At 38.3% G+C, this 55,622-nt stretch overlaps 2 protein-coding genes across 3 annotated transcripts; one reads left to right on the top strand and one right to left on the bottom strand.

Annotated features, from left to right (window-relative positions):
• Positions 1-402: 402 nt before the first annotated feature.
• tgs1 (trimethylguanosine synthase 1) lies at positions 403-34,727 on the bottom strand. Of its 2 annotated transcripts, none has more exons than XM_079819225.1 (13): positions 34,470-34,727; positions 34,064-34,128; positions 31,527-31,681; positions 27,543-28,167; positions 24,145-24,280; positions 22,116-22,202; positions 21,844-22,024; positions 17,623-17,974; positions 17,309-17,473; positions 6,231-6,374; positions 4,133-4,349; positions 1,776-1,854; positions 403-874 (listed from the first exon to the last, which is right to left on the bottom strand). In XM_079819225.1, exons 1-13 carry the CDS (start codon positions 34,580-34,582, stop codon positions 761-763), a joined length of 2,433 nt encoding a protein of 810 aa, XP_079675351.1. In that variant the 5' UTR covers positions 34,583-34,727; the 3' UTR covers positions 403-760. The 2 variants fall into 2 exon arrangements, with proteins under 2 accessions (XP_079675351.1, XP_079675352.1); XM_079819226.1 differs by having other exon boundaries at positions 404-874; positions 17,309-17,470.
• Positions 34,728-34,956: 229 nt separating this feature from the next.
• Positions 34,957-54,393, top strand: tmem68 (transmembrane protein 68). The gene is made up of 8 exons (XM_079820230.1): positions 34,957-35,046; positions 35,563-35,617; positions 40,852-41,249; positions 43,851-44,018; positions 44,374-44,567; positions 44,642-44,702; positions 46,191-46,330; positions 52,671-54,393. The coding sequence occupies exons 3-8, from the start codon at positions 40,922-40,924 to the stop codon at positions 52,773-52,775; spliced, it is 996 nt and encodes a 331-aa protein (XP_079676356.1). The 5' UTR covers positions 34,957-35,046; positions 35,563-35,617; positions 40,852-40,921; the 3' UTR covers positions 52,776-54,393.
• Positions 54,394-55,622: the final 1,229 nt, after the last annotated feature.

Genomic DNA, 55,622 nt, shown 5'->3' with positions numbered 1-55,622 from the left:
CCCACTCTCCCCTACAGTTCATTATATATTCTTTATAGTGACAGTTTGTAAAACCTAATTAAGTATTTGAAATGCATGTATATGAACGATTAATAATTATTGATAGGCCCCACTTTATATTAACTGTCTTTAACTAGGCCTACTATGTATTACTCATTTGATACATTGCACAATGTAGGCTACATGTTTTTACATTCTACTTAAATAAATAAAAAATACCTATATATAATTCTGTAATTGCATCAATAAGTAGGCTACAGTTGACCCTTCCCTTACAACTTTATCCAACCTTAAACCTAACCATAACAACAAACCTGTCAATAACCTCACCCATATCCCACCTCAATAGCAGCAAGCGTGTTTTGCAATACAACATCAGCACAATAAGTACCTAACAATATTTGTATGCAAGTACATTTTATTTAAAGGCACCTCATATAAAGTGTAATCAATAAGGGTAATAAATTCTAATATTTGTATCCAAATTGTTATATGGCACACATTTTCATAATAGTCTCATAACACGATAGATAGATAGATGCATGGTTCCTTCAAATGAACTTTAATAGGTAAAAATCAATGCTGGGAAAAACAAAACTGTTAAAATAAACATTAAACTAGCAGCGTCATGAGTGCACATTAGTCTGTAAAATTCATTGTCAATGGCTTTACAAAACAGTAAACAGCAGATAACGTGTATACGTACAAATTAAGATAACAAATGACTAAAAGTAGAAGTAGAAAAAGGAAATAAAATGCGTTAAGTTTTTGACTTAATTAAGCTGCCAAAGTATGCAGTAATTGTTTTCAGTTTGTTGTTCAGAAAGTTCTGCTCCACTTCCACCTTCCCACCTGGGCCGGCGAGGGATGCGATCTACACAGAGTGAAAGACAGAAAGAGGGAGGGGTATGACGAGAAAGAGGAAGAAGAAATGAGGCAGAGCAGGTGCTATCACAGACAACATGGTCATTAGTTGCTAATATCAACATATTAGTATAGCGTCAACATAGAGTCTTGGTTTAGTGAAAATTGTTCTTGAATTCAACCACAAGTCACACTAACACATAGAATTTAACATTACAAGTAAAAAGGGAAAAAGGTAATTATGTATATACTTTAGCTATTAGTGTAGAAATTGTGCTACAGTCAAAGACAGAATGCTCCGGAAAGCAGTGTGGTTTCAAAAGGTGCAACCACACTGCACCAGACAACAAGACCTTTCAGAGAAATCAAAAACCATGATACAGCTGCAATTGACTGACATCATACACACTAAACTAAGCCCAGTCGGTCACATTCTGTGAACATCATTTCTGATTGAATACGAATAAAATGTCATCTGATGGACTTTGTAATGCTGGACGGATCTGAGACACTAAAGTGATAACAGGAACTAGAGATATGCCTAAGACTAAATATAAGTACAGCCATGTGTATTAATAATAAAAATGCTAAAAGGTGTTAACCATGTCACCAACCACTGCATAGGAATTAAGACCCGTGGGTGATGTATTGAGCTAACAGAACTTCTATGTTTAGCTGTAATAAAGAAGATAAGAGTATTGGGCCACAAACGGCGTGTTATTATCTGGGTTAAACAGAATGTGGCTATGCTGATGAACAACCACGAAGAAGCAGCATTTTTAACCACTGTGGCCAACGTGAAGAACATTAGATTTGTGTTAGAGTTAAGTTCAACTTTTAGCATCAATATAGATAAGGGGCTCTTCAGATTACCATTTTAAAACTGATTTGTGTAAATGAATAAGCGTTACCTGTTCCATGTCCGCATTTCGAGGAAGAAAATAGACAATGTTGTCTGAAATCATTTTTGATAACCTGAAAATGTCAAATGTATAGATGGTTAAGGAACTTTTAATAATATGTGGTTTGAAGCATCTTGAACACATGCATTAGAAAGTATATCATTAATTCCTAGGGGTGTAAGGATACACCAATACCACGGTTCGGTTCGGTTCAGTTTGCTGGGGGTCAGGGTTCATGGCAGGGCACCAGCAATAATAACACTGCATTCACTTTTAACTTAATAATAACAACAATAATTTAACTTATTAACTTTATCTGTTGGCTTCACGTTTTCTTTGGAGCAGTTAGCAAACCTGAGTAAACCAAAATGAAATAAATGCATCCACTGTAGACTAGTCTAGACTAGTTTAAAAAACAAATGAAAACAAGCTAATTTATTCCACAAAAATGAATGACCACACACAAGTAATGTCCCACTTTAGCCTACTTACAAACACATACATTGTGTGAATATGACTAATACTGATGGTGAATAAATAGGCCTATAAGTTAAAGCTATTAAATAGCAGTTTTTGTAACACAATAAAGTAGCCACCACACTCATTTAAAAATACAAAATAAAGTGAAAATGGCATTTTGGGGTTATGGAAACAACAGTTACCATGGCAAATACACAATACCAATATGAACTGTTAATGAATCCTGATTAGCACAGAATGAACATCATAACTGCATGCAAATCCTTCCCAGCTAACACACGGCGTACCTGCCGTTACGTGATTTATTGGTAGGTTACTTTACTTTTATTTCATGACTTACGTTGCATGATCGTAGTTTCTCTTGCGCTTCATATATGAAGTGATATACAGCGCGCGCTGCCGCGTTTGTGCATGCAGTTGAAGTGTGTGCGCTACAAGTACAGTATAACGGCTGACAGGACAGGAAAGTTCGTTTTTCTAAGGTGAAAGAGACATTTAGCCTTACAATATCCTCTGACCGCAGATACTGAATCGGGACAACGCGTTTTTCTCAGGCACTCCGCGACCCACTCAGAACCATAGAGATATGTATATGATAATGCATATGTATCTATGAAACATTGCTGTAGAGAACACCCTCTCACTTGGGACTCCAAGGTAGCATTTAGCCAACCTGGCTAAATGGGGAAACTGGCTCTCTTTGTCCTTCCACCATGCAGCTTGAGCGATCACCCAAGTCACGTCACATGCACTTAATTAGTGTATATTTAGTAAATAATATTATTATAATAATATTTAGTAAAAATACAGCTCTTGTTGGTTGTTAAAAGTGTACTAATGACTATTTAAAGGGTTACTTCAGCGATTTAGCATTAAGCTATCAGTAGAAACCTGGTAGTATATTTGGTACTTTTCCCCCCTCATGTCCCCCTGAGACGAGAGAATTATGCATTTTATTTCTGGAAAAAATTCTCAGATGATGCAAATATCATAATTTTGCGTCATCGGAGGATTTTTTTGGCAAGAGGCTAGAAACTACAGCCAGTAGAAGGAGCTGTTCCGCATGTTTTCAACCTGCTCACAGAATGTTTTGCGCACGGCCGCTGCCGCTCGGGCATTCATAACGGAGCGATGCAGAGCAAAGTGAGTGTTTCAACTTTTCAATTAATTCCTATGAAAGTTAAGCTTCCATAGGCATGATCAGATAACGCGCCAGACTGGACACGTGTCGCGCTTACCTCAGCTATGCTCAGCTCTTCGCTCTCGTGATGAATGAATTCTAACTCTTGCTGCATTTGTATCGTGACTTTCGTTCGGCTCACTCCCACTTTATTGAAAAGACACGTTTAGTTTTTAATTGTAGTGTCTGTTCTCTAACTGAATGAAATTATTTTATTACTATGAATATCAAAACAACGGTGGGGCGGTGTCATGGTGGGCAAGTGATAACTAGTGGCTGTGGCTTTAGGAGTGGGCTCGTAGGGCAGCGAAGCAAGTGCATTCTGGGAGTTGTTGTCTTTCATCCACATGAGACAAAAATAAAATTTCTGTCTTTTCTCGGTCTAGAAGGCACCAAATTCTAAAATAATTTCAAATTTCTACTACATAAATGACCCAGTTTAAATACACATTCATCTTCCCAGCGCTGAAGTGCCCCTTTAATCAAATATCAAGGAAGAAAAAAATTATGTTGTGGCATAAGGTGACGTGAGAGCTGGGCTGGGGCACGTGCGGTTCAACATGAGAGTATCGCGGTTTTTCGGTTCGATTTGAATATCATTACACCCCTATTAATACCACAAAGAGGACAAATTTGAACTTTCCACTCTGATAACCTCATTTGAAAGGAAAGAGGCACCGAATAAAAGCAAAGACTGAAAGGATATCCATCAGGAGTCATCATGGTCTTGATGTTGAAGACGTCAGCACTGAGGTACTCTGGTCCGCCCCACGGGGGACTGAGAAAAACTATGTCTGCTCGCAGGCGCGGAGCCAACTGCAGGAAGTCTCCCTGCAGGAACTCTATCCGGTGCGCCACACCGTACACTTCTGCATTGTGCTGTGCCAGAGCCAGGCGTATGGGGTCGATGTCAATGGCGATCACTGGATGGCAGAGGGAGAAAAACAACATTTCACTTACAAAAATGCCAACGTACTACAGTCAGTAGCTATGTTTCCATCCATCTATTTTTATGCGCATTTTGGGATATCGCATAAAAATAAAATAAACGCTGGATGGAAAAAAAAAGATTCGCAAGATTCGCATAAACTCACATAAAAAAAATGTATGCGCTCAATTGAAGCGGATACATTTTGGTTTCACTTTATTTTAAGGGGCTGTAGTTACATTGTACTTACTCAAATAAGTACTGAGTAATATTAATTAAAGGGTACATAACACACAGTTTCTGCCAATCTCATGTTAATCTTGAGTGTCTATAGAGTAGTATTGCATCCTTCTTATCTCCGTTTTATCAGATTTATAAAAGAGATGCGCTGTACCGATTCTTTCCGAAAACAGCCGAGCTCGTGGAGGCGTGCAGTGGGTGGAGCTAAAGAGTCACAAGCACATGCGTGCGCACACACACACACAATACATCAATCGCATTATCCCTGGATAACTTTCTAATCACTATATGTTTGTGTTCTTTACATTATATGCACTTGCGCGCCGAATTGCATTAGACATACCCTTTAACTACATGTACTTACTATTGAGCTACATTAGGGTTTGGTTTCGTTATTTGTAATTATACCTAATTTACTGTTATTACTATAGTAAAGTGTCAGAAGACACAATGGAAACACATTTACCGAATAAATTCCTTGATGCGCAACAATAAAACGCACGGTACTCTGTCTCAACAGTGGATGTGATTGGATAACAGACTAACCAGCGGACCAATTTCATTGCACAGCATCTCAAATGTTGTTTTTTATTCATTTTTATTACACATATTTTACACCAATTTCCCAGGAAACGAGAGTGATCACAATAAAGACAAAGTTTCAATTGAATCACTCTAAAAGTGTCATGTGGTGTAACCAAGCCTGCCGCACTCGCGTTGAAAACTGAAGCCGACACGTCCCGATCACCCCCAGGTGGTTTGTCCCAGTATAGCGCATAACCCCCGCCCCTCCACGTATTCTAATGGACGAGAGACAAACTAAAAAAATCAAATTACACTTTTATTATAATTTTTTTCCCAAAGATGGCTTCTGTCATTTTAGGCCGTTTTTGATTTAATTTCAAGTGTTCGTTTTTTAAATAAATTTGGTTTTAGTTAGTTATTTGATGCTTAAAAATGCTGGTGTGTGACGTTATGATTGACCGCTAAGATTTACAGCTTCTCAGAGTGAACAGACTTTTTTCGGGAGGAGATTGGAGCTTTAGCTTTAATTTCTACATTTCCATAACTGTTTATTTCCCACCAACATAATGAATTTTTCTGCATCTGCAAGAGTGTGGATGGGCTTTTGATATTGCGGCTCTACTTCCTGCTCTCTACTCTCAAATCTGCGCATGATGTCAGAGCCATATTCGGATGTTGGCGGCGGCTTCACTTTTCTTCAGTGAAAGGTAGTGAAGACGCGTCATCCATATTTTTTTTTATGGTCTATAGGTGAAACCATAAAGTAAAAAGTAATAATTTCTTAAAACCTTGAAAATATGCGAGTATAAAATAAATACGATAATAATCAGAAATGTTCTTGAGCACAAATCAGCATATTAGAATGATTTCTGAAGGATCATGTGACACTGAAGACTGTAATAATGATGCTGAAAATTTGGCTTTGCCATCACAGGAATAAATTACATTTACATTTATTTTTGCATTTTTAAATGTATTTTTTAATAAAATTAATTAAAAAAATGTAAACACATTTTTAGATGTCAAAACCGTGTTGTAATATCTCATATCTCATATTAAGAATTTCAGATGGTTTCTCAAGACAATAGAAACATATGAAAGGCAACTGTACCTCTTTTCCCAGTGAGGGCAAACTGAATGGCATTGCCACCCACACCACAGAAGGCATCGATAATGAGCTCCGCGCTGAAGCCGTCCTGCACCCTCAGAGCAATGTGCTCTGCTATCTTCTCAGGAGTCACTGAGAACCAGCCCTCTGTGGACAGAACAGTCACACGTTACGCACAGAGTTCAAATTAGAAGGCTTTTATCAGTTCATGCATTCATTGCATCAATGCATTAAGAGTATAGTTAAATGCACCTTTTTATTGTAAATGTGGTAGAACTGTTTACCACCAGAGGGAGTCTGTAGCTTTCATTTTCTATTTGGCTCTGCTTACGTCAAAGACTGTCTCTTCCTCTCTAAATATATAGCTTTTCTCCATATTAGGAGGAGCCTCTGTGGACAAAAGGATGATCTAGCTGATATCTATGAAATTTTAAATATTAGCAATATATCATGTGACGCCAGAAAACCATATATTCCCAAGAGAAGCAGGACAAAACCATATAATGTTTTCAAGATAAGACTCCTCGAAAACAATTTATCATTCTTGCAAACCAGAGCTGTGAGACGAAGCATCAGACTCCTGGATCTCGTTCTCTGGATTTTCATCATGTTAAGGGGTTGCATTTGCGATGGGCGTGGGATCTGTGTGTGTGAGACAGCTGAAGCAGAAGCAGTCAGAGAGCTCAGAGAGAGTGGAGTTAAACGGAGCATGTCCTCCGCTGATTCTGTGGAGACCAACACCATCTGCTTTTAGCCTCGACAAATGCATCTCTGTTTTTCCGCCTCTCGTTTTTTTCTCTCCACTGAGAATAGAACACCTGCTAAAGTAACAATCACTGGTCTGGAGCAACCACGTTCAGCACTTCCTGTTTAAAGTGTGAGGTCTGGACAGCGGGCGGCTCAAAGAGCCCATCAAATACAGGTGCCCTCGAGTAAAGAGAACTTACTTTTAAGTGGTACCTCAATTTCCTATAACAAGCTCACGAAAAGGACAAAATCAACACAATGTGTTTTACTAATAAAAAATAATACATTGTGTCATTTTACAATAGCAGAGACATTTTCATCTGAAAAAGATCATTCCTAAATTAAACATACCATGCTATATTGATTATAGTATCTTCTTTCACATATTAAAAGTCACAATTAATAATTATAGAGTGATTTATCCAGTACATTCACTGACAAATGTTATGGTTAAGTCTGTCCTCAGGACAGAGGAATTGCTAAACCAATTATACCATTGATCTTAAAAGGTCCTGTTCTTCGTGATCCCATTTTTCAAACTTTAGTTAGTGTGTAATGTTGCTGTTAGAGCATATATAATACCTGTAAAATTATAAAGCTCAAAGTTCAATGCCAAGCGAGATATTTTATTTAACAGAAGTTCCCTTTCAAAGCCTACAGCGAACGGCCGGTTTGGACTACATCCCTGTACTTCCTGCTTTAATGACGTCAGTAGAACAGTTTGTCAACTAACCTCCGCCCACAAGAATACGCAAAAAAAGGGTGCGTGGTCTTGTTGTTCTCCCACGTGGAGAAGACGAAGTGTTGCGTTCGGTTGCGTTTGTAGAGTGTTTGTCGCCATGTCGTCGAGACGCTGTTATTTTCATCCCGGAGTCAAATCACCTTTGTTTGGCCTTCAGGGACGCTGTACTTTGAGCGCATACATCTCCCCGTTATGGTAAGAGGCCGGACCTTTCCGGGCAACGTGTGCTAAGCTGCTGTCGAATCACAACATGGGAACCGCTGGCACAATCAGAACTCGTTACGTATTTCTGAAGGAGGGACTTCATAGAACAGGGAAATCCTCAAGCCGTTTTTAGGACAGTGAAAACAGCGGTATACAGATAAGTAAATTGTGTGAAAAATACTGTTTTTTTTTTACACGCGAAACATGAACACATGTTATATTGCACACTGTAAACACAATCAAAGCTTCAAAAAACAGGAAAAACGGGACCTTTAATGTTTAATTATCGATATAAAAAACAGCTTAATCAAATGGCAAAGTGTATTGCCTCTGACATTTCAAAATAGCCCTTTAAAAAAGTAGCTTTTTATGTTTTTATATTGTGTTAATGTGCTTTTATGTAAATTACAACATTGATTTTTGAAATAAATAATATTTTTGGTTTGATCTTTGAATATTTTCATGCTTTAAGCGGGACTTAAAGGGATAGTTCAGCCAAAAATTAAAATTCTGTCATCATTTACTCACCCTCAAGTTGTTACAAACCTGTATGACTTTCTTTGTTCTGCTCAACACAAAAGAAGATATTTTGAAGAATGTTTGTAACCAAGCAGAGAGAGAGCAACCATTGACTACCATAGTAGGGAAAAAAATACTATGGTTGTCAATGGTTGCTCTATCTGCTATAGGCCACAGCCACCAGGGAATACCGTTTCCATGAAAGGGTACATGGTCTGCAACAATGCTTAGGTAGGTGGTACATGTCAAAGTAACCAGCACTAACTTCTTGAGCAATTTGAGCTACAGTAGCTTGTCTGTTTGATCAGACCACAAGAGCCAGCCTTCGCTCCCCACATGCATCAATGAGCCTTGGCCACCCATGACCCTGTCGCCGGTTCACCGCTGTTCCTTCCTTGGACCACTTTTGACAGATACAGACCACTGCAGACCAGGAACACCCCACAAGAGCTGCAGTTTTGGAGATGCTCTGACCCAGTGATCTAGCCATCACAATTTGGCCCTTGTCAAACTTGCTCAAATCTTTACACTTGCCCATTTTTTTCCCTTAAAATGTAGTACCTTTCTCCATCTCTAAAACAACTTTTTGCTTGACATCACCCAAGTCTCCGACCAGCTCCATACAGACATTTGTTACATTGCGGAAGTAAAATGGCTTGTGAATGCCAGTTCATGTTGACTGCAATGTCTGCAATCTCTCCAGCATGGATGGAGGTGTAGGAGATACACAATTCAGCCCACGCTCTTGATCTACCCCTCTTTCTCGCTCTCCTCTGTCCAATCAGGCCGTGCTGAAGGAAAAGAGGCTCGCTATGGCTATGGGCTACTGCCTCTGTTGACATGAATAAGTGAATAGATATGAGGCTCTGATCTCACTTTCAAACAGAATTCCAGATGCTTAGTGAAAGAGTTATGATTCGAAAGTGAGAGACGTATAAAAACACATTAGTCATGGTGCTTTGGAGAATTCAAAGAGAAATCCGCCGTCCGTGAGGAAAGATTTTCTAATCCCAAATAACGGGACCTTTCATGGTACCAGAAGGAAAACCGCTTGACTTTTGGTGCAGATGTTAAAAGGCATTGCCAAGACCAATACTATGGTTATTGCACCATACATTTTGACTTGCTTGACAGGGAGCACATCTTTTAACATAAAAAGTACATTTTACATTTTGTGGACAAAACGTTAGTGGTACTTTAGCAAAAGTCGCCGCCATGATCCTACGATGCAGGTGGTTCCAATAAATTGCTAAATCATACAAAAATGTTTTTGTAAATGCTACACTACAACAAAAAAAAAAAAAATTCTTAACAATTAAACAAGTTTTTTTTACTGTAAAGGTCATGGAAAAACATTGGTCAAAAAGTGTAGGAACCCTGCAGATAAATATCCGCCATGTTTCCAGGAATAGAGCGTTATCAAAATGGCATTCATACAATTTTATAATTGAATGTCCTTAATGAGTATTATTTCCAAAAATCAATAAAACAAGATAAAATAAATTACCTGAGAAGCAGCAATGCCAAAGATTAAAGCTTGAGATAATATATCTTCAGAGAATACATCTTTCAATTACAATACAATATTTATTAATTAATTCAGAAGGGTGTTTTGTCTTATGGCAGATATTTTATTGGAATAAATAGGCATGAACTGAAAACATGCACCGTGAATGACTGTGCAGCTGTGAATGAATGCCGTGCTTTGCTCAGCTCAGCTCAGCTCGTGATGAATGAAATCTGACTCCTGCTGCATTTGTGTTGCGACACTCATTCGGCTCATGCTGTATTGAACAGACACATTCAGTTTTTTAATTGTAGTAGTGTCTGTTCTCTAACTGAACTAAATAATTTTATTACTATAAAAAGTTACACGACGGTGGGGGCGGTGCTGCGGTGCCCAAGTGATATAACCGGTAGCTTTGGGAGTGGCCTCGTAGAGCAGCGAAGCAAGTGCATTCTGGGAGTTGTTGTCTTTCATCCACATGAGCAAAAAACACTATTTTCCGGACTATAAGTCAAACTTTTTTCCCATAGTTTGGCTGGTCCTGCGACTTATAGTCAGGTGCGACTTATATATCAAAATTAATTAATTCTGACTGACAAGAATAAACATTTAGCTACCTCTACAGCCACGAGAGGGCACTCTATGCTGCTCCTGTAGCCTACCCCTGAAAAGATTTACTGAAAACAACTGAAAACCTGTTAAAGGGTTACTTCAGTGATTTAGCATTAGGCATTGTATCAGTAGAAACCCGGTAGTATATTCAAATGATGGTACTTTCCCCCCTCATATCCCCCTGAGACGAGAGAATTATGCATTTTATTTCTGGAAAAAATCCTCCGATGATGCAAATATCTTAATTTTAGACACAGACGGCCGCACGGACATTTATAACGGGGGGATGCAGAGCAAAGTGAGTGAACTTTTCAATGAATTCCTGTGATAGTTTAGCTTCCATATGCGATCTGAAAACGTGCCAGACTGGCGCTTAGCGTTACCTCAGCTCAGCTCTTCGTGATGAATGAAATCTGACACTGCTGCGTCTGTGACGTGACTTTCGTTCGGCTCACTCACACTTTATTGAAAAGACACGTTCAGTTTTTAATTGTAGTGTTTATTCTCTAACTGAACGAAATGATTGTATTACTATGAAGATCAAAACGACGTTGTACGGAGTGGCCTCGTAGGGCAGCGAAGCAAGTGCATTCTGGGAGTTGTCTTTCATCCACATGAGACAAAAATACATTTTCTGTCTTTTCTCAGTCTAGAAGGCACCAAATTCACATTTCTACTACATAAATGACCCAGTTTAAATACAAAGCTTAATGCTAAATCACTGAAGTAACCCTTTAGCTGATATATTAACTTAAAGGATTAGTTCACTTTCAAATAAACTTTTGCTTATAATTTACTCACCCCCTTGTCATCCAAGATATCCATGTTTTTCTGTCTTCAGTCGAAAAGAAATGAAGATTTTTGATGAAAAGATTTCAGGAAATTTCTCCATAAAATGGAAGTCAATAGACCCCATACGGTTCAAGGTCCAATGAGAGGTTCAGTACAGCTTCAAAAGGGCTTTAAACCACATCAAACGGTACCAGACGATCAATAAAGGTCTTATCTAGCGAAACGATCTGTCATTTTTTAAAAAATAAATAAAGTTTAAGTTTTATAAGCACAAATGCTCGCCTTGATCTGTTCATTGATGCGCGCTCATGACGTCACGTAAAACGCAATTACGTTGAAAAGGTCACGCTTAAAAACGTTTAAAGCCCTTTTGAAGCTGTATTGAACCTCTCATTTGGACCTTGAACCACATAGAGTCTATTGACTTCCATTTTATGGAGAAAAATCCTGAAATCTTTTCATCAAAAATCTTCATTTCTTTTCGACTGAAGACAGAAAGACATGGATATCTTTGATGACAAGGGGGTGAGGAAATTATAAGCAAAAGTTTTTTGAAAGTGAACTAATCCTTTAAAGACAACTGAGAAAGACTGAACACAAACAAAATGCCCCCCAAAAAGAAAATCCTATTCTGCAAATTACAAACTGCAGGTAACGTTAGTAAAATATGCAGCCGAAAACGGTAATCGAGCAGCAGAAAGAAAGTTTGGAGTGAGTGAGAAACTTGTGAGGGACTGGCGAAAAGCAGAGGTTACTTTAACTCTAATGAAGAAAACAAAGAAAGCTAATTGCGGACTGAAAGCAAGATGGTCAGAGCTGGAGGAACGAGTCCACAAATGTTGAAGTGCTTGAACAACGCTCTGCCGGGAGAGGCTCAGCTGCACGAGACAGACGCTGCCAGTGTGAATATAGTCCAGTTTAATGCGACATATAGTCCAGAGCGACTTATATATGTTTTATTCCTCTTCATGACGCATTTTTTGATGATGCGACATAGTCCGGAAAATACGATACATTTTCTGGCTTCTCAGTCTAGAAGGCACCAACTTCTAAAATAATTTCACATTTCTACTACATAAATGACCCAATTTAAATACACATTCTTCTTTGCAGCGCTGAAGTGCCCCTTTAAGGCCTGTTCACATCAAAACGATAACTAACAATATTGCCGTTCACCAACGCACTAAAACATATAAGCGCGAGTGAGCTTCCGTTTTGTTGCCTGCCACGTTAAATGCTCAAGCTATACAAATAATAAATGGCAAAAAGACCAAGTAAGATCTCTTTAGCAGTTCTAACGAGCATAAAGGAACATGCAACAAACAAATTCCTTATATAAAAAAAAAAATTAGACAAGCGAAAAGCATTTAACAAGCAGGTTTATGTCTAGTTTAATATACTGTGTCTTATTAAGAGAGTGACCCACTTTGGCAGTAGAGAAGAGAACACAGGTAAAGCACCAGAGCTAAAGGTTGTCCTCCTCTGAGACGGAGCACTCTATTTGTGCAAAGAGTAGCGTGGGGAAAGAAAAGAGTGCTCTCCAGAGCGCTCTAAAAGCTGCATGCTGTCTTGCTCTCACTTGCTCCCTCTCGCTCCCTCCCTTTTTCTCTAGTCTGACGCAGGAGGTATGAGGAGCTCCGTGTATAGCATCAGCACACACACTGCAGACAGAGCCAGCTCAGTCAGTCTGCCCACACCTACAGCTGCTACAACCTCACAAATACATCTCCGAGACACATATTTCAACGCTGACATCCTGCTCCGTCCCTCAGTTCTAAGTGTGCCCCTCTATTTGTTATTTAAATTGACAGGTCGTACTGTGAATGATTCATTGGTGCATGTTTTTCCAGAACGAAAGAAAATCCTTGCCCTCCATTTTCTTTTTGAATGTCCTGTTTCACTCCTAAACATCACATTTTTGGAGTAAAATGGTTTGTATTTGATGCTGACCTAAAGAATTAGGGCTCGCTGATATATTGAATATTCATATTAAATAAATAGCGAATATTTGCAATTTTTGGGCAATATAAAATTAATACTGTGATAATAATTTGCATAATTTAACCATCAAGTTTTCTGCAAATCAATCCATTTCAATTAGTTCATTTGCTTGCATCATTATTCAGAAATGTTAGCCGAAAATCTCTACATGGCACTTTTTTCATCTATTAATATGTTTAGCTAAAAACATATGCTCATAAGTTGTCACTGCTGTTTATTCTATGTATTTATTTCTATGCTCTATATGTCTATGTATTATTATATTGGTGCACAGGGCTTGACATTAACTTTTTTTTACTCACCAGCCACTAGGGCTAATGGTTTTCCAAAGTCCCACTCAGAATTTTCACTGGCCACAATTTTGACATTGATAACGTGGGGAAAAACTGCAATATAAATATCTTTAATATCATCTCATAATTTAGGAGCAGGTATTTATATTCACTTAAAACATAATTGACTGTGTTTACGTGAATACTCGCCAAGGCGGCCATTTTGACATTATTTTGTGTGACTGTTTAAGCGCAATAAGAAACGAAAACTAACTCAATTTAGTGAGAGATGGCTTTATGTACGCACACTTTGGGTCGGTGTGAGCACAAAATCTGCAGGAATGAGTAAAATGATGTGTAATACGTGCAGTCCCACACCAAAATTCAAGCCCTGTAACACAAATAAGTGAGGGGAGGCGGGTTTGTGCGTCAACTCAAGCACAGAACGCTTCAGAGCGCAGCTGGTATCGTGTATTTATTCTGTGGAAAATGAGTATTGGAAGCGATATTTCAGTATCGATATATATATATATTGAAAAATCCATATTTTTGACAACAATACATTGGACTTAGTTTATTATTCCAGATGCCTTTTTAAAAGACTACAAATGAAAAATGTACAGTGGGGCAAAAAAGTGTTTAGTCAGCCACCAATTGTGCAAGTTCCCACTTAAAAAGATGAGAGAGGCCTGTAATTTTCATCATAGGTGCACTTCAGCTATGAGAGACAGAACGAGAAAAAAAATCCAGAAAATCACATTGTCTGATTTTTAAAGAATGTATTTGCAAATTATGGTGGAAAATAAGTATTTGGTCAATAACAAAAGTTCATCTCAATACTTTGTTATGTACCCTTTGTTGGCAATGACAGAGGTCAAACGTTTTCTGTAAGTCTCCACAAGGTTTTTACACACTGTTGCTGGTAGTTTGGCCCATTCCTCCATGCAGATCTCCTCTAGAGCAGTGATGTTTTGGGGCTGTTGCTGGGCAACACTGATTTTCAACTCCCTCCAAAGATTTTCTATGGGGTTGAGATCTGGAGACTGGCTAGGCCACTCCAGGACCTTGAAATGCTTCTTACGAAGCCACTCCTTCGTTGCCCAGGCGGTATGTTTGGGATAATTGTCATGCTGAAAGACCCAGCCATGTTTCATCTTCAATGCCCTTGATGATGGAAGGAGGTTTTTACTTAAAATCTCACGATACATGGCCCCATTCATTCTTTCCTTTACACGGATCAGTCGTCCTGGTCCCTTTGCAGAAAAACAGCCCCAAAGCATGATGTTTCCACCCCATGCTTCACAGTAGGTATGGTGTTCTTTGGATGCAACTCAGCATTCTTTCTCCTCCAAACACGACAAGTTGAGTTTTTACCAGAAAGTTCTATTTTGGTTTCATCTGATCATTTGACATTCTCCCAATCCTCGTTTGGATCATCCGAATGCTCTCTAGCAAACTTCAGACGGGCCCGGACATGTACTGGCTTAAGCAGGGGGACACGTCTGGTACTGCAGGATTTGAGTCCCTGGCAGCGGTGTGTTACTGATGGTAGCCTTTGTTACTTTGGTCCCAGCTCTCTGCAGGTCATTCACTAGGTCCCCCGTGTGGTTCTGGGATTTTTGCTCACCGTTCTTGTGATCATTTTGACCCCACGGGGTGAGATCTTGCGTGGAGCCCCAGATTGAGGGAGATTATCAGTGGTCTTGTATGTCTTTAAATTTTCTAATAATTGCTCCCACAGTTGATTTCTTCACACCAAGCTGCTTACCTATTGCAGATTCAGTCTTCCCAGCCTGGTGCAGGTCTACAATTTTGTTTCTGGTGTCCTTTGACAGCTCTTTGGTCTTGGCCATAGTGGAGTTTGGAGTCTGACTGTTTGAGATTGTGGACAGGTGTCCTTTATACTGATAATGAGTTCAAACAGGTGCCATTGATACAGGTAATGAGTGGAGGACAGAGGAGCCTCTTAAAGAAGACGTTGCAGGTCTGTGAGAGCCAGAAATCTTGCTTTTTTGTAGATGACCAAATACTTATTTTCCACCATAATATGCAAATAAATTCTTTAAAAATCAGACAATGTGATTTTCTGGATTTTTTTTCTCATTCTGTTTCTCATAGTTGAAGTGTACCTATGATGAAAATTACAGGCCTCTCTCATCTTTTTAAGTGGGAGAACTTGCACAATTGGTGGCTGACTAAATACTTTTTTGCCCCACTGTACATATTCAGGGTTTTTCCTACATTGAAATTTTTTTGGCGGCGCCAAAACAAATTTTTGTCCCGCCAAAGCCTTATTTGATCAGTTATTGTGATTTATGAATGATGTAGTAGATGACTGCGCTTGCGTTAACTGAGTGACAGAGAGAACGATCAGAGCTCCTCCCCCGCTCGCACTCTCTCTGTCTTCAAAATAAGCATTCTTAGCTTTCTAATATTTCACATATTACGTTAATCAAAAGGTCGGAAGACCGAATCCATGTTGCACGTGGTGCTATCAGACGATGTTTTCCTGTAATTACCGCTGGGTGTGAATTGCGCTCAAAATGTTGACTCTTCTCTGACCAGCTGACATAAACCATACTTTCAATAAACGGGAAACAAATCCTATCCAGTTATGAAGTGTTTTCTGTGTGTTGACAAATTTTCTACATTTCAGCACATAACGCGTCTGCTAATGTCCGATTTGCCACCTAATGACTCCTTTGAACCGAATCATTTTAACGACTGGTCAGAACATCTGATCTGTTCAACACTGAACTCATGAATCAGTTTAATAATTTACTCAGAACATCTGAAATGAGAACACAAGTGTGCTTACCCACTTTAGCAAGAGTGGGTGTTAGAGTTAGTTTTAATTATCCACAGTCTTTCAGCTTATTTATGTTCACAATGTGTAGTAAAATAAATAGCCTATAAATCCTTTAGTTTAGACTGGAGTGAGATAAACCCAGAACAAATGTGTTATTAGCAAGCTGATAATTTTATGAAATTGTATATGGCAGAAAATTAGGCTATTTGCTCATTTTTTTAATACTACTTTTTAATATTGATATGATTATATACCAAAACAATTATCTGTAAATAGTGTAAAAATAAGGTATCAAAATAAGATAAGCAAAAATTACAAACTTTCTTTGAATTTATTTAAAATGTATTGTCAGTATTGCACTTGCAGATCACGTGGGTAGGGTACTTTTTTACTGTGCGTGTGTGTGTGTGTATGGATGACCATGTCTGTCAGCCACCACCGAAGACCATTTTTGACCCAGGAAAAACCCTGATATTACATATAAAATAGCAGGAGTGACTGCGTTACACGCCATTGCTGCATTTGGCAGGTTGGTGGGTGTTAATGTCAAGCCCTATTGGTGCATATAAATGAAAGTGATTAAATATTCTTTGCTTTGCTCATTTAGTAGAAAACATGACCACTTTTTAACTGCATTTTAATAGTAACACTTAAATATATTTGGCTACAATGTCTATTTATTTGAATATTATGGTTATAAAACCACATCAAAAGACTAAAAATGTTGATTAAAAATCTTTTTATTTTTTTCACAATTTATAACTTAATGTCCCTGATGCTCTAGCAATGATTTCTAAGTCGCTTTGGAGAAAAGAGATCAATTCAATTCATTCATGATTTGCCTAAAATAAAGATGGTGGCTTAGTGCTGACTCACCGTGGTCAAGTTTGATGCCCTCATCGAACCTGGAAAACAGACGGTAGCGCTGGGCCCAGTACTTGGCCAGCTCAGGTTCTGCTGCAATCTCAGGTGGCATTTCCACGTCTTTTCTCTTTTTCCTGTTCTTTCTCTTGTTCTTTTTAAAGGCCTGCGCACTCCCTGCTGGGAAAGGAAACTGTGATTATTTCAAATTGCCAGTGAACACCAAATGAGAAGCCTAATTGTGTTAATCGTTGGTTTGTATGTTACAGGAGCACAGACAGTGATTATCTCATTTGTATCAGCAGTTTGTATCAGAGCACATTGCGGACCTCTCTCAGTGTCCTCAGGAGCATCTGGAAGCAAGAAGTCAGGGACGTCTAAGGGCTGCAGCTCTCCTCTGGGATCTGAATCCTCATCTTGACTTTCTTCTGGCTCTGGCATGAAGGCACGCTGAATGTTCTGCTGATGTTCCTCACTATTTTCACATCTTCTGTTGAGCTGAGGAGTCTCACACTCTTTTTCATCCATCTCATTGTCTGCTTCTTCTTCGTCCTCCTTTCGTGTAGGTAGACTGCCCTTTTCCGCTCTCTCACATGGCCCAATCAGCACTTCAGACATGGAGGCTGGGGTCAACTCCTCCGAGACGGCATTAGTCTGAACCTGCTGCAGGAAACTCTGGACCTGTGAGGGTAGTGAATGTAGAGCTTTTATAGGAAGGAGCAAACCCAAATATTACAAACCACAGTCTAATCACTAATTTTACGACACTATTTTCTGTAACAGGCTCTTGAACAATATTTATTATTAAAAAGGCTAATTAGAACTGAAATGTTTATCTTATATTTTAATATTGGGGAAAATATACACTGTCAAACTATTACATTTATTAAAAACTTTTTTTTGTCTCTTAGGCTCACTAAGGCTGCATTTATTAGATTATTAGAAACAGTGTGAAATATTATAATTTATTGGCAAAGCAAAATGTTCAGCATCATTACTCCAGTCTTCAGTGTCACATGATCCTTCAGAAATCATTCTAATATGCTGATTTGCTGCTCAAGAAACATTTCTTATTATCAATATTACAAAAAAACTGTGCACTGCTTAATATATTTTTGGGGCCAATGATACAGTTGTTTTTTTTCAGGAATCTTTGATGTTCAATATTTCAAAAGAATAACATTTATTTGAAATATAATTCTTTTGTAATAACGTAAAAGTCTTTACTGTCACTTTTGATCAGTTTAATGCATCCATGCTGGTTTAATGTGTTCTTGCTGAATACAAGTATTAATAAAAAGATTGTATTAAAATAACATTTGGTAGTGTATAATCATATTTGGGGTTCTTGCAATGTATTTATTTATGTTACTGCTTTATCTCTACCAAAGGCTTTTTTCATCTAAGTAGTAGGCAGACAAATAAGATTCTTACATTACAATAAAAACGACATAATTCAATCTGATGGGTCCTTGGAATAAAAAAGTCTGGGACCAGAAATGGAGGGCTCAATGTGTGCGAAAGGAAGCCCCAACAGAGTCTGGTTTAGGCGTCCAGTCTGAAAAGATACTGGAGATAATGTCTATTCCAGTAAACTTTTCGTCCTCCACCAGATCAATTTGTGTAACAGAGAAATCAATTCTAGAGCACTGCAGTAAATTGGTCTAGTCTCTTTACTGGCTAAATTCCACCTCGAAAAAGTCCATCTAGAAGATGGCTAGATGCACTGGGTTGAAGAAAACAATTCATCTCTCTTCTTCTTGAATATTCAACATGCTAGTGACCAAGTTGGAACCTGTCCCGTGTGTGTTTGACAGCTGGGAACGTGTGTGTTAGTGTCAAGGGGTGAGACTGGAGGTTAGAGCAGCTCTGTCTGTCTGACGGGAGCTGACAGCGTGCAGTAAGCAGGTGCTGCGTGACAGCGCTGTGATGGGATGGGATGGGGTGGGGGTAGATGAAGCAGCTCTGTGCAGACTGCATAAAGTGTCAGCCTCACCGCTTCTGGCTCTTTGCCCACTCTCTACCCCATTGTACCCAGACACACACACACACACACACACACACACACACACACACACACACACACACACACACACACACACAACTCTGAACAATTTACACAGTGCTTCACTGATCCATAGTAAGGCAACCGGAACGATACATCTTACATGTAATCCCACAAAATCCATGTGTCGATAAAACCTCAGGGGACAACACAAACATTCGCATTTGATCGTTCAGTTAAAGTACCGCATTGGGATTGGGATTCTGTGGGATCAACGCAAATCTCGTGGGAGCGGGTGGTTTTACCTTTACTCCGGGTGGGAGTGGGCGGTCAAAAAACACAGTGCGGGTCCAACAAGAACAACAAATTAAGTTCACCGCAGTCGATCAGTAACATTCTCTTCCTCCATAGCAGTCATTCATTATTAAATTCTTTCATTAAGTAAGTTTAAAAAAAAAAATATATTATTTATTTAGGCCTATTTTTGCTACATGTTAATTAGCTAGGCTACATAAACAACACCTGATATATATGTGAGATTTTTATCTCCTATTTATTTAATTTTTTGATATTTATTTATTAGACACTGTTTATAAGTAATTCAATTCAATATTATGCCTCGTTAGCTTACCACAGTTTAACTATTATGGTTAGGCGTGTGTTGTTACGCATATGTTTAAATATGTTTTTAGGCTACACTAGTTGTGATGTTTTGTTTTAACAGTTGATAGAGTTTTATAATTCTAATAAAAAGCTGTCCGAATGCGTTTGTCATCTGCTTTTATCTCTGTTATTCTGAACGTTTAACATAGCCCTAATGTTTGTGTAATTTTTTCACTATTTCTACAAACTGTAACAATGTTTGCGGGTGTGAGCGGGAGTTGAACACACGTTGCGGCAGTGGGTGATAATGGTCAGAAATTTCGAGGGAGCCCCACGCAGGGCTCTAGACCACGGGTTTTCAAACTGGGGTCCGGGGACCCCCAGGGGTCCTCCAGAAGGTTCAAAGGGTCCCCAGAAAAGACAAAGCAAAAGTGGAAAAAGTCTACCAAACATTCTAACTGTTTAATTTCTAAATGCTTTTCTCCTTTCTTGCCATATACATACTTTCTAGAATTGCATATGTTTTTCTCACTATAGTCCCCTTTATCTTGCTCATTGGGGTTCTTAATGCAGTATGTAATCTGCTTTCATACATTTATCGTGAAAGTTGCTTACACAAATACATTTTTATTGAAAATGTTCTTCTTCAGGTTTATACATCCAACATTAAGTATAGCCAATTTAAGTTTGGAAACAATATGTTGCATTTATAATGTCAAAATTACTATTTATCTAACAGTTTAAATATTTTTTCATACCGGTACATACAAATATAAAGATGGATTTTAAGAAGGGCGTCCCTCATAAAAGATTCATCATATTTTGGGGTCCTTGGCATCATAAAGTTTGAAAACCCCTGCTCTAGACCATACAGAGGTATGGAAGATCTTAAGCATGAAGGACTACAAACTGCATAATACAAAAGTGAAAACTTTATCCTCCAGAAGGGTCTCTAAAAATTGTCACAAAAAAAAAAAAATCCCAAACAAAAAAATCATAACCATACCACTCACTAGTACTGGTAATATTGGTAGTACCAAGTTCACCACTGTTAAAATGTTTGGGGTCAGAAAGATTTTTTTTTTTTAAAGAAATTAATATTTTTGTTCTGCAAGAATGCATTAAATTGATCATATGTGACTGTAAAGACATTTATAATGTTTATAAAGATTTCCATTTCAAATACATGTTGTTTCTATTCATCAAAGAATAATGAATGATGTATCAGTTTCCACAAAAATAATATTGCAGTTTTTACTTTACTTTTGATCAGATAAATGCAGCATTGAATAAGAAACTTTTCAAAAACCGTACTGACACCAAACTTTTGAACAGTAGTGTATCTTGAAGTAATGTGCCTGTGTATGTGAAAACAAACACCCCCTCCCAACATCGCCCATTTCTGCAAGTTATTAATGCAAACAGTCATTTTGTCTTAATCAGCTCTGTGCATAGGCCTTGCATTCATTGCTCTTAATTTATTTATTTTGTTCATAATCAGTGAGAAATAATGAAGGCTAAATGTCAATGTTTTCATTTATTTTGTTCAAAGTTATAAATATACTTAACTTTTATAATTAAAAGTGTTCATTAGAATACTGCATCCCATTAAATCTAATCTACTCACTGCAGGCCTAACATCCAAAATTGTCTTTGGTTGACCTGATGTCGTTGGGCAAATTAAGGCAAAAGCATGATTAAACAAAACATTTAAGGAATAATTCAGCCAAAAAATTTTCACCTTCACCTTCATATTTGATATATTTTTGTGATAATACTAAAACAAAAGAACCATATGCCATTTTTGAAGCTTTATTTCTCCTGGCCAGGCCACTATATGCTTTTGTTGAGTCAGTGTGAACATTCCTCAAAACTCCTGACTAAATATTTGGGTGAATTACGTCTTTAAAAATGAACGCACATGCAGCAAAATCCCACTCACTTTTTGAAGGGCTTTGCTGATCTTTGGCTTTGTGGTTTGTGGTCCATCATCAGTAAAAAATATGTGCTTGTTGATCTTGCAGGCAGCTTTTTTCCTTTCCTCAGGGGGCTTTCTGTTCTCCTCACTCCTCCTGCCCTTGTATGGACCCTGGCCTGGTTTCAGCTTCACAACGCTGTCAAACCTGCCAAGACAAAAAGCATTTCGATGTTAACGGAGCCCCTGATTATTTTCAAAGCAGTAAAGCAGTGTCTAGTCTCTGTCTGTGGTCTTACTTGGGCTGTGCACCACGTTTCAGGCCGAGAGCATCCCACGCCTCCTCAACTGGCACCGCCGCAAGCTCCTCGACATCCAGCTCATGACTGTGAGCAGAGCAGCAAAAGTCTTTAAAGTCACTACGATTAATTTAATGCATTCATGCTGAGTAAAAGAATAATAATTAAAAAAAGAAACTTTTACTGACCCCCAAACTTTTGAGCATTAGAGTATACACCGATCAAGCATAACATTATGATTTTTTTCCCATTCAAATTAAAGGCATGCCATTCTGTCACTTGGCAAACTGCAATACACAATTGATAAAGAAAACTATATTTGTATTCCAACACTTTAAATGTAACTTATAACTGACAGTATAGTATACACCGATCAGGCAATAACATTATGACCACTGACAGGTGAAGCGAATAACACTGATTATGTCTTCATCACGGCACCTGTTAGTGGATGGGATATATTAGGCAGCAAGTGAACATTTTGTCCTCAAAGTTGATGTGTTAGAAGCAGGAAAAATGGGCAAGCGTAAGGATTGGAGCGAGTTTGACAAGGGCTAAATTGTGATGCGTGATGGGTTAGAGCATCTCCAAAACTGCAGCTCTTGTGGGGTGTTCCCGGTCTGCAGTCGTCAGTATCTGTCAAAAGCTACTGTAGCTCAAATTGCTCAAGAAGTTAATGCTGGTTCTGATAGAAAGGTGTCAGAATACACAGTGCATCACAGTTTGTTGCTTATGGGGCTGCATAGTCGCAGACCAGTCAGGGTGCCCATGCTGACCCCTGTCTACCGCCGAAAGCGCCAACAGTGAGCATGTGAACATCAGAACTGGACCACTGAGCAATGGAAGAAGGTGGCCTGGTCTGATGAATCACATTTTCTTTTACATCACGTCGCTGACCTGGGGAACACATGGCACCAGGATGCACTATGGAAAGAAGGCAAGCCGGTTGAGGCGATGTGATGCTTTGGGCAATGTTCTGCTGGGAAACCTTGGGTCCTGCCATCCATGTGGATGTTACTTTGACACGTACCACCTACCTAAGCATTGTGGCAGACCATGTACACCCTTTCATGGAAACAGTATTCCCTGGTGGCTGTGGCTCTTTCAGCAGATAATGAGCCCTCCACAAAGCAAAAATGGTTCAGGAATGGTTAGCAGAACCACAAGTTTTAGGTGTTGACTTGGCCTCCAAATTCCCTAGATCTCAATCCAATCGAGCATCTGTGGGATGTGCTGAACAAACAAGTCCGATCCATGGAGACACCACCAACTTACAGGACTTAAAGGATCTGCTGCTAACATCTTGGTGCCAAATTCCACAGCACACCTTCAGGGGTCTAGTGGAGTCCATGCCTCAACGGGTCAGGGCTGTTTTGGCAGCAAAAGGGGGACCAACATAATATTAGGATGCCTGATCGGTGTATTTAAATATGACTTTAAAAATGTAATATAGCAGATGGGTTGATTTTTGTAAAGTTTTTTGCAGTTTGACAGCCCCTGGTCACTATGAACTGTCACTGTATGGAAAGAGCTGTTTATCGATTACTTAAAAAAAAAATATCACTATGTTCCATGGGAAAAAATAAAAGCAAACAGATTTGGAATTATATAAGTGAAAAAATAATGACAAAATATGTTTTTTTTTTCTTACAGAACTATACCATGAAACCATAAACATTAAAGGGATAGTTCACCCATAAAAGAAAATTCACATAATTTACCCTCAAGTTGTTCCAAACCTGCATAAGTTTCTTTCTTCTGCTGAACACAAAAGAAGATATTTTGAAAAATGTTGGTAACCAGACAGTTGGCGGTAGCCATTGACTTCCATAGTAGGAACAAAAAATATACTATTGAAGTCAATGGTGCCACACAACTGTTTGTTTACTGACATTCTTCAAAAGCTTTTGTGTTCAGCGGAAGAAAAACACTCAACTAATGACAGAATTTTCATTTGTGGGTGAACCATCCCTTTAAGTATGCAAGCCTGATACAATACAATGTATTGAATAACAGATCAGCCGCTTACGCTCTCTTCACTTTAGCTCGTCTGTTCCCTGGAGGTTCATCATCATCATCGCTCTGATCTTCATCGTTAGATCTGTTCTTTACAGGCTGTCCACTCCGATTATTCAATGGCGCAGAGGTCTGTTTCATGTTGGCATCTGAAATCACACACATTCAGTTTACTATTAATTAGAGCTACGTTATCATAGCATGTCTGAGTGTTATACTGCCTGTATAAAGGGCTGTTCCAGCGGTACAAAAAAGGGTGCTGTTTAGATGGCATCAGTCATGGCCCACCAATCAGGATGACAAGAGCCATTTTTAGAGCGATTGCGAGTGGATTGTGATCGACTCGCGCACCCGGGAGCCCGTGCTCTCTTTCACATGTACCGGCATTAAAAATGCATAGGCCAAAGTCACATGCTCCTTTCATTCAACAGCTGACATCTTTTGATATGATGCATTAAACATTCAGGCAGAGCCAAGCTTAGGCTGCAAAAAAAGACCTCTGGGGAAAACGATCTGCTTTTACACATGGGCCCTTGTCATAGAGCGAACAGAATTGTGGCTTGATATCGTGGTGATAACTGACAGTACGATGATGACATCATGATCACCGGTAACTCCATCAGAGCATATTGAGCAGGCTTTTTTTTACTTGCCTAATACACACTTTCTGTTTTATCTGAAATACACTCACCTACAGGATTATTAGGAACACCTGTTCAATTTCTCATTAATGCAATTATCTAATCAACCAATCACATGGCAGTTGCTTCAATGCATTTAGGGGTGTGGTCCTGGTCAAGACAATCTCCTGAACTCCAAACTGAATGTCAGAATGGGAAAGAAAGGTGATTTAAGCAATTTTGAGCGTGGCATGGTTGTTGGTGCCAGACGGGCCGGTCTGAGTATTTCACAATCTGCTCAGTTACTGGGATTTTCAAGCACAACCATTTCTAGGGTTTACAAAGAATGGTGTGAAAAGTGAAAAACATCCAGTATGCGGCAGTCCTGTGGGCGAAAATGCCTTGTTGATGCTAGAGGTCAGAGGAGAATGGGCCGACTGATTCAAGCTGATAGAAGAGCAACTTTGACTGAAATAACCACTCGTTACAACCGAGGTATGCAGCAAAGCATTTGTGAAGCCACAACACGCACAACCTTGAGGCGGATGGGCTACAACAGCAGAAGACCCCACCGGGTACCACTCATCTCCACTACAAATAGGAAAAAGAGGCTACAATTTGCACAAGCTCACCAAAATTGGACAGTTGAAGACTGGAAAAATGTTGCCTGGTCTGATGAGTCTCGATTTCTGTTGAGACATTCAGATGGTAGAGTCAGAATTTGGCGTAAACAGAATGAGAACATGGATCCATCATGCCTTGTTACCACTGTGCAGGCTGGTGGTGGTGGTGTAATGGTGTGGGGGATGTTTTCTTGGCACACTTTAGGCCCCTTGGTGCCAATTGAGCATCATTTAAATGCCACGGCCTACCTGAGCATTGTTTCTGACCATGTCCATCCCTTTATGACCACCATGTACCATCCTCTGATTGCTACTTCCAGCAGGATAATGCACCATGTCACAAAGCTTGAATCATTTCAAATTGGTTTCTTGAACATGACAATGAGTTCACTGTACTAAAATGGCCCCCACAGTCACCAGATCTCAACCCAATAGAGCATCTTTGGGATGTGGTGGAACGGGAGCTTCGTGCCCTGGATGTGCATCCCACAAATCTCCATCAACTGCAAGATGCTGTCCTATCAATATGGGCCAACATTTCTAAAGAATGCTTTCAGCACCTTGTTGAATCAATGCCACGTAGAATTAAGGCAGTTCTGAAGGTGAAAGGGGTCTAACACAGTATTAGTATGGTGTTCCTAATAATCCTTTAGGTGAGTGTATATCAGATTACAAAACTGATCATTTTCTTACTTTGTGATCCTCTACAGGGCTGATAAAAAGATAAAAAGTGTTCTCTTTTGTTACAGCAAAAAACAAAAATGCAGGTTTTCAATTTCTTCCCCTCATCAACACAATCAATACTCTAAAAATGCTCTTTAAAATATTTAAAATGTGTCAATAAATGCAGACGATACAAAGATACTTAAAGGGACATTTCACCCAAAAATTGAAATTCTGCAATTTTATTTATGCTCATGTAATTCCAAACCTGTATGACTTTCTTCTGTGGAAGTGGAACATAAAATAAGATATTTTGAGAAATGTCAATGGTCCCCGAAACTGTTGGTTTACCAACATTGTTCAAAATATCTCTTGTGTTCCCCCGAACAAATAAAGTCATACAGGTTTGAAACGACATGGGGGTGAGTAAATGACAGAACCTTCCTTTTTGGGTGGACTACCCCTTTATTTTGCTGTTAATTTAAGCGTGTCAATGCTAGGGGGTGGTTGATAACCATTCAATTATTCTATGTTGTTTGTTTCTAATGAGTTAAAAAATATGTCTGAACATTATTTACATTCAAAATGGCAGAAAATTGAACACACACAATGAGCCTATGCTGTAACTGACAGAATAAATTTTAAAGGTCCCGTTTTTCCTGTTTTTTTGAGGCTTTGATTGTGTTTACAGTGTGCAATATAACATGTGTTCATGTTTCGCGTGTAAAAAAAAACAGTATTTTTCACACAATTTACTTATCTGTATACCGCTGTTTTCACTGTCCTAAAAACGGCTTGAGGATTTCCCTGTTCTATGAAGTCCCTCCTTCAGAAATACGTAACGAGTTCTGATTGTGCCAGCGGTTCCCATGTTGTGATTTGACAGCAGCTTAGCGCATGTTGCCCGGAAAGGTCACGCCTCTTAAAATAACGGGGAGATGCATGTGCTCAAAGTACAGCGTCCCTGAAGGCCAAACAAAGGTGATTTGACTCAGGGATGAAAATAACAGCGTCTGGACGACATGGCGACAAACACTCTACAAACGCAACCGAACGCAACACTTCGTCTTCTCCACGTGGGGGAGCAACAAGACCACGCACCCTTTTTTGCGTATTCTTGTGGGCGGAGGTTAGTCACCAAACTGTTCTACTGACGTCATTAAAGCAGGAAGTACAGGGATGTAGTCCAAACCGGCCGTTCGCTGTAGGCTTTGAAAGGGAACTTCTGTTAAATAAAATATCTCGCTTGGCATTGAACTTTGAGCTTTATAATTTTACAGGTATTATTTATGCTCTAACAGCAACATTACACACTAACTAAAGTTTGAAAAATGGGATCACGAAGAACAGGGCCTTTAACTTATATCGCATCTGCACTAGATTCAATACGCTGAAAGTAGGTCATGGTGCAGGAAGGTGTTCACATATTTGGGTTTAGCATCACTGTGTGAACACCACAGTCCCCATAGCTAATAAACAGAGATCTTGAAAATACGAGCACCAACCAGAAGTGTCAGTGCAGCCTCTACGTGACGATGACCTTTTGCGGTTTCCACCATCACAGGGCTCATCCGCGCAGTTACAGACCAAAGACTGCTGGTCGCCTTCATCGCTGTCAACTTCCTCAGTCAATAAGCTCAGGCTGCTTATGAGATGTGTAACACTGATTGCGTTGGCCTTCGATCTTTCTTCCGTCTGATTCTTGAGTGCCTCGGTTTCTCCTCGGCTGTCCTGATATTCCTCAGAAGCTGTGGTTGAGCTATAGGACTCGTCCACCGTCCAGCCTTGGGCGGCCCAGTAGTGAAACTGTTCCCAGTAGTGCTGGTATGCCTGTTGGAAGTGCTCGTCCCAGTCTGCCTCTGAGGGGGAACAGTCCTGCGCTGTACTGCTGGAATTTTCAGGATGTTTCTCCAGCCAGCTCTGCCACAGCAGACCCTCCCCGTGCTGCTGCCAGTACGTCAGCCAGGCCTCCTCTGACATGGGACATGTCTGCTCAGCCGGGGACTCAGCGATGTCACTCACAGCACACTGCTGTTTCTGCTCAGAGTCCTCGTCTGTTTCGGCATAATCTGGGGGGGTTTCCAAATGCGTGATGGTTCTTTTGTTCTTCAGCCTCGCTAAAACTTGGCCCTTGAAGATGAGAGAGAAAAAAACCATTAGTTTTGGGCCACAGCCAAGTCATTTCCTAAAGTAAATGAGGTAAATCTTCACAGTAACATTCTTTAATGAGAATTTAAACAAAAAAAAGCTTCATTGCACAGGCTAATCCAAGGACTCACAGGCCCCTTTCACATCTGGGCATTAACGTTCCATTTACACGCATATATTAAAAGCCAGATGTAAATTTACCTCAGACACATTGTGATCAGACCACTGAACTATCTTTGACAATGTGTAAATGCTAATGCTTTTTTTCCTTATAGAAAATGCACATTAATGCCAGGTGTATCGGAACTCACACAAAGATAATGACTATATACAATCGTTAATGATCGGGGTGGCAATGAACAATGTTAAGAATCAAGGATACTAAAACTTTAGAATAATAATAATATGTAAAATTATATTCTATTTTAATATATTTTAAAATGTAATTTATTCCTGTGATGACAAAGCTGAATTTTCAGCAGCCATTATTCCAGTCTTCAGTGCAGAGGTGGATTAGACTGGGTAAACCCAGCCTGATCTGCCGGCGATTTGATTTCGCCCTGCAACTCAGTCTGGAAACCTGTACATTAATTTCTACTGCTTCTGTTACACTTTTGCGGGAACCAATCACAGACTGGCTTATCCACCTGGCGCGCTATAGGCGGGTTTCAAGCGATGACGGATAGAGAAGTGATGGGTCGTTGCCCGTTGATCACGCCTCTTGTGGTCTGATTGGTTGAAGGACTATCCAATTGCATACAGAGTCATTTGAATTAAGCTCGTTTATAACCCCTCTTGTGGTCTGATTGGTTGAAGGACTATTCAATTGCATACAGAGTCATTTAATTTATGCTCGTTGATCACGCCTCTTGTGCAGTAGAAAATACATAGCAGACTCCCCAGACCAATGTTCAATCTTAAATTGAGCTTGGTCTGGTGATAGCCAGACAATAGGTGGACAGTAACTAAGTATATTTACTTGAGTACTGTACTTAAGTAGACTTTTTGAGGGTCTGTACTTTACTTGAGTATTATTTTTTCTGGAAACTTATGACTTTAATTTCTCTACATTTGAAAGACAAATATCATACTTTTTACTCTACTACATTTCTATCAAGGTCCTCAAAGTTGAAAGTCATTTCTGTAGCAGCTTTGAAAGTCACCTTTTTTTTTTTTTAATCACTCTAGTAGGATGAAGTTTCCCAGCATTTTTTGAACATTGATCAGTTTATACATGGAAGACGACGGTTCCATTTGGCGCAATTTGTGCACCCATGGCCATACTTAGAAAGTATGTTTCAGTTTTCTGAAAAGATTAAAGATTAGTTTTGTTAGCACTCACTTGATGCATGTCTCATGAAATGTTCAAAAATGTAAACGTCTGTGAGAAAGAGAAGAGCAGACATATGGATGAATCTGTAAAAGCATGATGACACGAAAGAGAGCTCAGTTCAGTCCAGTTTTCTGTGCGCACACAGAGAGCTGCCTCTCAGATGCCAGAGCACGAGTACTGAATAGAGCTCTCTTTCACGTCCTTTCACAGTTGAACAGACCAATACACAAAAAATGTTGTCAAAATGTTCATTTTGACGAGTATTCACGTAAAAATAGTTGATTATGTCTTAAGTGAATGTAACCATTTGTGAGAATATCGGATGTGTATCAGTGTATTGGATCTGTGCATTCGGTCTTAAAGTGACAGCAGCTTTGTAACTTTTATAGAACTACTAAAATTAGTTTAAAGGTGAACTATGTAAGATTTTTGCAGTAAAATATCCAAAAACCACTAGGCCAGTGTTATATATTTTGTTCAGTTGAGTACTTACAATATCCCATATGTTTCAAACTATTTGTAAATCGTGAGAAATTGCTATTTTACCCAAGGAACTGGGACGTGTGAGTTATGCGTTTGAGGGAGTCGCCTGTCGATTGCGTCATATCTGCGTTGCCCTCGGTTTCCAGTTTTATTTAGCAGCCGCGGAGCAAACGTCATAACTTCCTTTTCAACACACTCAGATGTGTCTAATACGATAAACAGAGTTGCGTTACCTCATACTCATGATTGGAAAAGAGGAAGTGGCGCCGGCGACCGTGTCATAATAAAAGTCCCGCCGGCGACTATGCCATAATAACAGTCCCGCTCTTCAATCGCTCCTACTCTGCTTTATACTACAGTAATGTTAATAATCGCATCCATGAACATGATTTCTGCCCGAGTCCTATCCCGATTCTTTTCCACCGGCTGTGAGGTGAAGACCACATATGCTAGCATGTCGGATGGAGCATGACTAACTGGATTAAACCATCATGATGGCACAGCGTGTGCAGTCATACAACAGTGCAACAATAATAAAATAATGCATTGGCATAAAAAAGGAAATTTACTTTTGATACTTAAATACTTTTAAAAGCAAGTACTTCTGTACTTTTACTTAAGTAAAAATCTGTTTTTACAACTTACTTTCAACAGAGTAATATTTGACCAGTAGTTCTTTTACTTTTACTCAAGTAACAGAGTTGTGTACTTTGTCCACCTCTGCTTCAGTGTCACATCACATGATTCTTCAGATTTTTTTGTGGAAACCATAATACACTACCATTCAAAAGTTTAGGGTAAAAGTGACATTCAAAAGTGACTGTAAAGACATTTACAATGTTACAAAAGATTTCTATTTCAAATAAATGCTGTTCATTGAACTTCCTATTCTTCAAAAGCAGCAAAAAAAAAAATCAACTTTTTCAACACTGACATTAAGAATCATTATTTATAATTGAGCTGCAATAATAATTGAGCATCAAATCAGCATATTGGAATGATTTCTGAAGGATCATGTGACACTGAAGACTGGAGTAATGATACTGAAATATATTAAAACAGAAATCATTTATTTTAAATTCTAATAATATTTCACAATATTACATTTTTATTGTATTTTCGATCAAAATAAATGTAGTCTTGGCGAGCATAAAATACATTACTCTTATGATAAATCTTAATTATCCAAACTTTGGACAGGTCGTGTATATAGTCAAAACTTCTGATATATATTTTAAGTCCACAAGACAGTAGAATGTCCCAATTGTGGTTCAAATATGTGCTCAAGAGCACCCCCTATGTGGCTGACAGGCAAGCTCAATGCAGACACTAGTGTGGGCATCACAGCTGTCTAATACCTAGTAGTCAGTACACCATTATGACTCCAATGTATGGAGGACTACAGGAGCTGGAGGTTTTAGGACAATGATTTTTAAATGAATAATATAATAAGCAATGTTCCCACATAAATGGGCAGTCATGGTGTCCAATAACATCAAGGTCATCATGCATTCAACAGACTTACAGTTTTCCTCCGTTCTGATGAGCTGGCAAACTCCACAGGAAGCCCCAAACTGGCCATAAGCATGGTCTCTTCATCAACAATGGCCTCTTCCTCCTCATCCACAGAACAGTTAGGATCCTCCAAAAGCTCTTCCCCATCATTAGCTTCAACATCAACTGAAAAAAAAAAAGCCAGTGTAGTTTTTTGAGCATTATAAGCCATATACTGACCATAACATGTTGCTGGTGAAAATCATGAAAAACCTTCACGGCTAAATCAGTGGATCTCAACATTTTTGACCCCAAGGACGCCCATTGTCCACAACAATATTAACCTCCTGAGTGCCACTATCCTCATAAGAGGACATTATATTTTAGTGAATTCCTCTGACATCATACATGTCACAGTTTTAAGTCTGGATGTCCTGCATTCAGGGCTTTTCAGAGATACCAAGACAATAAATTGGGACTAAAAAAAATGACTGAATAATCATATTTAGCACTCATGGAAATATGATAATATTTTGTAATCATTTAAATCTGACAAATGTTCTAATTGTTTGTTATAAATTACCATCTCATGAAAATATTATGGGGTTTCTAAACAAAATATGACTTTCTGTTACAAAACAGGGCATTGATTTCATACATGTCCTCTGTAGAGGACACCAGGACTTAAATCATGTTTATCAGGCATTGTGAGAGACACAAGTGAATAGGGAAAGAAATTAGACATCACTATTCCTATAAAATATTATATATTATTATAAAAATGTTGCCAACTATTACTCACATTATTACACTTCTTTTTGCATTACATGTTGCCCCAAGAACACATTAATATGCAAATTAGAGACAGATATAGATGCATTGCATTGAATGGGAAAACCTATGTATGGCCCTTTTACCCACATATCATAGAGTAAAATGGTTTATCAATTCATTCCGTTATATCTTTCATAACATAGTTGAGAATCATCTTCAAACAAAGTTTGGTTAAAAAAATCCTGAATTATTATTTAGTTTAATTATTATTATTATTTAATTATGAAGTATTGGTGAACTGAAAAAAAATCCCATTGTTTTTGACGTGTCGTTTTATTTTCCTGGTGTCCACTTACAAGGAGAGAGCATAACATATGAATAAAATATCTTATGCTCTAAACAATATAATGACATCAAAAAATACTAAATTCAAAAAACTTTTTTCCCTGGGTCTTAGGAGGTTAAAATGCCCCATGATGTTTTGTGTTGCATGTAACTTAATGGATAAGGATTGAGGATACGATTTTTTTTTAAATATATGTATATTTTTAACTCACAATTCCTACCTAAGGAAATATTTTAGAGCTCAGCTTAACATAAGTAGAAAAATGTAGGTTGCAGCATGTTCAAATTATATGTAACATTTATCAAGAAAACAGGGTAACGACTTGGTGATGAGACTCGATATAAGAATAGGAATTATATATTTTGAGATTCTCTTTTCAGCCTTTTTCACACATTTAAAATTTGACTACCTCATATAATCCAGTTTTCCAAAGCAGAAGAAATCCTGGTTCTTCAAAGAGAAGAACAGATGTTGAGGGGGTGAAATAAAATAAGAACTATCTTGATTTTTAAATAGTTTTAGCTTAATTGAATGCTTGTTTTGTCTAAATCATCTTAAGGCCCCCTTGAAAGTTTGTTGAGATGTGACCTGGGGCCTATACCATGAAGCCGGTTTAGGTGGCTAACCTGATATGTTTAAGCTTAGTTTGTGCCAATCCTGGGTTTTAGGTACCATTAAAGTGGTTTGGCTTTTAGCAGTATTCATCTCCATAGTAACTTAAACTCCACGGCTAACCTGCTCAAGGGCAGGTTATCTTCTGGATAAGAGATCTCAAACTGAAATTGGACCAATCAGCTGTGAGCAAAGTGACACAATTCTGATGCAATAATGTCACTCCCCCTGTTTCTACTCCAAATTAAAGGTCACTACATAGCAAATGGTTTTTAAAGACTAAAGCGTCTGGCTTTTAACAATGCTTATTTATAATAATAATAATTTTGAATGATTTAGATATAATTTATGTAATTATTATACCCTTAATCAATTACAGATAACTTAGTTAAAATTAATATAAATAGCCCATATAAAGGTCATACAAATAAGCTTTAAAATCAATAAATACATTGATATTCAATCATATAATATTCTGCAGAAGAGAGAAATTAATCTCACTGCTTCTCTCACGAGAAGTGAATCTCAGTTTCACTGATCCACAGCCTGTGATTGGCTGTTAACTAATGATGTAACAGCTAAACTCCTAAACTTAGGATCAAAGCCTGAGTTGACAGAAAAAGCGGATGATCAGCATCATGGGACAACAAAGCCTGAATAGATTGGTTTGGTTTTGTCAACTCGAAACTAATCCTGTAACCCTGAGTTTGTTAAACTACCATCATGGTACAGGCCCCGGGTTGAGAACCACTGGGCTAAATACAATATCAGACAGTCGATATGCAAATGGTCACAATTGTCTTCATATAAAATCAGAAATTAAGAGGAAACCGTACCTTGCGATTGATTGTGAGTCTGACTCAGTATGGCTTTTAAATCTGACCGATACAACTCTCGATCACTGTGGATGAAAATAAGAGAAAATGTGTTTTCACAAAAGTAAACAGGCAACATCCCATGTCAACCTAGTGGTCAGTGTGTCAGTGTGAGTGTTTTATGTCTCTATCCGTCTGTTTTACTTGGAGCAGTTACATTTGTTCAGTTGTTGTCCTAATATGCAGTCCTGCTGAAAAACCATCATGGTCTTAACAGGTCTACCAGTCTAGCCTGTCATTTTTAGTCACTTTTTTGCTGCTCAGCCTAGTTAAGACCAGCTGACCAAGTCATTTTCAGCAGGTGCATTAGAGTCTTAATAAAACTGCATACACATTAATAACAGTTGACCACAACATTGATACATACTTGACGTAAGCTCTGGAGCACAGGCAGTGTATTGTCATCTCTCTTTCTTCACCCTGATAGAAGAAGATATCAGCTAGAAGAACAACATTGCAATGCTCGCCATAATCAATCATGATAGACGCATGAGTGACATCTATCAACAGGATCAACCCGAGATGTCCTACAAACCAGTCTTGTAATTCCTCTTTTGTCTAGTAATCGCTCTTTTAGACAGACATTACACTTAAAAACGACAGGGCGAAGCTATATATAAATATACTGGTGAATTAAAACAAGATTAAAAGTAACGTTACAGCAATAGCGATCTAAATTTTGTACACACGTTTAAGACTCGATGTGCGAATTTCCCCCCTCGTGTTTTGGAAATCGCCCGTCAAGTTAAAAGACTTTCAATACATTTACAATACTAACATGGGGTTTATGAGCGTTTAAGACTTTTATTATGAAGTTTAAATGCCAGTAACGGACAAGAGTGGTTTGGTTTCCTGTTTGTGTCACATGTAAAGATTGCCGGTTCAGTCGGGAAGGAAAACATTCATTGAGGGCAACAGTATCTATTTCATCGAGCTACCATCATGTAAGTAGATTTGATAAAAGCTTATTTTAAAAGGTTATTTTGTTCAAATATAGGAGCATATCGTTACGCTGTCTGGCTATTGATATAAAGCCATCATCCATCACAAGCAGCCTTTGAGTCAAATCTTTAGGATGGGTTTAATTTAACGTGACAAATGGCAAGTTTTTGTTTTGTAATTGCCACCACAGTGGTTTAGACTGTTGACTCAGCTATCCTTTGAATTGCAATGAATCGTGTTATTCAAGCAAATAAAAGGTTCTTCTAAAACATCCGCTTTCCGAGTAATTTAGAAGAAGTGCATTTTTTTGGTGACAGCTTTGGAAACTGGGGCTTTTGTTGTAAGGTTTGTTTATCTATGATTCTTATCTAATGCTCAAGAGTACCGTGAAACAGAGAGGTCTAATGCTGCAATTCCTTGTCATCTTTCATGCATTTGACAGTGTTCATTTACATTTTGAATGATGTTGACGTTTGTACAGTAGTCTCACCTTGGTTATCAATGTCATTTAATTTTAGGGCACCGATGTGAGGTTGGTATGTTTGGCCGAGGAACATATTTCCGCTGGAGAAGGTTGGTTAACAGTTATATATTAGTCCTACTGAGAATTTTACTTGTGGGTTAAAGCTGAAGTGTGTCATTTTTAGACGTTGTTGAAAATATCAGGGATATAATTTTGTCCACTGTAGTGGACATTCTATTTTAGTGAATTTCTCTGACACGATACATGCCACAGTTATTAAGTCTGGATGCCCTGTAAAGAGCACATTCAGGGCTTTTTCACAGATACCAAATGTTTGGAAGTTTCACCATGACAACAACTGAAGACTGACATTAATTTAGTGATCAAATTGAGCACTTTTATGGACCTATGATATATTTTTGTAATTATCATTTGAATCTGACTAATTTTCAAATTGTTTTTCATACATCAACTTCTTAGGAAAATGTTATGGGGTTTCTAATCAAAATCTAGTATTCTGCATTGATTTCATAAATGTTCACTGTAGAGGACATCAGGACTTAAATGTTTATCAGGCATTTTGGAAGACACAACAAGTGAATCGGGAAAGAAATTATATATCAATCTTTCTGTGCAATATTAGATATTATAATGAAAATGTTGCCAATTATTGCTTCCATTATTACAGTTACTTACGTTGCCGCAAGAACACATTAATATGGAAATTAGATACCATGTATAGATGCATTGTTTTTAATCGGACTAATGTCCATTTTACCCACATATTGCATATCAATTAATTCCACCATATCTTTCATAACAGTTGAGAATTATCTTCAAACAAAGTTTGGTTAAACAAATCCTGGAACCTAAAAATTGATTGGTGGATAAAATAAAATAAAAATCCCATTGTTTTTGCCTATACATGTCATTTCATGTCTATTTATCTTTTAAACAACTGAGTGCTGGGGCCCGTTTCAGAAAGGAGGTTAAGTGAAAACTCTGAGTATGTTAACCCTGAAATGAGGGACACTCCTGTTTCCGTTTCAGAATGTGAGGTATGTCAAACCTGAGAAAGCAGGGTAAGTCAAGCCCGTTTCTGAAAGCGAGGTAACTTACTCTGTGAACCGAACCTGGTCAGTGGGGTATTCCAGAAAGCAAGGTTAACTTACCGTCACATATACCTTGAACAGCATACTCAAGGTATGCTGGTTCCAAAAACATGTCCGTGAGTATGTTCAGACAACTCTGAGTATGTTCCCGGTTAACACACAAGACACTCTCAACAGAGCAACGAATCGAAGATTCCCCATGGAAACAGACGCTAAGAAAATACGCGCCATTCTACTTCCTCTTCTTCTTTTGTTTAATGGCGGTTTACATAACATACTTAGTGCACATCGCCACTTAGTATTTGGTGGTTGTGCAATCATTTTTTCAATCTTTTAATTTAATAAGCAATCTTTATTCACTGAGAATAAGGATTATATTGTTTGTTTGATGCTAATTAAATTAATGCAGATCCATGTGTGAGATGACAATAAAATAAGTAATAAATATATTTGAATTGAATTAACATTTAAATATTATCTAGTTATAATAGTGCTTTAGAATTAATTTATAATATTGTACATTATATAACTGTAACTATATAACATATTTAGTTATATTAATATAACTATATTGATTATATAACATGCATCTGAATACCTCTTAAGCAAACTAACCCCGGAACATAACCTGCTCCGGAGCAGGTTATGTTCAGAGAGTGAGTTGCTATGGCTACTTACATACCCTGAAAGTTACCTCCGTTTTTGGAACCGAAAGTTGAGGTTATCCACTTACTTACCCTTAAACATACCCAGGTATGTCACATAACCTGCTTTCTGGAATACCCCCCTGGAGCAAGTTTTCTTTGGTAAACCCAGAGTTTCTTTCAGTCTCCTCCTCCTTTTTAAAGCATAAGCGATGTTTAAATACTTCATTCATTCACGCTACAAAAATAATCTTAATGCAAACGGAAACAAGATAATTTTTCTTACCCCAGTGACAGATCATTTGCAAAATATGAAAAATGCACTTAGTTTTTATCCCCAGGAAAGACTAAAAACATGTAATTTTTCTTATGTAGAAAATGCATCTTGATTTAAGAATCTTAAATATTTTGACTGGAAACAAGAAGACAAAAATGCTAAGTAAGAAAGGCTTTTTTGCAGCGCAGGTCCATTCATTCATTGCGCAGTTTTCTATATAACATCAGGGATGCAAAGCACAAGTCTTGCTGAGAAATTTAGTTTTGTTTCCTGAGCACAAACCCGTGAGAGCCATTAATTTAAACAAGATAACAATCCACGTCTCAATAAATGCACATAAGAAGCCAAATCCATTACATACCGTGCCAAATAGCTCGATGTCCATCCCATAGGGTTGCCAGAGTTTTCCTCGCACCATCCCACAGGTTATTAGGATTGCAGGTCAGTGATGTAGAAATCAGTTTAAATGAGCCTAATCTGATAAATGATCTTGATAACATCTTGCTGCTACCTCTGGAAGTAACCTAATAATTAGAATTTCCTTTTAGGATTTCCAATATGGTTGGATTTATTGATGACACGCATATTCCCATTATCGCACCTTCCAAAAATGAAACGGATTACTGTATGGAATGGAAGGATGCCAGATGGAAGGGTAGTCCAAGATAAATGCCGTAACCACCACCACAGCTGTTAAATAAACACAAATTATTCTTTATTTCCTACAAATACAAATACAAAAGCAATAGTTATTATTTTTCCTGTTGTATTTTAATATTCTTCCAATACTTGCCCTGTTTTGACAGCCTCTGCATTCTTGCTGTTGGCTGAGTAGAAGTCAAATGTTAATTTCATTAGCCTAATTAAGAAATGTAACAGGTTTCATTGTGTGAAAAATAGACACTGAATGACATTTATTTAATGCCACATTTTTGTTACCCTTACACTCATGAACCTTTTATGCTTAAAGCTTTACCTGATTGAATTCAATTCAATTCACATTTATTTGTATGCCGCTTTTCACAATGCATATTGTTTCATAGCTGCTTCACAGAAAATGCATGTCTACCTTACAATTTAAAGTGATTTGTCCACATTATGTATTTCAGAAATGCATATATACAAAGCACACAGATTAGCTAGCAATGTATTAATAGGCCTGTCACGATAACTACTTTTTGTTTCGCGATATATCGTCCCAGAAATAATTGCGATAAACAATATTATTGTCATTTTAAGACTATTTTATGCCACTGAATATATAATCCTAATATAACGGCATAATAATGCAAATGAAAACCTTTAATTCTTTAGATCATGGACATGAAGGGTAAAAAATATATTATCCTAAATAAAAAAAATTGAATAAATAGTAAATAAACATTTTCCCTTGTGAAACGGCTTTAACACTCGTCATTCTGCGTTGACATTTATATGCGCACCGGAACAGGGGATTGTGGCTTTGAAATCGAGTCCCTTTGGACTTATTCTTCCAAACTGTCAGTAGTTGTCAGGAAAACACTATAACGCCTCAAATGGTGCCTTTTTTTCACCTGTCGATAACCGCTCTGTGTATGAAGGAACTGCCCGAGAAGCACTTTCGCCTCCATCACGGAAAACATACAAGATGACAGCACAATCGAGTAAAATATTGGTGAAATTCATTATCATGTAAACATAATGGGCGATATATTGCATCACAAACAATTATTGAGGTCATGTACATATATTGTGCGATATATCGATATATTGATTATTGCAACAAGCCTAATTATTAATCAATATAATAATTAAATTAAGGCACAGAAATAAGTTAAATAAGAATACATGTTGTTAATGATTAGGGTATATAGAGATGAGCATGGGTGCGTGTTGATGCAGAGCTGCGTCATCTGAAGTCCTCGCAGGAGTTGAGTCGTCTCTTCACAGGTGTTGGTCATCTGCAGTCTTTATGAGAGGCTGGATCCAGACTGGAGCTGACGTACTCTCTAGTTACCTTGGGATGGGCGTCCCGAGATAAAACGGAACAGGAAAATAATTAGCGTAGCTGCTGTTCAAAGCATTAAGCAAAGACAACCAGGTGCACTGATATAACTGGAGTACAAGGTTATGAGATGCATCATGTGAATGCCTGGCTGAAGAGATGCGTCTTTAATCTAGATTTAAACTGAAGGAGTGAGTCTGAGCCCCGAGCATTATTAGGAAGGCTATTCCATAGTTTAGGTGCCAACAATGAAAACGTTCTTCCTCCTTTAGTGGACTTCGATATCCTAGGTATTACCAGAAGCCCAGAGTTTTAGTGATCTTAAAGATTGTGATAGAAGATCAGTTAAATACAAAGGAGCTAAACCGTTTAGGGCCTTATAGGTCATATAGGAAATATGTTTTATACTTCATTTTAATCTTTTTTTTTTTTGCCCGTGGAATACCATATCAATTAATTTTAGTTTAATAACTTACCGTTCTGCCTGTTTTCACTGCTGATATTATAACCGTGATTAAGATTTAAACTTATGTATTGACTCAGAAGTATGTGGATGTCTATTTGTCGGGTGCTGTTGCCATGGTGAATAGTAATTTCGTAGCTCCATTGATCATGGCTTTTCATAGTCGTGGTGCACTCGTGAGTCTACTCAGTTGATTGAACTACTTCAATTCAGCTGTTCCAAAACCCCAAAATTCAGAGTTTTTTCCGAATTGAGTTTCCCATCTCAGGGTAAGTCAACCAACTCTGAGTTAAAACTTGAACTCTGAGTTGAGTCAACTTTTTAACTCACAGTTAGTTGAACCTCCTTATTGAAACGGGTCCCTGGTGTCCACTACAGAGGACATAGAATAAGATATGAGTAAAATATATTTTTTCCATTTGTTTCTTATGCTCTAGTCTAAACAATGTAAAAAAAATGAAAAAATACAACAAAAAAAGGATATTTTTCTTTTTCTGAGGATATGATGATTGTTGTCAAACAGTCATCCATTTGCCGTTTGTTGGACAAACAAATAACCCTGCCCAAATCTCATGCTATTGGTCGAGTCTGTGACTTGTGAAATTAGGAGAGTGCAACTTTCACCCGCAATTGATTTTCAGATAAATTGCACACTTCTATTTCAGTGTTGTTAAGTTGTGGATATTTTCAGAAAACAGTTTGCTTCACACATTCAGTTTAACAGTATTAATTATAGCAAAGGTTGACTCTGCAATGCAAATGAAACTGGGATAGGAAAGAGTGTTTTACTGTCATAAAAATGACACACTTGCGTTTTAATGCCATCTTAATGTCCGATGTTGACAGTTCGTCTTTCATGTCCAGGTCTGCCCTTTGGCAGAGTGTTGCCTTGCTCAGCCCATCTGCCATTGGGAGAGGCTAACAGTGAAGCAGCATGTCCAGTGGGAATGAGTCCTGTCTGTTTGAGAATGGATCCGTCAACTTCCTCTCCTGCTTAGTTCATGTGTGGGAGGAGTGGGCAGGGCTCGGGAAGCTCGAGGACTACCTCAGTTTCATGGAGTACTTGCTCTGGGTTTTCACGCCTCTAGCAGTGGTCTTCATCCTGCCTTTTCTCATAGTTATCTTCCTCTATCTATCCATACTTTTCCTCCATGTGTACAAACGCAAGATCCAGCTGAGGCAAGCTTACTCCAATAACCTGTGGGATGGTGCGAGGAAAACTCTGGCGACCCTATGGGATGGACATGGAGCTATTTGGCACGGTATGTAATGAATTTGGCTTGTTATCTGCATTTATTGAGATGTGATTGTTATCTTGTTTAAATGAAATTAATCCCAGTGGTCTGGGATTTTTCAATTTGATCTTCGAGTAACAGACAGGAATAGTCAAACATAATTAAAAAGTGATGTCTAAAGATGCAATGTAATATCTGACATATTCTACATGTGTATTATCAGACTATTGCTGTTTTTTTTTTTCTAGTCTTAAACAGTCTTATCCTTTGACAGCACAATTAATAATGGCCTGATGTTCCTGGCATTAAATTGCAATTTTAAAATGTGTAACCTGCTCAGTCTTTATCAAGCGGAACATCTAAATTACTGTTTTGTATGATTCATTGCGCCACTTAATCTCTTCTGTTTCATTTCACAAAGTGCATGATATTTCTAAAGGTTACAAATAAACAAAAATGTTCAAATGTTTTCTATTTTAATATTTTCAAATGTAATTTGATAAAGCTGAATTATCAGCATCATTACTCCAGTCTTCACATGATCCTTCAGAAATCATTCTAATATGCTGATTTGCTGATTTCTATTATCAACCATTATCAACAGTTTTGAAAGCCGTTGAGCTGCTTAAAGGGGTCATGAATTGAGAAATTAACTTTCCCTTGAGCTTTTGGTATATAAAAGGTAATTAGTAGTATAAGAATATCCTGTAAGTTTCAGAGCTGAAAACTTCCTTGTTAGTCAAAGAAAAGCTTTTATAGACACCAGGCCCAGAAAACGATCGATTTCAGAATATGCCACACCTTGACGTCATCGTGTGGTGAAGCACCGCCTCAACAGAAAAAGAACAACGCCTGATTCTGTAGCCCCGCCCACCGACTCGTGCCACTAACATGACATAGGCCTACATAGAGCTAAACCCATCGAAATTCTAAGCAGTAAACCTACCACACAAGCTTCATTCTGATTCTAATATTATGAAAGCATGGATGAACTTTATTTTTAATGAATATCCAGCTCACGTGGGGAAGACATTGCGCGTCTGTTCCTTCATTTAACCACGGATTTGTTTGTAAACGAGACTGGGTTTGCAGACAGGATGAGATTACATGAATGAATGAAGCAACACACTAATGGGAGTAAAAAATTTTTTTTATATGTGATAGTATTGCATTGTTACAGATAGTATTGATTATGTGTACATGTCTAACTATATATACCTTAGCACGCTGTCAAAGGCTGGAGAATCCTTTATTTGAAGTGTTGTGGTTTATTGCGATTCGGGATCAGACTCGGACATGTTTATGGGCCAGTGCTCGCAAAGCCCAACGTCCAGGGGCTATGTTTTTTCCAGACGGGCTATCTTAAATAGAGAAATAACATTCCTTTCTTGATGTGTATTGTTCACTATCTTGACTTGATATTTGAAGGGCGTGTGTGTGAGTGTGTATGGTTCGCGGTTATATTCATCGATCAGGCGGGCAAAGTAACGTTAATAAAAAAAATAACATTCCAATCATTTGCAGGTGGATGAAAGATGAATCATTTTGTTTGAGCCCTGTGGGCGATTCATTCCGGTTGCCGTTTCCCCACTGACCATAGGGGAGCTGAAGCTCATTAAATATGCAAATCGTTTACTTCCAAGTCTTCAGTGCCACACGCCCATAAAAACTGGGCGTTTCTTGAGAGAGCCTCAAAACCAGGGCAGAAAATAGCCTATTACTTATTCATTATGATGTTTTTGAATGTAAAAACCACGCGAACGTCACAAGTTGACCTCAGACAACAGTATAACATTTTTTTAAAAGCCAGTTCATGACCCCTTTAATAATTTTGTTGAAACCATGATCATTGAACCTCCAATACAAATCGTATAAATTTGAAAGGATTAGTTCACTTTTAAATAAACTTTTGCTTATAATTTACTCACCCCGTTGTCATCCAAGATGTCCATGTCTTTCTTTCTGCAGTCAAAAAGAAATGAAGGCTTTTGATGAAAACATTCCAGGATTTTTCTCCAACGTGATCATCTCTGAGCTCCCCCATAACTTCCGCTAAATGAGGTCAAAATACGAGCGTGGTCATAGATGTATACGGAGATGCCTGATTAGCTCTTGCACGGATCAGTAGAATGAGGCATCTACGATCGATATATCTATGACCACGCTCGTATTTTGACCTCACTTAGCGGAAGTTATGGCTGAGCTCAGAGATGATCACGTTCGTCTGAAAAGAGGTCAAATAATAGCATAACTGCTCGGTTTCTCACAGAAACTGATCGTTTCGCTAAATAAGACCCTTATTTACCGTCTGGTATCGTTTAAAGCCCTTTTAAGCTGTACTGAAACTGTCATTTTGGACTTTGAACCATTTGGAGCCCATTGAAGCCCATTATATGGAGAAAAATCCTGGAATGTTTTCATCAAAAACCTTAATTTCTTTTCGACTGCAGAAAGAAAGACATGGACATCTTGGATGACGTGGGGGTGAGTAAATTATAAACAAAAGTTTATTTAAACGTGAACTAATCCTTTCAAATGTCAATAAGATCTCTTTTAGACATAACAGGCAAGTGTTGCAATGTGTTGAATCATTTGCTCCTGATTAAGGAAGTATACATTTTGTGACAGGTTATGAAATCCATGGTTTAGAGAAGATTCCAGATGAAGGACCTGCTCTCATAGTCTACTATCATGGGGCGATTCCTATAGACTACTATTATTTCTTGGCAAGTGTTATCATTCAGAAGGGAAGAACTTGTCATTCGGTGGCTGATCATTTTCTGTTCAAGGTCCCAGGTAAAAAAACAACTTTCATACTGTAATGAAGTAATCAGTCAGCCTCATTTTGCTCATGACAGAGTCATTACTCAGAACCTAATTTCATTGTGATTCACTCAGTTTTGGGACAAAACATGCCCTACAACTTTATCTGCCATTAGTTTTTAAAAATAGCAACATTTTCACATTGTCCTTAAAACAAATCATTTAAGAAAAACCTATATGTATCTTAATATTACTACAGTGCCCTGACAGAAGTTAGTCAATCCTTTCAATATTTTGCCTTCAATGTGGTCAACAAGCTCACACCACACTCTGGTGAGATTTTCAATTTTTAATTGTGCTTATATTGTCTGTATAATGGCCATGGCAGGGTTTAAGCTCCTCTTGGAGGTATTCAGTGTGATCCACGGACCGCAGGAGGAGTGTGTGAAGGCCCTGCGGAATGGCCACCTTCTGGGCATCTCTCCTGGAGGAGTGCGGGAGGCCCTGTTTAGCGACGAGACGTACCCTCTGATCTGGGGCAAACGCAAAGGATTTGCACAAGTGGCCATTGACTCTAAAGTGGTAAATGATTGTCCCTCTTATTCTGCTCCTTTCATGCGGTTTTGTTGTACTAAGAGTCTGTTTTTTCCCTACAGCCAGTTATACCAATGTTTACTCAAAACTTGAGGGAGGGATTTCGCTCTCTTGGAACATTAAGTGAGTCATACCGAAAACATTGAACTTTCACACAGTTTTAAATAGTACTCTAAATAAATACATACCATTATGAAAGAGTTAAAGGAACACAGCGACTTTTTGGGACTTTAGCTTATTCACCTTATCCCCCAGAGTTAGATAAGTCCATACATACCATTCTCATCTCCACACCCACCCCTAGCCTAGCTTAGCACAAAGACTGGAGGTAAATGGCTCCAGCTAGCCTACGGCTCAATAAGTGACAAAATAACGCCAACATTTTCCTATTTACATGATGTGATGTGTATAGTTACATTGTGTACTAAGACAGACGGAAAATGCAGGTGCAATGATAATATGCAGCGCTTGAAAATAGACTAACTTCCGTCAACATAACCAACGGGAAAACCTGCTTGCACAGAGAGCGCGCTGGGGACTATTTTCAGGCGCTGCGTAATATCATTGCGCCGCTGCACCCATGGTACGGCAGCAAAGTTCCTTGATTATTACGCAGGAATGAGAGTATAGTTCCTAGCCATATCGGTCTAGAAAATTGCAACTTTTCATTTTCCGTCGGTCTCAGGGTGCACTTGGTTCGATTGCCTGGACCGAACCTGAGTTCGATTGCTCCCCCCTGCCCTCGCTGGACTTTGTTCATATTATATTATTTAGGTCCGATCTGGGGTGCGTTTGCGTTATCAAAGCAGCAGCTGTTTAGTCGGTTGCTTAGTAACGACAGCGAGCGTGAAGGTGGTGAAGGTTGCTCACCTCACTTAAAATTTTTGTTTTTGAACCGTTGGTTTTGTTTCTAAAGCTTCAGTACGTAATGGCATTTGCATCTATTTGCCACAAATGTACTGCAAATGCTCTAAAGAACGCCGAAGACGAGCAGAAATGAGATCTACAGCTCTCTGCTTGCAGTACGTCAGTCATGATCGCCAGGTGAATGAGTGAAACACACACATTTTTGTCAAATCATACGTCATTAATAATGGTTCACCTCCGCGATTTAGTACTATTGCATTCACATCAGCAGCGAACCGTACCGGAGTTCACATGAACCGTACCCCAGACCACCTTTTTAAACGGACTGGGCCGGGGTACGGTTCGCAGATGTGCACCCGAGTTCGGAAGACCGCGTTCACATCATCCAAACGAACCAAACTCTGACGTCAATCGAACCCGGGTGCGCACCAAAACTGCTAGTGTGAAAGCACCCTTAGTACACGATGTAACTATACACATCACAACATGTAAATAGGAAAATGCTGGCGTTATTTTGTCACTTATTGAGCAGTAGGCTAGCTTGAGCCATTTACCTCCAGTCTTTGTGCTAAGCTAGGCTAGGGGTGGGTGTGTCAGACAGAGTTATGGCACGCACGGAGATGATAATGGTATGTATGGACTTATCTAACTCTGGGGGATACGGTGAATAAGCTAAAGTCCCAAAAAGTCGGCGTGTTCCTTTTAAAGGAGTCAAATCTTCAATTAATCTCAAAACTCCTTCAGGATTTTACCGATGGGTGTATGAGAGGTTTCGGCTGCCGATAGCACCCATCTATGGAGGATTTCCAGTCAAATTTCGCACCTACTTGGGTGACCCCATTCCATACGACCCCAAACTCAATGCAGCTGAGTTGGCTGAAAAGGTAGGACTCTTTAGACCTTTAGTCCTGTAAAGGTCTGACTTTTTGTTGTATTTGCTGAGCTGGTGTTTTGCAAATCTACAAGAGGTTGTAACCTCTAGACCGTCCCGACAAGTCCTGACCTATTGTTGACTACACAACATACTCTAGTGCCATTTGTTTACACCGTCCCCTAAGGGCACGTTCCACTCTAGAGTGGTGATCACCATTTATCACTTATGCAGGTGTACAGAGTCTGCAAAGTGAGAGGATGCTTGTATAATAAAGGACACTCCAGATTGGTATCTATGAGTGAATATAGTTTGGTAAAAAATCTGTTCATAAGAACAGTAGCCGAGTATGTCCCCTCATTTCATCACATGCTACCATTAGGTAATAACTGCCTTCTTTAAAACTTGATGAGATTTTTGTTTTCAGAATGGATGTAGGAGATATCTAAATAGGGCTTTGAAGTTTTATACTCAACATTTCAGCCTTTTTATTAGGGATGCTCTGATCGTTGTGTGAATTGGCATTCTATGGCTGCATCTGAAATCGCATGCTTCCCTACTATAAAGTATTTGACAAAATAAGTAGGGCTGTGCGATATTGAAGAAAAATGCAATATGCGATATCCTTGTTATAATGTGATATTCGATATGCGATACGATATTGCTTTAAGTGTGTAAAATCTATTTATTTCCCCAAATGATATCTTTCACTTAAAGCATAACAGACTGTGTTTAAATGAAAACTCATCAAGACAGCCATTTTGACATAACTGTGTGTGTATTTGACAGTTCGAGTGTGTAACAAGACACGAAAAAAAGAACGGCTTGTGCGCACGTTTCGGTGTGTGTCAGACAGCAGACAGAACGAGACTGCAAGGAGTTGTTTTTCGCAAGTTATTGCATTTAATAACTCTTTTTAACGTCAAGCAAGTCACATAAGTAACAGTCGTGTGCCCAGTCTATTCTCTGCTATATGCGGCGACCTAAAACATAAATTTTTCACAATGTGGAAGTAGCCTATTAAAATCATTCAGATATTGCGTGCCCTTGCGAAATGCATATTGTGAAATGTACATTTGCGATATTTCGATATATTGTGCAGCCCTTAAAATAAGTGTGTCTGTATTCACAACATTCATAAAAGAGTAGGCAGAAAGTACCCGGATGACCTACTCCTTCTGTCGAGATTCTGAAGTATGCATACAGTGAACACAAGTTTCTGACGTTACATGTAGGTCACGATAAGACAACATGGCGAATGTAGTACGTCAAGATTATATTCATGCTACACATATTCATACTATATAGAATGTACTTTTCGTGAAGTCGTGAAGCAATTATTTATTCAAAATAAGTACCTACTCGAGAGATGCGATTTCGGATGCAGCCCTATGACTCGATGGGTAGTCACTAAATTTGGCCGATCTCATGAATCATTCGCAATTTGATGAAGTAAAACTGCAAAAAGTTGCCACCGACGCGCATATAATCAGTATATCCACGAGCGTCCCCTTGAGGAATTCCAACAGCCATTTAGATGCTCTCATGTTCCGGTCTCCATAGGAACACAATGTCAAAATGGGGTAAAAAGAGCGTCTGAATTAATTAAACAGAAACTTTTTGAACATAACTAAAAATAAAAATATGTGCAGGGTTCAGCTGTGCTGTTGTTGACGACTGCTACATAACAGCAATAAATGGAAGAAATTCTTGGAAAGTACGTGTTTTGAGCACCAGCGAATCTGAAGAGAATGTCCGTAAGGCACCTTATGCCTTGCATTTTATGCTAGACTGGCAAGAGAAAATGAGCATGGCTTGCAGCACTTAAGTTAAAATACTCCCAAAAGAAGGTATATATGTGCTCTAATAATTTCGAGGACTAAATCCCACGAACTTCATCTCGATCGGGAGCTGCATATAGGATATGAGCGCTCGTGTTTTCAGTGCAGGCAGCAGCTAACTACGGACAGCTTTTTGTTTTCTACGCACTCATTAAACTTTGACGGGTGAGGCACTAACAAAAGAGAGTAATTTCTATACTGTAAAGTGGTGGCACTATGGAGCCATGTGCTTTTTAAACCATTTACATTGGTTTCACATTGTATTATGAGCTCAGGAAATACGCTAATTTGACTAGAAACTCCGGAGACCGGAAATGTAATGCATCATTCCGGGCAAGACTTCCGCATTCAGAAAAAGGTGGATAGATAAGGCTTTTGCGCCAGATTCTGCTTTGTAACTTTGCAAAATATTAGTAAACTACAGTACATTTTTATTTAGATCAGGTTTGTCTCGATTCAAAGGAGCCCACACACAACATAACATAATGCGTAGATCTTGAGAAAATCCTCATGGAGTGACATGATATGCTGCTTGGCTAAAGCCATAGGACTTCCGGGATTCATGTGTTGCGATCATGATGACGCAGTGTTTCCCAACTTCATTTGAAAGTTCATCCAGTGGAAACTTGAAACTTTTGTGAGGATTTTCACAGCAGTATTGTAACACAAGAACCTCCAAACATGATCAAAAATCAGTTTTCTTCCAAATTTGAAAGGTTTTCTATCAAATGAGGCCATGTGCTTGATGATACCTTGATTTTTTTTTTCTTTTCTTTTTTTTTCGTAGAGTTAGAAGTCATTACCACTTGTAATCATTAAAGGGTTAGTTCACTTTTAAATAAACTTTTGCTGATAAGTCTAAGTCTTTCTTTCTGCAGTCGAAAATAAATGAAGGTTTTTGATGAAAACATTCCAGGATTTTTCTCCATATAATGGACTTCAATGGGCTCCAAACGGTTCAAGGTCCAAATGACAGTTTCAGTACAGCTTCAAAGGGCTTTATGGGGGTGAGTAAATTATCAGCAAAAGTTTATTTAAAAGTGAACTAATCCTTTAATCATGCCACTTGAAATCACATGAAATCATTAGCCAAGAGAGAGCTTCCATTTCACTAATATAAAGCTTGAATATTTGAAACGGGCATCGATATGAACCGATAATGATGACAAGAAATTGGTATTCTGTATCGGCAGCAAAAATGCTGATCAGAGCATCCCTACTTTTTATTTTATGTATATGTTTTATTTATTTATTTTTATTTTAAAACCAGGGCTTGACATTAACAGCTGTGGTGTGTAACACAGTCACTCCCACCAGCCACTTTGGGGAGTCTTCTCAAAAGGCATCTGTTATAATCGCGGTGCTCATTATAACCAATCATACGCAAGTCTGTTGAGCTTACGAATGCAATTTCATAATCAGAGACGATCAGATTAGTCATCCCTGAAACGCTGGAGTTTTTTTCAGAGCACGCTCTCACTCTCACTCACTGAAATCAGCACTCTCATCAAAGCAGAGATGTGCGTGTGATGTACATGGGAGATTCATTCATCATACTGTGATTGACTGGTTTTGTTCTATTTCAGCAGCGAAAATAGTTTCAAACAATTATCACAACAGAACCATAGCACACCAGGGGTCCGTTCTTCGTACGTCACTAACTCAGTTAGCTGGATTTGATTGTTGACGATTTGGCATAATCTTGGGTTGTTTGGTTCTTCGATGCTCATCCTGGACTTGCTGTCATAGCAACAGGTCCGTGAGCTTAAACCTGCTCGGGAGCAGTTTATTTCATGTAAACAGGATTAGATTGCATCTTGAGGTGATACTTAATCTGTCCCAGCCACTGCTACTTTATTACTGAAACGGGGGCAATACTTATTTTAAATAATAATATAATATATAAAATAATATAACATTTTTATAATGTTGTGTAAAATGGGTATAATACTATAGACACAGCCACGTGTTGATTGAGAGATTTATTTGTGATGGAATAATTACTTTATAATTTTATTGGAGTCTTACACGCATTTTATACAGTTACTCTGAGCCGTGCATTGATTTGAGTGGTGTCAGATATTATGGGATCGCTTGATGTAGCGCAAGAGATGCAGATAATTTGATCTTGACCCTTAAGAAACTTTCCTCAAATTACCTTAGAAAATTACATGAATTGCTAATTTACAACATTGAAGTAAAAATGTGAAGGGTGTACAAATACTATAAAATCGTGAATGTAAATAATTGGGAATCATGTTTAAAAAAAGAAAAAAAAACATTTATAATTAATCTATTATAACTTTTATGTTGGTTTGGTCGTTTGGCTGTTTCCTAATAAAGGTCCAGAAATTGGTGGGGGGGGGGTTGTGTAATTTTACTCCTTTTCCACCAGCATGAACCGGGGGCTAGTTCAGAGCCAGTGCTAGTGCCAGTTCGGAGTTGGTTCGACTGACGAACCTTCTAAGAACCAGTTTGCCCATATTCGCAAATTTATGAACTGTCTCTAAAGTTACAAACAACATTGGTATACACGTTTCTTATTTCAATGGCATTTAAAGAGAGTCATAAATCCAACTGTTAAGTGTTCATCTAGGTGTCAGGTATGATGCACACCTTTTTAGATTTTTTTTTTAGATTTAATAAAATTAACTGTCAAATGAAAATATGGATATTTATTTCACTAGGCTACTGTATGGGCTCATACACAAAATATGCTAGATTTAAATAGGCTATGTCATATCTGATACAAATTCAAATCTGTTGACCTGTCATGTTGTATATTTCATGAGGACTTGATTTGGATGTCTACAGTGGTAATTTACATATAGCCAACAACAAATTGCCTAACAATTTTGCCAAACAAAATTGTGGCCAGTGAAAATGCTGAGTGGCTAGTAACTTCGGAAAACCACTATCCACAGTGACTGGTGAGCAAAAAAGTTAATGTCAAGCCCTGTCAAGCTCCATTAGCTGCTATTTCAAAAATGGCGGTCACAAGTTTGTGTTTGTCTTGTTGGTCACGGTTACCCCACCCCCAGCCCCTGACGCAAGCGGTTCTTACTTCTAGACCAGCAATGTTTTGGTGCTACTTAAGAACCCCTTTTTCTGGTTCAGAGCTGGTGCTTTGGGTGTGGAAAGACAAAGAACCGATTTGAAACTAGGCTCTGGCTCTGGCTCCGAACCAGCACCAGCACTGCCTTGGTGGAAAAGGGGTATGGGTCAAGTTTTTTTGCCAGGTGGCTTTTTTAATTAGGCATGATGTTATTACGTTGCTGTCTTGACGCCAGCCAATCGCTGCTTTACTGATCGTGGTTTTGAGTATCGATACATCTGCCCTCTTCAGGGATCTTTAGATAACCAAGTTATCTAAAATAACTAAGTTATCTTAGATAACTTAATCCAGATATTTTAATCCAATCCGCAAATTAATTTAAAGAACCAAATTAGCCAGAGATCAGTTATCACGATTAAAAGATCTGGGGTCAGCTGTCAAATCATCTCAGATGTATTAAGCGAGGTACGAAGAACGGACCTCTGATGTGACTGGCATAAAGCTGGACGTTGGCATAAAGCTGGACGTTGGCATAAAGCTGGACGTTGGATATTTGATATTCGCAAATTTATGAACCGTCTCTAAAATAACAAACAACATTGGTATACACGTTTCTTACTTCAATGGCATTTAAAGAGAGTCATAAATCCAACTGTTAAGTGTTCATCTAGGTGTCAGGTATGATGCACACCTTTTTAGATTTTTTTTAGATTTAATAAAATAAACTGTCAAATCACATGAAAATATGGATATTTATTTCACTAGGCTACTGTATGGGCTCATACACAAAATATGCTAGATTTTAATAGGCTATGTCATAGCTGATACAAATTCAAATCTGTTGATGATCTGTCATGATGTACATTTCAAGAGGACATGATTTGGATGTCTACAGTGGTAATTTACATACAGCCAACAACAAATTGCCTAACAATTTTGCCAAACAAATTTTGCCAAACAAAATTGTGGCCAGTGAAAATGCTGAGTGGCTAGTAACTTTGGAAAACCACTATCCACAGTGGCTGGTGAGCAAAAAAGTTAATGTCAAGCCCTGTCAACCATTCAAAAGTCTTCAGTGTCACATGAGCCTTCAGAAATCATTCTAACATTCAGATTTTTTTATCATCAATGTTTTTGCTGCTTAATATTTTTGTTGAAACTGAGATTCTTTGATAAAGTTCAAAAGAACAGCATTTATTTGAAATGGAAATCTTTTGTAAAATTGTAATGTCTTTAGTGTCACTTATAATCAATTAAATTCACTCATGCATTATTTATTTTTTTAAACAACTTTTGAATGGTGCGTATATATACATTTGTCAACCTACAATACCTTTTAGTTTCACAGTGAAGATGTCACATGTTCAATCCATGCATCTGTTGAGTTTGTATTAACTACTGACTTCATAAAGATCTTCTATTCAGTGTATCTTCTTCAATCCAACCCATCTGTTCAGGTGCAGCAGGCAGTTCAAGCACTTATCGACAAACACCAGAAGATACCTGGAAACATCCTCCGAGCTCTTTTGGAGCGATTCCAAAGGGAACGCAAAGAAGATTAACACACTGGCCTTCTCTCAGACTGAACAGATAAATATGCTTCAAGCATAATTCAACTGAATACTGGAGATTTTATAATATTGTTACACCATGAAATTAGCAACTACTGATGATAAAGTGGACGTATCAGCATATATATATATCAATGTTGCATATCGAATAATGGTGCGAGTCTTTGTAATGTCTGGTTACATGTAGTCTTGTGCATGTTGAAGAGTGTTCTTGAGTGTATTTTTTTTTGCACACTTTGGTTTTAATCAAAGGACCACTGCCAAAATAGTTTGTTCACAAAGCCTTTTTTTTATGTCCTTTTAATAAAATAGCATTCTGACCCGGAAATCGATAATATTATATATGAAGTACCAAATTTGGGTTTGGGAGGATTGTATCCTCTATTTCTCTCATTCTCCCTCTACGTAGTGCCGTAATACGGGGTTGAGTTTGGACTTGAGCCAAGCTTCAGGTTCGAGCCTCTGTTAAGGACAGCAAGCCAGGTTGACCTGCCATTAACACTAGATGGGCAGGCAAACTATTTGAAGGAATTAATTACTGTGATTTTTTTTTTTTTTTTGGATCTTATAAGCACACTTAATAGTGATGAGAGATTCGTGCTTGAACATTTTTAGTTTGATGTTGAAAACTTACACAGTTTAGTCTAATATCTCTGTGTTAACTGTCAGAGGTGAACTGTTGTACAGCTAAGCATCAGTTGATGCTCTCAGAGCTTATTATAACGTTATGATTATAAAAAGTATGCTACTGCTAATGATTTTAAAGAGGCAGCATACAGGGCTTTCAGAATTCAATAAGATTTTTGTAACATTCCTGAAATGTATGGACTTACTCCAAGCAGCATAAAAGCTGTTGAATCTAATAAGTTATCAAATAGGGTCGTGTGGAAATGGTTGTAAATGTATAATTTTATAAGAGATTTTATCATTCACAATAAAACTGCATATTCCTATGGATTCAGTGTTGGTAAAACCGTTCTAATGCACTTGTGTCATCCTTTGGGAGAAAATACTGTGTGTGACAAAGATCAAATGTCAGCATGAGCACGGTCTTCGTCACACTGTCCTATGATCTCTGTACACATCCGGTGCGTTTGGTGTAGGCTATGATATGAAAATTATCCAGTCTTGCTATTTATAATAAATCTGATTGGTATTGAATTACAGCATCTGTGCTTCCATTGTAAACCCCCCCCCCCCCCCCCCCCCCCAAAAAAAAAAACCTCTTGGGAAATTGTTCCCAATTTTTTTTTTTTATTAATTATTCATGATTTCATGTTGCATTATACATGAGCTCCTAATTTTCCTTCAGCCTCTCCAGGAGTCTCTTCTCATTAAGGAGTGAAACCTTAAATCATTCGAGGTGTGAGAATACATATTCAGTCAAAATAATTACCAAGCATTTGTTGTGACAAACTGTCTGAAAAGCTGCATTGCTTTTTCTCCCAACCTTGATATCCAAATGGACCTTATTCACACATTAACTGCAAATCCGAAAGAAGTTTGCAAGGAAGTCTAATAAAATGACCACAGTGTACTTTATTAAATGAATTTGGTACTTTGTGTTGCATTAGAATCAAATAAAAATTTACAAAAATCCAATATGTACAAAAAATGTAACGTTCTTTTTGTTTTTACTCTTCAATTTACAATAAAATCAGATAACAGGTTTGATGCATTTTACGCACTTCAGACTTTCATCACACGATACAACTTAAGAGACCAATAATAAGCAGTTTTTTTTTGTTTGTTTTTTTGCTCTTTTTATGTCATTTAATACACCACGTACACCACACTAGTTTTATCTGTATTATGTCATTTAACTGCCGATCTCTAGACACCCTTCACGATCAGGACTCAGAAAGGAATGTTCTTTTACACATGTACATTTGCATACATTTATTTACAGTTAAATAGCCTTTTGCAAGTCACTATGGAACGTCCGTTGGAACTGAAATACCAGTAAACTCTGTACATCATATATGAACGCCACCGAGTTCATTCAATTACTGTGCTTGTACTAATATCGTGCTTTATAAATAACCACCGATTATCATTGATCTAAATGTGAATGTCTTTTTTTCCTCCGTCTATGGCATTCTAGTTTATCTACGCATCTATGTCTACACGTGAGGGAGGATCATAAATTTGTTTATTCATCAAAAGAAAGCTTCTCGTATGAATCAAAAAAAGCAAGTGCCACTGTTCCTTTCAGCTCTTCGAGTCATTCGGTTTTCGCTAACTCAATACAATTAAAAATGCTCACAATCGTGTAACAGTACGGCCTGTGACCCGTGACAATGTGGGTCGTCATTTTGATTGTTTGTCTGCATATGCTCTTTCGTTTCAGTCCGCTTTCTTTCTTCCTTTTTTGTCTGCTTGCAGTATAAGCACAGTAAGTGCTCAATAATGCAACGTCATTATACTAGCATGACAGTAACCGGAGCATCATACTGTATGCGTGACTAAAACTAAACCAAAAGAAAATGTCCCTTACGAATAATGAATCCACAAAAAAAAGGCGAGCGTCGGTTAAGGCAAATAAAACTGAATCAGCTTGCATGAATTGAATGTTCTCCTGCTGTGAATAGTTGTAAAATAAGTCCTGTATTTGAGCTCGGCTGTACTGATGAACCGGTAATAAACAGAACAGGCTTCAACTCCTCCGCTCATCCACTGGGACTCCACGGCAATAAAGGCCTTCATAGCGGCCACATCAACAACTAACGTTAGAGCTGAAGAGTGGTCTGTTTAAAACCGCTTTGAGGTAGGTTACAGGTATGAATTAAAGTCTTTCCAGAGTGAAGAAATGGCGGGCTATGATATCAGGTTTACTGA

Source organism: Gobio gobio (genome assembly GCF_949357685.1).
Source record: "Gobio gobio genome assembly, chromosome: 6".
NCBI classification, from domain to species: Eukaryota; Metazoa; Chordata; class Actinopteri; order Cypriniformes; family Gobionidae; genus Gobio; species Gobio gobio.
Note: the sequence above shows the minus strand (reverse complement) of the source record. Positions and strands in the feature narration are given on the sequence as shown.

Bases quoted from the DNA above. Each gene is read 5' to 3' on its own strand.
- tgs1 (XM_079819225.1), bottom strand. From the start codon at position 34,582: ATGATTGATTATGGCGAGCATTGCAATGTTGTTCTTCTAGCTGATATC. The intron at 24,281-27,542 runs GTTGGTGCTCGT...GTGTGATTTCAG, and splicing joins AGGCTGCACTGACACTTCTG to ATGCCAACATGAAACAGACC. The intron at 1,855-4,132 runs ATATCCTTTCAG...AACCATCTATAC, and splicing joins ACCATGATGACTCCTGATGG to ATTTGACATTTTCAGGTTAT.
- tmem68 (XM_079820230.1), top strand. From the start codon at position 40,922: ATGTCCAGTGGGAATGAGTCCTGTCTGTTTGAGAATGGATCCGTCAAC. The intron at 44,568-44,641 runs GTAAATGATTGT...TTTTCCCTACAG, and splicing joins TGGCCATTGACTCTAAAGTG to CCAGTTATACCAATGTTTAC. The intron at 46,331-52,670 runs GTAGGACTCTTT...CCATCTGTTCAG, and splicing joins CAGCTGAGTTGGCTGAAAAG to GTGCAGCAGGCAGTTCAAGC.